Here is a 72,089-nt window from a genome sequence, read left to right as displayed (position 1 = left end):
GATTCAAAGTGATCACTTCAATGGCTTCTAGTATATTCATGGAGTTTTGCAGCCATACCACCATCAACTTCAGAACATTTTCAGTTCAGTTCAGTTCAGTTCGGTCGCTCATTCATGTCCGACTCTGCAACCCCATGGATTGCAGCACGCCAGGCTTTCCTGTCCCTCACCAACTCCCAGAGCTTGCTCAAACTCATGTCCATTGAGTTAGTAATGCCATCCAACCATCTCATCCTCTGTTGTCCCCTTCTCCTCCCACCTTCAATCATTCCCAGCATCAGGGTCTTTTCAAATGAGTCAGTTCTTCACATCAGGTGGCCAAAGTATTAGAGTTTCAGCTTCAGCATCAGTCCTTCCAATGAATATTCAGGACTGATTTCCTTTAGGATGGACTGGTTGGATCTCCTTGCAGTCCAAGGGACTCTCAAGAGTCTTCTCCAACACCACAGTTCAAAAGCATCAATTCTTTGGCACTCAGCTTTCTTCATAGTCCAACTCTCACATCCATATGTGACTACTGGAAAAACCAAATCTTTGACTAGATTGACCTTTGTTAGCAAAGTAATGTCTCTGCTTTTTAATATGCCATCTAGGTTGGTCATAAGTATTCTTCCAAGGAGCATGCATCTTTTAATTTCATGGCTGCAATCACCGTCTGCAGTGATTTTGGAGCCCCCCACCCAAAATAAAGTCTCTCACTGTTTCCATTGTTTCCCCATCTATTTGCCATGAAGTAATGAGACTGGATGCCATGGTATTGGTTTTCTGAATGTTGAGTTTTAAGCCAACTTTTTCACTTTCCTCTTTCACTTTCATCAAGAGGCTCTTTTGTTCCTCTTTACTTTCTGCCATAAGGGTGGTGTCATCTGCATATCTGAGGTTATTGATATTTCTCCCCCAGTCTTGATTCCAGCTTGTGCTTCATCCAGTCCAGCATTTCTCATGATATACTCTGCATATAAGTTGAATAAGCAGGGTGACAATATACAGCCTTGACGTACTCCTTTCCCGGTTTGGAACCAGTCTGTTGTTCCTTGTGCCATTCTAAGTGTTGCTTCTTGACCTGCATACAGATTTCTCAGGAGGCAGGTCAGGTGGTCTGGTATTCCCATCTCTTTCAGAATTTTCCACAGTTTATTGTGATCCACACAGTCAAAGGTTTTGGCATAGTCAATAAAGCAGAAGTAGATGTTTTTCTGGAACTCTCACATTTTTGATGATCCAATGGATGTTGGCAATTTGATCTCTGGTTCCTCTGCCTTTTCTAAATCCAGCTTGAACATCTGGGAGTTCATAGTTCACATACTGTTGAAACCTGGCTTGGAGAATTTTGAGCATTACTTTGCTGGCGTGTGAGATGAGTGCAATTGTGTGGTAGTTTGATCATTCTTTGGCATTGCCTTTCTTTGGGACTGGAATGAAAACTGACCTTTTCCAGTCCTATGGCCACTGCTGAGTTTTCCAAATTTGCTGGCATATTGAGTGCAGCACTTTCACAGCATCATCTGTTAGGATTTGAAATAGCTCAACTGGAATTCTATCACCTCCACTAGCTTTCCTCGTGGTGATGCTTCCTAAGGCGCACTTGACTTCATGTTCCAGGATGTCTGGCTCTAGGTGAGTGATCACAATATTGTGATTATCTGGGTCATGAAGATCTTTTTTGTATAGTTCTTTTGTGTATTCTTGCCAGCTCTTCTTAATATCTTCTCCTTCTGTCCTTTTCTGAGCCCATCTTTCCATGAAATGTTCCCTTGGTATCTCTAATTTTCTTGAAGAGATCTCTAGTCTTTCCCATTCTATTGTTTTCCTCTATGTCTTTGCATTGATCACCAAGGAAAGCTTTCTTATCTCTCCAAGCTATTCTTTGGAGTTCTGCATTCAAATGGGTGTATCTCTCCTTTTCTCCTTTGCCTTTAGCTTTTCTTCTTTTCTCAGCTACTTGTAAGTCCTCCTCAGACAAACATTTTGCCTTTGTGCATTTCTTTTTCTTGAGGATGGTCTTGATCACTGCCTCCTATACAATGTCATGAACCTCCATCCATAATTCTCCAGGCACTCTATCAGATCTAATCCCTTGAATCTATTTGTCACTTCCACTGTATAATCATAAGGGATTTAATTTAGGTCATACCTGAATGGTCTAGTGATTTCCCCTACTTTCTTCAATTTAAGACTGAACTTGGCAATAAGGAGTTTATGATCTGAGCCACAGTCGGCTCCCAGTCTTGTTTTTGCTGGCTGTATAGAGCTTCTCCATCTTTGGCTGCAAAGAATATAATCAGTCTGATTTCAGTATTGACCATCTGGTGATTTCCATGTGTTGAGTCTTCTCTTGTGGTGTTGTTTGCTATGACCAGTGTGTTCTCTTGGCAAAGCTCTGTTAGCCTTTGCCCTGCTTCATTCTGCACTCCAAGGCCAAATTTGCCTGTCACTCCAGGTATTTCTTGACTTCCTACTTTTGCATTCCAGTCCCCTATAATGGAAAGGACATCTTTTTGGGTGTTAGTTCTAGAAGGTCTTGTAGGTCTTCATAGGACCATTCAACTTCTACTTCTTCAGCATTACTGGTCTGGGCATAGCCTTGGATTACTGTGATATTGAATGGTTTGCCTTGGAAATGAACAGAGATCATTCTGTTATTTATGAGACTGCATCCAAGTACTGCATTTTGGACTCTTTTGTTGACTATGATGGCTACTCCATTTCTCCTAAGGGATTCTTGCCCACAGTTGTAGGTGTAACATTTTCATCACCCCTCAAAAAGAAACCCCACATCCTTTAACCTCCACCCCCAGCGTTGCCAGGAGGGGCGATGATAGTAGTGTCTCCTGGGGCTACTGCATTTGGGGCTTTGTGTTGTATTTCTGTCCCTGACACCCTTACCACGGCTACCTTCTGATGAGCACACAAGGGGAAGGTGGAAGAGAAATTGCCGCAAATGTAGCTGTGAAAGCACATGCCTCCTTAGACAACTCTGGATCTCCTGCTTCTCGTGGCCTTTGGCCCAGAGTCCTTGAGAACTGCCTCGTCTCCTCAATGAGGCTCCTTCTGTGTATATTCTGTGCTGTGGTTTTCTCCTTTGGTGGTGGTTGTTGTTTCTATATGTCAGATCTGATTCTATCTGCTCTGTGTCGTTTCAGAATTCCTAAATCTCTCTGGTCTTCTGATTCACTGGTGACTCCCTATCTTCCCCAACATTGTTAAAATGGTCTTTTTGTTCTTTTCTCCTCCTTTTTTGAAATTTCTCCTTGGGCTTCCCTGGTGGCTCAGTGGTAAAGAATTTGCCTGCCAATGGAGGAGATGTGGGTTCGATCCCTGGTCTGGGAGGGTCCCACATGCTGTAGAGCCTGTGCACCGCAACTATTGAGCCTGTGCTCTGGAGCCTGGGAGCTGCAGTTACTGAAGCTGGTCCACCCTGGAGCCTGTACTCCACAACAAGAGAAGCCCCTGCAGTGAGCAGCCCAAACACTGCAACTAGAGAAAAACCTAAACAGCAACAAAGATCCAGCACAGCCAAAAATAAAGTAAAGAAAGAAATAAGAAAGAAATTTCTTCTTCACCAGGAGTTGGGGAATCATGGATGGTCTTGATACCCTGCCATCAGTTCACAGCTAGTTGACTTTCTGCAAAACTGAGTTTTTTAATTGCAAACTTCTAGAAAATCCTCCCATTGGTTGATTTTTTCAGCAGTATTTGCAGAAAAGTGGATTTTCCACATTTCTTCACCAACTTTGACTGATTTTTCTCTCATGCTTCCGCTGTACTTGCCAAGAGTATAATCAAGGAATCTCTCTCCCAATTTTAATTTTGTAGTGTCGGCATCTTCTTGTAAGGATGCTCTAAAGTGGAGAGAACACTGATTATCAACAAGTGCACACTGAGGGCAGTTTTCAGGCTGCTGCATCCACTTGGGCTTGGAGAACCACAGCAGTGTGGGAGATATTCTCACAGGCACTGAGGTATTGACGGCAGAGGAGAATATCTTGCCTTATAGCCAAGTGGTATTTCCTGAGTCGAGACATCAATCCACAGATGTGGTGATGGGGCCAGATGCTGTGGGGTCTCTTGATCTTAGGTTTATTAAGTGCTTTTTTCACTTTGTAGGGTGATTAGAGGGCCAGCTCGAAAGCACTTGGCATATAAGTTCTACAGGGAGTTTAACGATTTCTTCCAAAGTGTTTCCTAGTGATTGCACATGCTCTTAAATTAGTCTCCACCTAATATATCCCCTTTCTGGTCTGGTACCATTTGTTAGGAAGCAAGCATGTCAGAATGGGCTTCTGCTCCGATGAAGGAAAGGTGGGTATTTCAGAACTGCAAATATTCTCAGGTAATAGGGCTTCCCTTGTGGCTCAGCTGGTAAAGAATCTGCCTGCAATTCGGGAGACCTGGGTTTGATCCCTGGATTGGGAAGATCCCCTGGAGAAGGCAACAGCTACCCACTCCAGTATAGTCCATGGGGTCGCAAAGAGTTGGACATGACTGAGCAAAGTTCACTTTACTTCACTTCAATAAGGGACTGGCTTAAGCCTCGATGTCTCTGTGTTCTCTCACTTCCTAGAATTGTTTTTCCTTTAGCATCTAAACACCAGTAGACAGTGCCAATCCCAACAGACAGTGTGAAGTTCTGTCTAACTAGCTGTGGGATCTCCTGACAAAAGTAGCCATTTCACAAATCCATCCTTACTGTCCTCTCCCGCCTGACCTCAGTCAGAGCCCCATGCTCTTTGTTCTTGTCCAATTGTGACTAGGCTTTTGGCTGCTTTCTTATCCCCATCTCCTGTCTCCTAATTCCTTACGTGAGTGCTAAGTTGCTTCAGCCCTGTCCAAGTCTGTGCAACCCTATGGACTGTCACCTACCAGTCTCATCTGGAATTCAATTCCATAGAATTGTCCGTGGAATTTTCCAGGTAAGAATATTGGAGTGGGTTGCCATTTTCTTCTCCCAGGGATCTTCCCAACCCAAGGATTGAACCCGCATCTCTTATGTCTCCTGCATTGACAGGTGGGTTCTTTACCACTAGCTCCACCTGGGAAGCAGGCATAACTAAAATCGTCAATCACATTAAATAAAACTTTGTCAAAGATGTGAGTCAGAGACTGCTTGTCTTCCAAGATATTTATTCTTTCTTTCTCACTGGAATTACAAAATCACAAGTGTTGACTGGACACACGATCGGAGGTTAAACTTTATTTCCCAACCTTGCTTTTGGTTTCATTCTGGCCAGGAGAATTTAAGCAGAAGTGATAGAGGAGTGTATGCAACTTCCAAGCTGTGATTGTGAAAGAAAAGTAAAGCTTTCTCTTCCTTCTTTACTTTCTCAGTTCGCTGGCATATGGATGTGTTGGCTGCTGTTGGAGCCGCCATCTTGGAGAACAATTTGAAGCCGTACATGAACTGAGTTCTGAAAACTGAATTCTCCAAAATTCTGGGGCCACTATATCAGCCTTGGATGCCTAAATGTGAAAGCAATGAGACAGAACTAAATATCAGCTGGGTTTTAGATGTGGGTCTTTTGGCCTTTGTTGCAAAAGATGAACCATAAGTATTGGGATAATGAAAAGGAATAACAGAAGAACATTTAAAGCTGGTTAGTAGTTTTTTTTTTTAAAGATGGAAAAGTAAGGAAAATGTGGGGCCTTTACTAATATTCTTGGTAAGTGAAGAGTATCAGAGCTAAGCATTAGGAATTCTGAGTTCTTTGTGATTAACCGCAAAGAAAAGGGTTTCTGATCTCCTTCTATATGCTAGCTCTCATCAGGGTCACATACAGACTGTAATAGTAGTAATAAAATGTTATTTTAAAGCAAACATTCCAGAATTTAAACATTCAAATTGCTACAACACAGGCATTATTAAAAAGAAAAGTTTTGAAATTGCCTTAAGACCATATGTATAAGCCATACAATAAAATTCGCCTTACTAATTAAAAGTCACACCTCATTTTGACATATATTGATATTGCCAAACTTGATCCCCCTCCTAAATCATCAGGTTTAGCCCTGGATAACCCTTGGCTCTTTCTAAAATTCAAATCTATCCTCCAAGGATACAGTTGTAAGTCTATTTGAAAGATCAAGCCACAGTTCTGAAAATAACGTCAAAGAGAATTTCAGAAGTTGTAGAGCCACAGCCTCCTTAAAGGAAGTATATATCTTTTTAAGACAAGACAAAGGGGTCTGGGAATGGTCTTAAGTGATCATAAAAGTTTGGTAAATTTTAATGTTTGCCAATAACCAGTTACATTGGCATCACAGCTAGATCGCATTGTAAATTCTACTTTGGTTATCAACCTGATATCATTGATAAAAGCTATGGTGCTACAAACAAGCTTAGGTCTGATTGCACTTGGAATTGAGGATTCGGCAGGTGGCCAACGGGCAGAGACATTTCACACCGAACCTGAATTAGCCTGTAACTCTGCCTTAGAAAGCAGCTTGCCTATAAATATTTCACTCCGCGTCAGACAAAAGCTGCAGGGATGTGAAGCCACTTCAGACAAAAAGCAGATAAATTCCTGCTTAACGTCTACCTGATGCTTTATGATTTCTGCCCAGGTTCAGATTTCCTGGATCAAATGTTCCCAAGGCCCGTGAGGTCATGTGGTTTCAGAGACATAAGCTAAGCTCGGTGTGTATTACAGAGAAGCCATCGCATCCGGGTGTGACCATTCTGAAGGTAAGTGTTAATCCCAATCTGATTTCATGTGTGTGCAACAGCTGCTGGGAACATTAGGGTCTGCCATCTGTGTCCAATGGAGCGATTTCCTACCACTCAGACTCATCTGGCTCCAAAGTTAATTTAGTGCATATTGGGAAATTCCTGAAACAACATGAGACTTAACACCATTTTCCCATCAAATCCTTGGAGTTTTTGTTGATGTTGAGAGAGCCCGTTGGAGGTGTGAAACTGTAGGACTGGGGAATGGAATGGTTCACTCATAAAATCTGGGACCCTTATCGGGACGGGGGGGTTCTTTCCCCAAGTTAAACACATGTGTTTTTCTAAGAATAAACTCAGTGCCATACACACTTGCAGTAAAACAGTCCTGGAGCATTATGACCCAAATCCTGTGTTCCTGATGATTATTTTCTGTACCAACTTGGTAACCCAAAGGATCTCTCAGATTCAACTTCCTTCTGCAGATGCCTTGGATTTATGGTCAACAGTTTTACTCATGAAAGATAAAACTAAACAATTCAAGGAAATCATGAGTTAGAGTTGGCATTTTCTTACCTCTGTTAGAGCAGGGCCCATTTCTCCAAAAGTGCTTTCTTTGTTTTCCTCAGTTCTTCATCCCATTCCTTTAGTGTAAAGGAAACATCCGATTGAGCCCATTTATATCCACGTGTGAGTAAAGGAGAGCTGATCTTAGCTGTAAACCACACTGAACATATGAATTTGCCTTTTTAAAAGTGATATTTGGTGCCCAATCTGAGTTTAGTTCACTGACTGGACCCTGTCTTCCAAGCAGCTGCTGAAATATCCATTCTCTGAGTATTCAGAAGGATTAGGACAGATTAGAGCTGGTGACCGCCTGCATTTAATTTTCTTCTTTTTTTGTGTGTGGGGGGGTATTTTTTATCTTGTAATTTTTTTACTGGAGCATAATTGCTTTATAGTGTTGTGTTCAGCTTTCCTCTTTGATTGATCCAAGTGTATTTTTCTGAACATAAATATTGTTGATGCCACCTATATCAATTGACATTTATTTAATAAAACTTGAGAGGTCTTCTAGCATAGCATTCAGGGTACAAACTGAGGGGTAGGAGCCAAGCTCCTGCACCTTATAAACATGTCATCATGGGCAAGTTACATGGATATACCTCAGTCTCCTACTTCTAAGCTCCTCTGCCCATGGGATTTTCCAGGCAATAGTACTGGAGTGGATTGCCATTTCCTTCTCCAGGGGATCTTCCCAACCCAGGGCTCGAACCCAGGTCTCCCAGATTGTAGACAGATGCTTTACAGTCTGAGCAACCAGGGAAGTCTCTAACTAGAATATCCGTGCTTAACTCCTAGGGTTATTGTGAGAATTAGTGCTGTGAATTCATGCTATGTGCATAGCATTGCTGAATACATGGCAAGTGTTCATAAATGTCGGTCATCATTGTAACAGAATTTAGTATCTAAACAGTCCTGGTGTCACAAATTTGAATAAATTGCTTAAACAGCCATTTGCACATCTATAGAATAAGAATATAGCACAAACCTACCAACATTATGGGACTTCCCAGGGGGCTCAGTGCTAAAGACTCTGTCTGTCAATGCAGGAGACACAAGAGACTGGTTTGATCTCTGGGTCGGGAAGATCCCCTGGAGTAGGAAATGGCAACCTACACCAGTATTCTTGCCTGGAACATTCCATGGACAGAGGAGCTTGGTGGGCTGCATTTCATGGTGTCACAGAGAGTCGAAATGACTGAGAATGCACACATCTACATTACAGAAATGCTGTGGTTCCCATAAGACTAGTTGTGTAGAAGTGTTTTATCAACAGTGATGTCCTATGTACTTCAAATTTATTTTCATTATGCTAAGCTCTTAAAAGATCTCTGTAATGAAACTTATTTGTTCAATTCCTTGGGTTATACCTTCTGAGTAGAAACATAGAAAAGAAAAGTAGACTCAACTCTTGGCAGAGTAGAGAGAAATTCTTGATGGTGATGGTATTAGGAAGAGATGTGGATGCTGGATGGCAAAACACAGTAAATCTTTATGAGGAGGGATGAGGGCAGGCATGTGATCCAGACTAGGTCACACTGGAGGCTCCTTCAATGGAATTTAATTCTCGGGTAGAGGAACAAGGAAACTGACACAGTCACATTCCATCCACTGCAGCCTCCTGAGCACTGAGCCCCTGCTACAGGTAGACGTCATGGTCTCTGAACCCTGATCCTTCTAGGACTCCTCTCTCTCCTTCATCTCCCAGCCTGCTCTCCTGCCCTTTTGTCTATTTGGAAAGCTCTTGATCCTTTCCAATAAATTACTTTGAGCCTAAGTCAGATTAATTTCTGTTGCTTGCAACACAGGAGCTCTAACCGATGCCTGCCCTACCCTGTCTTATAAGGGTGGCACCAAAATACCTTGTCTTTCTCCAGCCTCTTCCATGCACTGTGTGTTCTGCTGTGTGCGTGAGCCCCTGTGGCTCGTACAAGTGCTCCTTTACCAGATCAGTGTCTTAGAAACTGGTTATTCATTCTTCCATCAAATACTAACTGAATGTCTAGGCATTGTTTGGGGTGCTGGAGATACATCACTGAAAAAACTAGGCAAAATCCTGTGCCCTCATGAGTTTACATCCTTACAGGGGAAGACAGAAGAATAAGGAAGAACAAATCTGACTCCATATTATTAATAGTCCTATTGCCTGTGCTGAGTCATGTTTGTTCTGCACCTTTTGTAAAAGAACGTGGTCTGCATCCTGAAATGTACAGGATAGCCTATTCCCAGGGCTCTGAACTCTAAGAATCCGTTCATATAGAGATAAAAAGTTTCAGAACAGAGAATAGCATTTGTCCTGCTGGAAGTTTACAGGAACGCTGTGATCTGACCTGCGTGGACAGCTGCAAGAACAAAGGATTCCAACGCCGAGAAGTTTGCAACAACTCACCACGACCCTCCCTCACCTGGCCTTTAAAAGTACTTTGCTGAAACCCTTTGAGGAATTTGGAGTTTTTGTGGGGCACAAGGTACTCCAGTTCGTGGGGCAAAAACAAGGTACTACAGTTCTCCTTGCATGGCCCTGCAATAAACCTTTCTCTGCTCCAAACTTCAATGACTCAATTTATTTGGCCTCACTGTACCTTGGGCACACAAATGTGCATTTGGTAACAACAATAAACAAAGTGTGTGTGTGTGTGTGTGTGTGTATGTATAGTCAGATAATGAAATGCCTCAGGAAAATAATGAACTTGAGAAAGAGGACAGAAAGAAGCCAAGATGAGGAGCAGTTGCAATTTTAAGGTATTAGGGAAGGCTGACTGACAGAGGACATTTATGTGAAAGACATAATAGAGAGATAGAAAGCCAGTGGATATCAGCAGGAAGAGCATTTCTTTTCTAAAGTATTTTCTGATGTATCACACACTGTGTTTTAAAATCTTTTATTTATTTATTTTGTTTTTGGTTGTGCTGGGTCTTCGTTGCTGCACACAGGCTTGCTCTCATTGTGGCAACAGGTAGATCCACTCTCTCGCTGTGGTGTGTGGGCTTCTCTTGTGGAACACAGGCCCTAGGTATGCAGGCTTCAGTAGCTGCCACTCTCAGGCTTTAGAGTAGGGGTTTAGTAGCTGTGGCACCCGGGTTTAGTTGCTCCATCGCGTGTGGGATCTTCTTGGCCCAGGGATCAAACCTTGTCTTGCAAAGTGGATGGATTCTTAAGCACTGGACCACCAGGGAAGCCCAGGAAGAGCATTTTTGGTGGAAGGAACAGATAATGCAAAACTGTCCTGATGAAATGTTGCTTCCAGTATTGGAAAGACAAGACAGCTCGTCTAGATGGAGTGGAAAGAACAAAGGAGAAAGCGGCAGGTGTTGAGATGAGGTAAGTAATAGGGTATTTGCAGCAGACAAGCTAGGATCGTCGGCAGGATTTTGTTCGTTTGTTTGTCATTTACTGTGAGTGAGTTGGGAAAACATTGCAGGGCACTACAGACAAGCGACACATGCTTACCCGTGTTTCTCTTCTGCACCAGCACCTGTTGGTTTCCAAGGACTTTCACCATGTGAAGGTGACCTACCGCCATGACCCACGTGTTCCGTCCCCGGCTTTAATACTCTGCTCTAAGCAGACCTCTCTCTTCCCTCCAACCTGGACACTATATATTTCCACACCTTAATCTACTCTCTACCCAAAGCCCAGCATCTATGTGGTGCTGTTTCCAATCCCATCTCCTCCCTGACTTTTTCCTCCATTTAGCCAGGTCACAGCATTCAGACTCTTTCGTGAGCTAACCTTTACACCCCCCAGCTGAGTTTCAGCACATAACCCTTGTGTTTCACTGACTATTTCATGTATGCTTGCCTTGTCTATCCAAAAGCTATAGATTGTAAACTTTTGGAATAAAGGCACCATGTCTTGCCCGTCTTTGTCGCCCCTTGAGAGCACGATGAAAAGGAGTTTCGTGTTACTGGAAACAATCTTTGAGGCTCTCAGCATGTCTGGGTTCTGTTTCAAAGGTTTACAATGGCCCCTTCTTTCCTAGGGGGTCTCAAAAAGTTACAAACGAATGTGTAACTACATGGTTTGCTCAAGTAACAGAACAGAGTTACCGTGTAAGGCCAATCATCACAGTCCATTAAGTCTGAGTTGTTCAGGGAAAAGGGACGTCACGGGCCTTGGTTGAGTAATCAAGGGACTCAAGGCCATGCAAGCCAGGTCCAGGGGCTTTGTCCAACCCAGGAACAAGCTGTGATTGTCCACCTAACCCCAGTATACGTGCCGGCAGGGACTAGCATTCTTTAAATTTGCAGCTGAATAGTGCACACAGCCTTGTGATCCCAGATCCTGTGCAAGGTTAACTAGCCTTCTATAAACATTAACACCCATGGGAATGGCGTGCCGTGATTATCCTGGCCCCTAAGTACTTGGCAGTTTACAGAAGGCACTCTACAGGCTGGAGTGCAAATGTAATTTGCGTTGCAATGTTTATTGCAGTCACAGTTCTGTAAACAGGCTGCCTGGGCCGAGGACACTGGGTTTGTGTCTTAGTGGGCATGCACCTGCAGAACCAGGGTGAAGAAGCTTCCCCAGACGGACCCCGGGACTCGGACCCCTGCAGACCCTTTGCATTATCTTTCCCCTGTTGCTCACATGAATGCTGGGGATGCAAATGAAAAACATCCTACTTTGGGTGAAAAAAACCCAAGGCAAAATCACATTGCCCAACTCTTATTTCCTCTGAAGTCAGAGGCATGATATATGCCTATTTCTCAAATTTTTGCATTAGTACTTACTAGAGTCAGATGACTCCAGTTGAGTTACATCTATGCCATTAAATGGGCTTCCCTGGTGGCTCAGATGGTAAAGAATCTGCCCGCAATGCAGGAGACCCGCTTTCAATCCCTGGGTCTGGAAGATCTCCTGGAGAAGGCAATAGCTACCCACTCCGGTATTCTTGCCTGGGAAATCCCATGGACAGAGGAGCCTGGTGGGCTATAGTCCATAGGGTCGCATAGAGTCAGACATGACTAATCAACCAACACAGGTGCGATTAAGTAATTGTGCAACGTTGGCTAACTCCTGGTGTCTGAATTTGGACAGGAGCTGGGTGAGATGGCCAATTTCCCTGTTTGTTTTCACATTCTATGACTATATGTTTCTTTGGGCCCTATCAAAGTGTCTGTCTTATAATAAAGAAATGGGGATTCTAATCCTGATCTCCAGAGCAGAATAAGAACTTTAAACACAATCTATTCTATTCAGTTTTTTCTTATTGTAACAAAAAGACATGATTCCCAGCATCTGGGACCCTCTTCTTAAAGTCACAGCCACTTATAGACCTGAGACGCACACCCTCATCCTCTGGCCTTTAACACAGAATCTTCCCATTATATTCCAAGCTTTTTAAAAGTGCCTTGTCTAAAATATTTAAACTGACGCTTCACAAAATAAGCTATCTGAATGATCAGTAAAAGCATTTTTTAAGTGCTCAGCATCATTAGGCATCAAGAAAACACAGCTTTAAACTGGCTAAAGGGAAGAAAAGACAATACCAAGTGTTGATGACCACATGGAGCAACTGGAATGCTCCTCTGTTGCTGGTGGGGCTGTACCTGGTATAGCCGTCGTGGAGAAGAGTCATCAATTCTTACAAAGTTAAACATGCACTTAGTGTATGACCCAGCCATTCCGTTTAGGTGGTTATCCAAGAAATATGAGAATGTGTGCACTGAGACTTGCATGTGAATGATCAGAATGGCTGTATTCAGTAACAGCGGGGCTTCCCTGGTGGCTCAGCTGGTAAAGAACCCACCTGCAATGCGGGAAACCCTGGTTCGATTCCTGGATCGGGAAGATCCCCTGGAGGAGGGCATGGCAACCCACTCCAGTATTCTCAGGTTCCCCTGGTGGCTCAGACGGTAAAGAATCCGCCTGCAATGTGGGAAACCTGGGTTCGATCCCTGGGTTGGGAAGATCCCCTGGAGGAGGGCATAGCAACTCACTCCAGTATTCTTGCCTGGAGAATCCCCATGGAGAAGAGAAGCCTGCTGGGCTACAGTCCATGGGGTCACAAAGAGTCGGACATGACTGAGTGACTAAACATATTCAATAAGAGGTCCAGACTGGAAACATCCTAAATAGACATCAACAGGCAAAAATTCTGGTACACCCATCCCATGAAAAACTACTTAGGATTAAAACAGGAAGCAAACAGGTGCTTCCCTGGTGGTCCAGTGGTTAAGACTCCACTGCAGAGGGTTTGATCCCTGATCAGGAAAGTTCCACATGCTGTCTCGTACAGACTAAAAAATAAAAAATAAAATAGAAATGGAAAACATACTGTTACAAGCAAGAACACAGGTAAATATAATAGTAATTAATAATGTAATATAGTAATAATATAATCAGGAATATAATAAGTTTAAGAAGTTAGACATTAAGCAGTACATACTGGAGCATCCTCACTGCATGAATTTTTAGAAAAGGCAGATATCATGATTGCTCGGGGCTGGAGCTGAGCTGGGAGGACAGCAAAGGGCATGAGGAGGCAGGTGGGCCCTGTACATGTCCTCTACCTGGATTGTGGGGCTGGTAACACAAGCACACATTTGCCAAAACTCACCCCACTGCATTCTTAGCATTTGTTGTTGTTCAGTCACTAAGTCTTTTCCGACTCTCTGTGACCCCATGGACCACAACATGCCAGGCTCCCCTGTCCTTCACCATCTCCTGAAGTTTGCTCAGATTCATGTCCATTGAGTCAGTATACTGAACATAGGTATGTTTTTTTTTTTTTTTTATTTTAAACTATTGAGTTGTTTGGCTATACTGGGTCTTAGTTGCAGCCTATGGGATCTAGTTCTCTGACCAGGGATGGAACCTGGGCCCTCTGCTTTGGGAGCATGGAGTCTTAGCCACTGACCACCAAGGAAGTCCCAACATGGGATATTCTATTGTATGTAAATTATACCTCAATAAAGTTGTCAAAATAAAACAATGATTTCCTATTGTCACAGGGCAGGCGACAGGGAGACTGGATGACATGCCCTACTCTCCTTGTTGTCCTCACAGGCCCCCACGCCCTCCAGACCCAGCCTGGCCACCACTTTCACATGTCCCTTAGACTAGAGCTGGCCCCAAGCCAGGGAGGAGGTGGAAAAATCACTTTACCACATTTATCTCATGTGGAAAGCCTTGTTCAGCTCACCCGAGACGTGTTTATAAATCCACGTTCTATTCCGATTTAGGTTTCATTTTAAAGGAAGTGAGCTCTTCAGGGAGCAGACACTCCAAGAGGAGACTGGGTGGACCCAATAGCAGGCAAATTCGGGGTGTATATCTCAGGGAGGTGGAGAGATCCCCATAAGGACTGAAATTCCCTGAGGCTAGAGGTTGAGGCGATGGCGAGGGGAAGAGAGAAGGCAGTTACTGTGGTCCTTTTGATGCTGTGAATACTGCCTTGACCTTGAATCTCTGTTGGTTTCTGACTGTGGAAGAAAGAGGCTCTTTAATAAAATGTAAGTGATATGCATCAAGGATCCAGGTTTGTAAATTGATGCACCAGATGCTCAGGGATGCAAAGGTTTTCTTGGAGGAAGTTCAGGTTCTGGTCTAAAGAGAAGTCTGTACAGTAACCATGATTCAACCCTGCTCTAGGCCTCTTAGGTGGAGCTGGAGCCCTCAGGGGGTTCATAAAGCCCAGGCACTACCCCTCAACCTGCCTCAGCCCTCCTGGCTCCAACACCCTATTTCTCCCAGGCACGGATTTGCCCCTGCCCCAGCCAGACCAGCCACCTCACAGGCTCTCCCTCCCCTGGGCAGGGACAGGAATGGACAGATGCTGAGGGCAGACTAGATGCCTCTGTTTGCAAATTGAAACTCCAGAATACTGTGTATAGTGAATAGGACCCGTTTTCAAATGTCATCCCAGATATGTAATACTGAGTGCTCAAAAGTACGACCAAAGGATGGAAACGGGGTAAAGCAAACCCAAGTCATTCCTGACATTGACATTAGCATCATATGGGTCATATCTTTACGACAATGTGAATTATCAGGTGAGTCATATTTCTAAAGCATCATCTCTATCATTTACTCTCCTTCTCAAGAATCTTCAGTAACTCCCTATGGCCTCTTGGAGATAAGGGAAATCCTGGCTCTGTCCCTGCACAGAGCATCGGGGATCCAAGGTAATATGGCCCTAAGACGACCTGAGCCTTACATAGCTCACCCCACACCTCATGAGAGCCACATCTGTGACCTGGATGCCCCAGTGACCTGGACCTGCCAGAACCATCAGTCCCAACGGAAACTTTTCAATTCCCTCTCTCACTAAAGAGGACCTTTCAGAATCCTCTTTACACGTGAAAAAGAATAAGTAATGTACATGAATGACTGAAACTAACACTAATGATGCCAATCAACTATACTCCATTAAAAATAAAAATTAAAGAAAAGAATGCACTTTACCTACATCACCCCTCCCCACCCCCCTCTCTACACATACAGGGAAATTTACTGAATTTTCCCCCAAGTGATGTAGCTCTCCTTGCCTGGCAAGTGAGTGGATTCAGCCTCAGTGTAAGTTATCTTTTGGTCTTCTGTTATTCAACTACACTGATTTTCAAAAATTTCCTAACCTTACCCAACAAACCTGATAACCCAGTATTATCCTACACGTGCTTTTTTTCTCAGCTGACCACAGCCAAAACTCATCAATCCTTGTTGGTTGATCACTGACTTGCTTTTCATTTACAGAACATTATTTGAATACTACCACTTCCTTGAGATTCTCTGACATCTGCTCGCCAGTTTTAATCACTGCTCCATGAGTCAAAAACGCTCCGAGTGACGGGATTAAGTTACAGTTAATTCAGCTCTGCTTGTGTGTCAATGTCTCCTCTGACATGTGGCTGGAGCTGTCTCTGGCCGGCAGGTGTACGAGCGTGGGGACCACAATTTAGGGGGTGTTTTATGGTGAAGCCATTGTTGGTTGGCACTGCTTCTTGTTTCCAGCATCTGCTTTGTTTTTAGGCCATGCGATTGCTGTAAAAGTTCACTAGGGTGAAAAAAAAAGTTTGATCTTTTCTTCCCATCCTGCTTTGGTCTTAGCACTTCATGGAATTAGTTCATTAGTGAAATACCAAATCCTAGAGCCATGCTGCCCTTGACCCCTTATGTTCTGTGCAGAGGAATTAGACTCAGGAAGTCAGAGATTAGAGTCAGATTGACATCTGAGAAACCACGCTAATCCCAGAGACATTTAAATGGAAATAAAGCTAGCTCAGTCTGTAGAGCATGAGATTCTTAATCTCAGGATTGTGGGTTCGAATCCCACATTGGGCAAGGTTTTGGGCTTCCCAGATGGCTCAAGTGATAAAGAATCCACCTGCTGTTGCAGGAGATGTAGGTTTGTTCCCTGGGTCAGGAAGATTCCCTGGAGGAGGAAATTGAAACCCGCTCCAGTATTCTTGCCTGGAGAATCCCAAAGACAGACAAGCCTGGTGGGCTACAATCCATGGAGTTACAAAGAGTCAGACACAAGTGAGCATCTGAGAACATCAACAAAGCTTCTAGAGAATGCAAGTACATAGTAAGAATTCTAAATATACCTCTGATACTTAGAATTCTGTATTGTATTAATTGATTGATTTGTCATATTGGTTTGGCTCCTCCCTTACAGCAATTGTCCATACGTTTACATGTTGTCTTCTGAGAAGTTCATGGGCTCCAGGGGGACAGGGTTTCTATCTTTCTATCTCTGTCCTCAGAGATCTTGACTTCAGAGCTAAACCAAATCAAACACTCACCCAGGTGCCAGGAGAAGGAGCCAATATGATTTTTTTCTTGTTCCTTCTGGGTCTTGCCATCAATTTAGGGGAACATTTGTTAAATCAATTTATCCACATAATCTACACATGTCAAACTCTCTCATGCCAGCCATCACACTTGTTAACCTAAAGATGGCAAAGAATAAATAAGTTTCCACCCTCGTATATTTAGCTCCTTATACTCTGCTGAAAACAAGTATAGGGACTTCTCTGGTGGTGAAGTGGTTAAGAATTCGCCTTCCAATGCAGGGCACAAGGATTCAGTTACTGGTCTAGGAACAGAGATCCCACATGGCCCAGAGCAACTAAGATATGATGAAACCAAATAAATAAATATATAAATTTTTTTTTAAAAGACAGACATAAAACCATGCAGGAAACAACTTAGAAATGTAGGCAAATTCATTGCAGTGTTATTTATACCAGAAAAAATTTAGAAATGTCCTTAATGTCCAACAATAAAAAATAATGAATAAATTATAGACCATCCATGAGATGGAAAATAGACAGGATGATACTGAAGAATTTTCAGGAATGATGAAATGCTGCTGCTGCTGCTGCCGCTAAGTCGCTTCAGTCGTGTCTGACTCTGTGCGACCCCATAGACGGCAGCCCACCAGGATCCCCCGTCCCTGGGATTCTCCAGGCAAGAACACTGGAGTGGGTTGTCATTTCCTTCTCCAATGCATGAAAGTGAAAAGCAAAAGTGAAGTCGCTCAGTCGTATCTGACTCTTCGCAACCCCATGGACTGCAGCCTTCCAGGCTTCTCCGTCCATGGGATTTTCCAGGCAAGAGTACTGGAGTGGGGTGCCATCGCCTTCTCTGGATGAAATGCTAGTATACCAATAATTTTATTATTTGTCCCAGACAAATAATAAAAACATATTGAACAGAATTCCAATTTTGGAAAAATGTGTGTCAATAATATTAGTGCTTATTGCCAGTATTTGGCATTATACATGAGTTTTATTCTCCTTTCTGTAGTTCTTAGCGTTGTTTGCTTTCTAGTTTGTTGATGTTGCTACTGCTTAATAGTTTCCTTTTCTTTGGTATCTTTCTGTTGTCTTGTTGCTGTTGACGGTGGAGTTTTGTTGTCATTCGTTTGTTTTGTTTAGTTTCTCTGTGTGTGGTATATCCTTTCACTCTTTCATTTGAGAACTTCAGATACAGCTTTTAATAGGGGTGCAATGTCTCTCATAAATAGCATAATACCCATTTTTTCCCTCTATTGTATATGAGAATCTCTAGCTAATGAGTGAATTAAATCTGATTTTCTTTTGCCCATCTACATTTTTATTTTGCATTTTTGATATGCTTTTTCTTTGGTTTGTTTTTGATACTTTCTGCCCTCTATTGAATTAATAAAGTCTTTCGTAACTACTTTTTTGTTCTTTCTTCTCACTTGGAAATCAGATCTTATATTTGTATGCATTTTGCTGTCACCCTAAAATTTCTACTGATTTCTACTTATACTGAACTTTATTTATTCAAACTCTACACTTGAAATCATAGAGACCACCCCCCTTCCCCAGTACATTAAGCAATTAACATGCTTTAATGTGTTTCCAATTTTCATCCTCCCATCTTTCATATAATTGTTATCTAGTACTTTATTTCTACTGTGTTTTATAACAAATCATCAACAGTAATAATCCATATAGTAATAATATGTCTCTCTATATATTTTACTGTCTGTGGTTATTTAAATTTTCTAACTTGATTTGTAGTGTTTTTTGTTCACCATGAAATTCATATTTTACTCTTTCCCTCATTTTTTTTTAAACTAAAGGGCATAAGTCCACATATGTCTCTAGATTATAAATTCTCAATGTTTGCAGACCTGAAAAAATGTCTTCACTTTGCTCTCATTCTTTTCAAAGTAATTTTGGATTATGAAAAATACTAAAGACACAGAGAAGTACAAACAATAATATAACTGAATTTAAGAGTTAACATTCTGTCATTTTTGCTTCATAAATTTTAAAAGTCTGTAAAAATAGATTGAAAATCTCACTTCCCACTTTCTCTCTAAGGATAAGCACTATTTTGACATGAACGTATGTCATATTTTTATACATTTACTACATATCTGTGTTTCCTTAAACAATGTATAGTGTTGTTTTGTGTCATAACATGTCTAACCTTGTTGCATTTTTTTCATTCACATGTCTTTGAAATTTTCCCTGTTGACACATACAGGTCTAGTTTATTTATTTTACTTGCTGTATAATAAAATCATGATATATATAAACCACCATTTAATCATAGATTTTTTTCAATGAAAGGCAGCTAGCCTGTTTGCACTTTTCATTATTACAATAACACGGCAGCCCATTTTACTGTGTTTCCTTGGACATATAACTGACAATTTCTTTAGGGTAGATCAGTATCAGTTCAGTCACTCAGTCACGTCCAACTCTTTGCGACCCCATGAACCACAGCATGCCAGGCCTCCCTGTCTATCACCAACTCCAGGAGTCCACCCAAACCCATGTCCATTGAGTCAGTGATGCCATCCAACCATCTCATTCTCTGTCATCCCCTTCTCCTCCTGCCCTCAATCTTTCCCAGCATCAAGGTCTTTTCCAATGAGTCAGCTCTTTGCATCAGGTGGCCAAAGTACTGGAGTTTCAACTTCAGCATCAGTCCTTCCAATGAACACCCAGGACTGATCTCTTTTAGGATGAACTGATTGGATCTCCTTGAAGTCCAAGGGACTCTCAGGAGTCTTCTCCAGCACCACAGTTCAAAAGCATCAATTCTTCGGTGCTCAGCTTTCTTTATAGTCCAACTCTCACATGCATACATGACCACTGGAAAAACCATAGCTTTGACTAGATAGACCTTTGTTGGCAAAGTAATGTCTCTGCTTTTGAATATGCTATCTAGGTTGGTCATAACTTTCCTTCCAAGGAGTAAGCATCTTTTAATTTCATGGCTGCAGTCACCATCTGCAGTGATTTTGGAGCCCCAAAAAATAAAGTCTGACACTGTTTCCACTGTTTCCCCATCTTTTTTCATGAAGTGATGGGACCGGATGCCATGATCTTCATTTTCTAAATGTTGAGCTTTAAGCCAACTTTTTCACTCTCCACTTTCACTTTCATCAAGAGGCTCTTTAGTTCTTCTTCACTTTCTGCCATAAGGGTGGTGTCATCTGCATATCTGAGGTATTGATATTTCTCCTGGCAATCTTGATTCCAGCTTGTGCTTCCTCCAGCCCAGTGTTTCTCATGATATACTCTGCATATAAGTTAAATAAGCAGGGTGACAATATACAGCCTTGACGTACTCCTTTTCCTATTTGGAACCAGTCTGTTATTCCATGTCCAGTTCTAACTGTTGCTTCCTGACCTACATACAGATTTCTCAAGAGGCAGGTCAGGTGGTCTGGTATTCCCATCTCTTTCAGAGTTTTCCACAGTTGATTGTGATCCACACAGTCAAAGGCTTTGGCATACTCAATAAAGCAGAAATAGATGTTTTTTCTGGAACTATCTTGCTTTTTCCATGATCCAGCAGATGTTGGCAATTTGATCTCTGGTTCCTCTGCCTTTTCTAAAACCAGCTTGAACATCAGGAAGTTCACGGTTCATGTATTGCTGAAGCCTGGCTTGGAGAATTTTGAGCATTACTTTATTAACGTGTGAGATGAGTGCAATTGTGTGGTAGTTTGAGCATTCTTTGGCATTGCCTTTCTTTGGGATTGGAATGAAAACTGACCACTAGTTACCATGACCACTGCTGAGTTTTCCAAATTTGCTGGCATATTGAGTACAGCACTTTCACAGCATCATCTTTCAGGATTTGAAATAGCTCAACTGGAATTCCATCACCTCCACTAGCTTTGTTCGTAAGTGATGCTTCCTAAGGCCCACTTGACTTCCCATTCCAGGATGTCTGGCTCTAGGTGAGTGATCACCCCCTTGTGATTATCTGGGTCGTGAAGATCCTTTTTGTACAGTTCTTCTGTGTATTCTTGCCACCTCTTCTTAATATCTTCTGCTTCTGTTAGGTCCATACCATTTCTTTATTTAGGGTAGAAACTACAAGCAATTTTTGTGTACTGCAGGGTGCATATCAGTAGTTAGACCAGTTAATGTCAGAATTAATTGTTCCAAATTATACTCTTATCTGCAATGTATAAAAGTTGCCATTTTCTGACACTTGATGTTATCAGTTGATTTAATTATTCCCCATCTAATGAGTAAGATATAATATCTAATTACTGTTTTCAATTGATTTTTCTTGATTAATAATGGGCTTCAGTATCTTCCCATATGTTAATTAATCCTTTGGATCTTTTTTTTTTTTTTTTTCAGTGAGCTGCCTCTCAGTAGCCTTAGCCCACTTTTTTCCTTTTGCTTCTTTATATTTTATTCATTTTAAGGAGTTATTTATACATTTTAAGTACTGGAAACTTCCTGGAGAGCATCTCTCTGAATATTGCCTCTGTCTCATTATTTCTCATATGTTTTTTAGAGTAAATGTATACTGTATTATTGCTTTCTCTTGTCCAGTTCCCCCAACTTTCTTTTATTCTTAGTGTCTTCTCTCTTCGTATGTCTTCTGTATGATTTTTTTTTAGTTCTATCTTTTAACTCACTAATTTCCCTCTGCCATTTCTATTTTGCCCCCTTATTTGTTTATTCACTCATTCATGTACAAATATTTATTGTTTGCCTATGCATACAAGATACTATTCGAAGTACTAGAGCTTAAACAATAAACAAACAAAACCTCAGAAACTCTGTCTTCACGTATGTTATATTCTATTAGGTAAAATTCTACCAAGATTTAAATTATATTGGTTATCTTTTTTATTTGCAGGATTACTACTCTGTTTATTTAAAACTATTTCTCAAATAGTCATTTCTTATTATTGCATGGAAGATTCACTTCTTTATTGCTTTCAACAATTTTAATATGTTGCTTCAATATTCTGTTTAGATTGTTTCTAGTTCCTAGAGTGTATGATTTGTTTGCTTCTCCATTGCCTATCCTTTAGGATTGAGTGTTTCCTTGTGTGTTTTTGATCATGTGCTCATCTTCAGCAGAAGTCCTAGCTGTGAACTAGATTACCAAGATATGGTGGGTCAGGGGGTTTCAGGAAGTGTTGCAAAGTTGTCTGCTTCAGCCTTGGGGAGGTGACTAGGTCCACACCCATGTTTAAGCTGTTTCACGTGCAAAAAGTTCAGACTCCAGTCTCTGTGTGGCATAGCTCGGAGTCAGCTCACTGTGGGTAACTGTGTCAACCCATGCTGTGGGGTGTGGCTCATTTCCAGGTCCAGATCCTGAGACAGTGGATAGGGATTTATGGATCTCCTTTTAGGACTGAGCAAGTTTTATCCTTAGTCTCAGAAGGGGTGGGGGTGGGGGGAGAAGCTGATTCAATATTCTGCCTTCTCTTCTCACCACTTCCAAAATTGTTCTTCCTCCTAAACTCCCTAATTTGGTGCCTCTGCCAGCCCGTTGATCATATCCCAAGCTTGAAAGTCAACCCACCCTTTTCTGTGCTCCTCATTCTATGACTCTGAGTTTGGGTGCCAAATCCCTGTGATCTACCTACCTTTCTTGACTCCCTCCCTCTCTTTCATCCTGACCACCACAGATCTGTGGTTGTAGTAGGTGAACCTGGGTGGGAGCCACAGCCTCATCACTGGTCTCTCTCTCTAGCTGCCCACAGGGCAAGCACCTCCATTGCATTTAGGTTGAGCCTTATAATTAATAGTGGCCAGTGAAGAATCAGGGTAGTGGTGTATGTGTGTCTTTCTGGGTTGAAGTGGTTAAGTGCTGGGAAATTTTCCCAGACAGCATCCTTCTCATCCTAGGAGCTTTTTGTGAACAGGAAGAGTTCACAAGGTTTCCAGAGTCTGGATTCCAGGATCATCTGGGAGGAAACTATCCAACGAAAAACACCCTCAATGGATTGGACCAGAAATTAGAAAGAGAGTTGAGAGACCTGGGTTCGATCCCTGGGTTGGGAAGATCCCCTGGAGAAGGGAACAGCACCCACTCCAGTATTCTGGCCTGAAAGAGACGGACATGACTGAGCAACTTTCACTTTCACTTTTGTTGTGTTAATCCACTGAAAATTCAGGGATTATTTGGTTCATCAGGTAGTGTAACCTTGACTGTGATTTTGATCAAATCATAACATTTCCTTAAAAAGAACTTCAAAATTATTTGGAATCATGACCTAGCCTCTTACTACTTGGATCACAGAATCTCTGCTCACTACGCCTCGCATCACTCCCACTCACTGCAGTCCGTCTGCCTGGCACGCCCTTTCTTTCTTCTGCTTCTTCACTCTGCTTTTTCCTAAGACTTATCTCAGAGGCTTTCTCTCCCTAGAAACCTTTCCTTACTATTTGTTTCCTGCAGCTTCTTTCATCTTTTACTTACCTAGTATCAAGTTCGATCGTGGAGAAGGAAATGGCAACCCACTCCAGTATTCTTGCCTGGAGAATCCCATGAATAGAGGAGCCTGGTGGGCTACAGTCCATGGGGTTGCAAAGATTAGGACATGACTTAGCAACTGAACAACAACAACAAATCAAACTTGATAAGATGCCTCGCAACTCATTCACATACATTTGTTATACTTAAACCTTTGTGTATGTCCTTGTAACTGACATATAACCTCTGCAAGGGAAGGGACATGTGTTTCTCTCAAATATCCCAACATGGAGCTCAGAGTGAGGCTGGCAGGTGCTCAAGATGTATTTACTGAGTCAAATTGAGTGTGAGGTCATGTGGATGAAGACTTGGGGATGAAGAGGGAACACGTGAAAGCTGGCTGAAGGAAGATGCCAAAGAAGACGGTCTGCTCCTCGGTCTGGGGTTTGGCAGACTCAGAGCCATAAACTGTAAGTGGCCTCCGAGAAAAGCATTTTTGAGTGGTAGTGCCTTGTGTTCCTCGTTTAGCTGAAGGCTGGGGATCCAGGCAGGCTAGCTGGCATTAAGCAGGATGGGGGTGCAAAGCCAGAGGGAGGGTAGGTTAAGCCCTGTGACTTAGCTGTTTACCTGTAAATCTCTCATAGTAAAATACTCTTAACTCTAAATCACTGCTGACTTAGCAGGACGCAAATGACTAAAAGAGGGCACGAACCCACGCTGTGCTTTCACACTCACCCTCTAACAAGGAAAAGCTTAACCTGGGGAGGAGGTGCTTGTGGTAGAACTGATGAGCAGTGAGTGAGCTGTCTCATTCCCCATAAAGGCATCCTTGCTCATCTTACTGAGGGGCTTGCATAGTGTCTAATTTCTATTTTTTATTTTTGGTAAAAATAAGGAAATTCCAGACAGACCATCAAAACACCATGGTCAATGAGTGATGGACTCCAGCCTACAGCTGAATGGCTGGTCACTCCCCCTGGTGGTCCCAGCAGACCACAGAACCTAGAATTGGTCAGTGGCCAGAGAAACAAACACACTAATTTAACCCATGTAGAAAGTGACATTTTCTAGGTTCAGTTCCTCAATAGACAAAATACATCTCCCAGTTTCTGTCTATATGTTGCCAAACATATTTATGCAACCAACACTAAACTGTTTCATTCCAATGGACATCTTTTCCCCCACTGAATAATCAGAAGTAAACATTTATGTTGGTTTTGTATAATTATGGGACCTTTAGTAGTAATGCAAGATGCCACCCGAATTGGCCTAAGTGACAAGAAATGTAGAGCTCGCATGACTGTAAACCTCACAGCAGGGAATGGCATTTAGGATTGGGTAAATCCAGAAGTTCTGCAATGTCATCAGGAGCACAGGTTCTGATGGTCCCTTTCCTTGATGGTTTAGTCACTAAGTCACATCCGATTCTGCAACCCCAATGGACTGTAGCCATTGAGGCTCCTCTGTCCATGGGATTTTCTGGCAAGAATATTGGAATGCGTTGCCATTTCCTACTCCAAGGAATCTTTCAGACCCTTTCCTTTGTTGTCCATAGTTCTGGCTTCTGCCTCAGGCTGAAGCCAGAGCCCCCACCCCACCTCCCAATAATTGTAGAATCAAGTGGTAGAAGAAAAAAAGAGCCTACTCCCAAGTAATGAAATAAAATCCCTCTCTTCCTTCTGATGGTCATGTGTGGGCTCTGCACCAATAACTGTTACTAGGAGATTGCCATACACTGGTTTCAGGGCAGGCTCTTCAAAGAATCTGATGGGGTTAACATGTTTGGCTTTGAGGAATCAATACTCATCTCATTCCCGGAGCTGGGGTTACTTCCTAAAGCACCATGGATGCTACAAAAAGGAGGGAGAGTGGAAAGCATGTTGGGGAATTAAACACAATGTCCACCATATTGTTTAAAAGCATCAGTTAAAAGGAATGGAGCGGAGAAGGGAGAGAGAAAACGGGAAGCCAAGCTGGACTGAGTATTTTTTTGGCACCATGAATCGTAGACTCAGTGATGCAATAGAAAATATCCAGGCTGATATTTAATTGATAAGGAGACGACACCTTTTATCTACTTCTTGGCTGAACACCATCCAGAATGAGCAAAATGAATAGAATAATTTCAACTCTGTTTTCTTTTCTTCTTCTTCCCTTCCTTCCCCCATCTGTCTCTCTCTTCCTTTCTTCCACTTCCTTTCATTCTCTCCCTCCTCCTTCCTTTTGGCTCTTTTCTTTGTTTCTTAAAGAGATCATGACTCCTCCCCTCCTCCCTCAACTCCAAAGACCACATTTTGGTCCCTCAAAGAGCAAAGCATTATAACCAGAAAAAAAAGCAAAACTGTTTCTCAGGCAAATCACATGTTTGGAACAGCCTCAAACTGCTGCTTACTCACTACCACGAGCCTCTCATCCTGCTTTGAAAAATACATTCCTGCTAGAACCTAAGAGCTTAGGAAAGTGAGCGAGTTAAGCCCAAACACATACCAGAATAAATTAAATAACAGAGTCGAGGAATTCAACTGTGGCACAGTTTTGCAGAAGAGGTAAATTGCGTTTTAAGGTAGTAGTGCTGGCTCAAAGCTATTTGTTTGGAAGTAACCTTGGAAAGTGAGCAGGACTCCGAGGAAGACTTTTAAAAGCGAGGAAAGGGTGAATTTGGTACTTTGGGATTAAGTAGCACACAGGAGGGCTTTTAGCAGATGGAGCTTTTTTTAACCTGGAATGTTATAGAGGGTGTGCTGCATAATGTACTTTACAACGATGTTCAGATAAGGGTTATTTAAATTACTGTATGGGAAACTCCGATGAAATATTTTGATAAGAGACAGTGAGATGAATAGATAGCTACAAGTGAAATGTCCAAAAAGGTAAATTACCATGTCATCTAGCTTGAGGGAAGGAAAAAGGTTTGTGGCTTTTTTTTTTTTTTTAATTTTTTTTTTAATTTTTTATTTCAGGTATACACGTGCTCCCCATCCTGAACCCTCCTCCCTCCCCCCTCCCCATACCATCCCCCTGGGCCGTCCCAGCGCACCAGCCCCAAGCATCCAGCATCGTGCACTGAACCTGGACTGGCACCTCGTTTCATACATGACATTTCACATGTTTCAATGCCATTCTCCCAAATCTTCCCACCCTCTCCCTCTCCCACAGAGTCCATAAGACTGTTCTATACATCAGTGTCTCTTTTGCTGTCTCGTATACAGGGTTATCGTTACCATCTTTCTAAATTCCATATATATGCATTAGTATACTGTATTTATGTTTTTCCTTCTGGCTTACTTCACTCTGTATAATAGGCTCCAGTTTCATCCACCTCATTAGAACTGATTCAAATGTATTCTTTTTAATGGCTGAGTAATACTCCATTGTGTATATGTACCACAGCTTTCTTATCCATTCGTCTGCTGATGGACATCTAGGTTGCTTCCATGTCCTGGCTATTATAAACAGTGCTGCGATGAACATTGGGGTACACGTGTCTCTTTCCCTTCTGGTTTCCTCAGTGTGTATGCCCAGCAGTGGGATTGCTGGATCATAAGGCAGTTCTATTTCCAGTTTTTTAAGGAATCTCCACACTGTTCTCCATAGTGGCTGTACTAGTTTGCATTCCCACCAACAGTGTAAGAGGGTTCCCTTTTCTCCACACCCTCTCCAGCATTTATTATTTGTAGACTTTTGGATCGCAGCCATTCTGACTGGTGTGAAATGGTACCTCATAGTGGTTTTGATTTGCATTTCTCTGATAATGAGTGATGTTGAGCATCTTTTCATGTGTTTGTTAGCCATCTGTATGTCTTCTTTGGAGAAATGTCTATTTAGATCTTTGGCCCATTTTTTGATTGGGTCATTTATTTTTCTGGAGTTGAGCTGTAGGAGTTGCTTGTATATTTTTGAGATTAGTTGTTTGTCGGTTGCTTCATTTGCTATTATTTTCTCCCATTCTGAAGGCTGTCTTTTCACCTTGCTAATAGTTTCCTTTGATGTGCAGAAGCTTTTAAGTTTAATTAGGTCCCATTTGTTTATTTTTGCTTTTATTTCCAATATTCTGGGAGGTGGGTCATAGAGGATCCTGCTGTGATGTATGTCAGAGAGTGTTTTGCCTATGTTCTCCTCTAGGAGTTTTATAGTTTCTGGTCTTACATTGAGATCTTTAATCCATTTTGAGTTTATTTTTGTATATGGTGTTAGAAAGTGTTCTAGTTTCATTCTTTTACAAGTGGTTGACCAGATTTCCCAGCACCACTTGTTAAAGAGATTGTCTTTAATCCACTGTATATTCTTGCCTCCTTTGTCAAAGATAAGGTGTCCATATGTGCGTGGATTTATCTCTGGGTTTTCTATTTTGTTCCATTGATCTATATTTCTGTCTTTGTGCCAGTACCATACTGTCTTGATAACTGTGGCTTTGTAGTAGAGCCTGAAGTCAGGTAGGTTGATTCCTCCAGTTCCATTTTTCTTTCTCAAGATCGCTTTGGCTATTCGAGGTTTTTTGTATTTCCATACAAATTGTGAAATTATTTGTTCTAGCTCTGTGAAGAATACTGTTGGTAGCTTGATAGGGATTGCATTGAATCTATAAATTGCTTTGGGTAGTATACTCATTTTCACTATATTGATTCTTCCAATCCATGAACATGGTATATTTCTCCATCTATTAGTGTCCTCTTTGATTTCTTTCACCAGTGTTTTATAGTTTTCTATATATAGGTCTTTAGTTTCTTTAGGTAGATATATTCCTAAGTATTTTATTCTTTTCGTTGCAATGGTGAATGGAATTGTTTCCTTAATTTCTCTTTCTGTTTTCTCATTATTAGTGTATAGGAATGCAAGGGATTTCTGTGTGTTGATTTTATATCCTGCAACTTTACTATAATCATTGATTAGTTCTAGTAATTTTCTGGTGCAGTCTTTAGGGTTTTCTATGTAGAGGATCATGTCATCTGCAAATAGTGAGAGTTTTACTTCTTCTTTTCCAATTTGGATTCCTTTTATTTCTTTTTCTGCTCTGATTGCTGTAGCCAAAACTTCCAAAACTATGTTGAATAGTAATGGTGAAAGTGGGCACCCTTGTCTTGTTCCTGACTTTAGAGGAAATGCTTTCAATTTTTCACCATTGAGGATAATGTTTGCTGTAGGTTTGTCATATATAGTTTTTATTATGTTGAGGTATGTTCCTTCTATTCCTGCTTTCTGGAGAGTTTTTATCATAAATGGCTGTTGAATTTTGTCAAAGGCTTTCTCTGCATCTATTGAGATAATCATATGGTTTTTGTTTTTCAATTTGTTAATGTGGTGTATTACATTGATTGATTTGCGGATATTGAAGAATCCTTGCATCCCTGGGATAAAGCCCACTTGGTCATGGTGTATGATCTTTTTAATGTGTTGTTGGATTCTGATTGCTAGAATTTTGTTTAGGATTTTTGCATCTATGTTCATCAGTGATATTGGCCTGTAGTTTTCTTTTTTTGTGGGATCTTTGTCAGGTTTTGGTATTAGGGTGATGGTGGCCTCATAGAATGAGTTTGGAAGTTTACCTTCCTCTGCAATTTTCTGGAAGAGTTTGAGCAGGATAGGTGTTAGCTCTTCTCTAAATTTTTGGTAGAATTCAGCTGTGAAGCCGTCTGGACCTGGGCTTTTGTTTGCTGGAAGATTTTTGATTACAGTTTCAATTTCCGTGCTTGTGATGGGTCTGTTAAGGTTTTCTATTTCTTCCTGGTCGAGTTTTGGAAAGTTGTACTTTTCTAAGAATTTGTCCATTTCTTCCTCGTTGTCCATTTTATTGGCATATAATTGTTGATAATAGTCTCTTATGATCCTTTGTATTTCTATGTTGTCTGTTGTGATCTCCCCACTGTCATTTCTAATTTTATTGATTTGATTTTTCTCCCTTTGTTTCTTGATGAGTCTGGCTAATGGTTTGTCAATTTTATTTATCCTTTCAAAGAACCAGCTTTTGGCTTTGTTGATTTTTGCTATGGTCTCTTTTGTTTCTTTTGCATTTATTTCTGCTCTAATTTTTAAGATTTCTTTCCTTCTACTAACCCTGGGGTTCTTCATTTCTTCCTTTTCTAGTTGCTTTAGGTGTAGAGTTAGGTTATTTATTTGACTTTTTTCTTGTTTCTTGAGATGTGCCTGTATTGCTACGAACTTTCCCCTTAGGACTGCTTTTACTGTGTCCCACAGGTTTTGGGTTGTTGTGTTTTCATTTTCATTCGTTTCTATGCAAATTTTGATTTCTTTTTTGATTTCTTCTGTGATTTGTTGGTTATTCAGCAGCGTGTTGTTCAGCCTCCATATGTTGGAATTTTTAATAGTTTTTCTCCTGTAATTGAGATCTAATCTTACTGCATTGTGGTCAGAAAAGATGCTTGGAATGATTTCTATTTTTTTGAATTTACCAAGGCTAGATTTATGGCCCAGGATGTGATCTATCCTGGAGAAGGTTCCATGTGCGCTTGAGAAAAAGGTGAAATTCATTGTTTTGGGATGAAATGTCCTATAGATATCAATTAGGTCTAACTGGTCTATTGTATCGTTTAAAGTTTGTGTTTCCTTGTTAATTTTCTGTTTAGTTGATCTATCCATAGGTGTGAGTGGGGTATTAAAGTCTCCCACTATTATTGTGTTATTGTTAATTTCTCCTTTCATACTTGTTAGCATTTGTCTTACATACTGTGGTGCTCCCGTGTTGGGTGTATATATATTTATAATTGTTATATCTTCTTCTTGGATTGATCCTTTGATCATTATGTAGTGACCTTCTTTGTCTCTTTTCACAGCCTTTGTTTCAAAGTCTATTTTATCTGATATGAGTATTGCTACTCCTGCTTTCTTTTGGTCCCTATTTGCATGGAAAATCTTTTTCCAGCCCTTCACTTTCAATCTGTATGTGTCCCCTGTTTTGAGGTGGGTCTCCTGTAGACAACATATGTAGGGGTCTTGTTTTTGTATCCATTCAGCCAGTCTTTGTCTTTTGGTTGGGGCATTCAACCCATTTACGTTTAAGGTAATTACTGATAAGTGTGATCCCGTTGCCATTTACTTTATTGTTTGGGGTTCGAATTTATACACCATTTTTGTGTTTCCTGTCTAGAGAATATCCTTTAGTATTTGTTGTAGAGCTGGTTTGGTGGTGCAGAATTCTCTCAGCTTTTGCTTGTCTGAGAAGCTTTTGATTTCTCCTTCATACTTGAATGAAATCCTTGCTGGGTACAATAATCTGGGCTGTAGGTTATTTTCTTTCATCATTTTAAGTATGTCTTGCCATTCCCTCCTGGCTTGAAGAGTTTCTATTGAAAGATCAGCTGTTATCCTTATGGGAATTCCCTTGTGTGTTATTTGTTGTTTTTCCCTTGCTGCTTTTAATATTTGTTCTTTGTGTTTGATCTTTGTTAATTTGATTAATATGTGTCTTGGGGTGTTTCGCCTTGGGTTTATCCTGTTTGGGATTCTCTGGGTTTCTTGGACTTGGGTGATTATTTCCTTCCCCAGTTTAGGGAAGTTTTCAACTATTATCTCCTCAAGTATTTTCTCATGGTCTTTCTTTTTGTCTTCTTCTTCTGGAACCCCTATGATTCGAATGTTGTAGCGTTTAATATTGTCCTGGAGGTCTCTGAGATTGTCCTCATTTCTTTTAATTCGTTTTTCTTTTATTCTCTCTGATTCATTTATTTCTACCATTCTATCTTCTAATTCACTAATCCTATCTTCTGCCTCTGTTATTCTACTATTTGTTGCCTCCAGAGTGTTTTTAATTTCATTTATTGCATTATTCATTATATGTTGACTCTTTTTTATTTCTTCTAGGTCCTTGTTAAACCTTTCTTGCATCTTCTCAATCCTTGTCTCCAAGCTATTTATCTGTGATTCCATTTTAATTTCAAGATTTTGGATCAATTTCACTATCATTATTCGGAATTCTTTATCAGGTAGATTCCCTATCTCTTCCTCTTTTGTTTGGTTTGGTGGGCATTTATCCTGTTCCTTTATCTGCTGGCTATTCCTCTGTCTCTTCATCTTGTTTAAATTGCTGAGTTTGGGGTGTCCTTTCTGTATTCTGGCAGTTTGTGGAGTTCTCTTTATTGTGGCTTTTCCTCGCTGTGTGTAGGTTTGTACAGGTGGCTTGTCAAGGTTTCCTGGTTAGGGAAGCTTGTGTCAGTGTTCTGATGGGTGGAACTGTATTTCTTCTCTTTGTTCAGTCGCGCTGTGGGGAGGGAGGGAGGGAGGGATGCTGCAAACAAATAACACTGGCGTGCGCTCGCAGTGCCTCAGCCACACTGGGTCTGCCCCCGCTCACGGTGCATGTAGCCTCCCTGCCCACACTGCTTGGGCTCTAGGTTGTTCCGCCGGGAACAATCCGAGGCTGGCCCTGGGTTGCATGTACCTCCCAGGTCCAAGCCGCTCAGGTTCAGGCACTCGGGTAGTCCTCAGAGGCGCAGACTCAGTTGGGCCTGAGTATTGTGCTCTTCCCAGGTCCGAGCAGCTCAAGTGATGAGGTGTTTGGCGAGCGCCAATGCTGCGACTTATCGCCTCCCCGCCACTCGGTTATCTGGGCGTAAAACCGGCGCACCTTCTTAGGCAGATGTTAACCGTCCAGACCCCCAAGAAGTTTTAATTAGCAAAGAAGCCTGCTTACAGTTTTATAGATAATGTCTCTCTGGGGCTGCGATTGCCCCCTTCCGGCTCTGGCTGCCTGTCACCGGAGGGGGAAGGTCTGCAGCCGGCTATCTCTGTTCAATTCTTTGTTCCGTGCGCGGGCCTGGCGGTGTCTTAGGTTGGGGCTGGCTTTTCGCGTGGTAGATATCCCACAGTCTGGTTTGCTAGACCAAATTATTTCGCTCAGATAGTGCTCAGGGTATTCAGGCCAGATTCTTAACTCTAAGCGATGCAGCCGGCGCTGCGCCTCCCTGCCCAGCCCCCGCTTGTTAATGGCGCGTGCAGGCTTCTGCGCTGCTTCTCCGCTGGGGGAGTTACCGTAGGACTCGCAATCTTCGAGTTTTAATTGTTTATTTATTTTTTCTTCCTGTTATGTTGCCCTCTGTGCTTCCAAAGCTCGGCACAGATTCGGCAGTGAGAAGGTTTCCTGGTGTTTGGAAACTTCTCTCTTTTTAAGACTCCCTTCCCGGGACGGAACTCCGTCCCTCCCTCTTTTGTCTCTTTTTTTGTCTTTTATATTTTTTCCTACCTCCTTTCGAAGAGTTGGATTGCTTTTCTGGGTGCCTGATGTCCTCTGCCGGCATTCAGAAGTTGTTTTGTGGAATTTACTCGACGTTTAAATGCTCTTTTGATGAATTTGTGGGGGAGAAAGTGTTCTCCCTGTCCTACTCCTCCTGTGGCTTTTGATATTAGATTTTAGCTTTGATTTATCTGCAAGTCTTCTGCAGACTCTGGCAAGTTTGGTGTTCTAGGTAGACTGCAGTTTTCTCCTGGGGGTGATATTTGTGATGTATCCGGGCAAGATTCCATAAGCCTTCCTGAGAGTGATCTTGGTTGGCGTCTCTGGCACCTGCAGGGCGTGGTGTGGCATTCTCCTCACCCAGCCCAGAGTTTCTTGCTGGGCCTTTTAAAAATGGTAGAGATCGTCTGAAGGTATATCTAGGGCACACAGTCTGTAGCTACCTTGATCTTGTGCCCAACCCTTAGAAGCCTCTCTGTTTCTCTACTCCCAATAGATATATATGGCAGGAATATAAACTATAAGGACAGTCCCGCCAATTTATTGAGGAACTAAGGGTGTTAGTTAAACAGTTAAACAGTTTCTAACTGTTAAACACTTAGAACTGGACATGGAACAACAGACTGGTTCCAAATACAAAAAGGAGTACGTCAAGGCTGTATATTGTAACCCTGCTTATTTAACTTATATGCAGAGTACATCATGAGAAATGCTAGGCTACAGGAAGCACAAGCTGGAATCAAGACTGTCAGGAGAAATATCAATAACCTCAGATATGCAAATGATACCACACTTATGGCAGAAAATGAAGAGGAACTAAAAAGCCTCTTGATGAAAGTGAAAGAAGAGAGTGAAAAAGTTGGGTTAAAGCTCAACGTTCAGAAAACTAAGATCATGGCATCTGGTCCCATTACTTCATGGGAAATAAATGAGGAAACAGTGGAAACAGTGTCAGACTTTATTTTTGGGGGCTCCAAAATCACTGCAGATGGTGACTGCAGCCATGAAATTAATAGACACTTACTCCTTGGAAGAAAAGTTATGACCAACCTAGATAGCATATTAAAAAGCAGAGATATTACTTTGCCAACAAAGGTCCGTCTAGTCAAGGCTATGGTTTTTCCAGTGGTCATGTATGGTTGTGAGAGTTGGACTGTGAAGAAAGCTGAGCGCTGAAGAATTGATGCTTTTGAACTGTGGTGTTGGAGAAGACTCCTGAGAGTCCCTTGGACTGCAAGGAGATCCAACCAGTCCATCCATCCTAAAGCGGACCTGTCCTGGGTGTTCATTGGAAGGACTGATGCTGAGGCTGAAACTCCAATACTTTGGTCACCTCATGTGAAGAGTTGACTCATTGGGAAAGACCTTGATGCTGGGAGGGGTTGGGGCGGAGGAGAAGGGGACAACAGAGGATGAGATGGCTGGATAGCATCACCGACTTAATGCACATGAGTTTGGGTGGACTCCTGGAGTTGGTAATGGACAGGGAGGCCTGGCATGCTGTGATTCATGGGGTCGCAAAGAGTCAGACACGACTGAGCGACTGAACTGAACTGATTGAAGGGTGCAGGGTGCCCAGTGAGTGATGCTGTTTTCCTCTCCCACCAGGTCACCCTCTTTTGCCTTTGTCCTCATCCAGGCTTCGACACAAGAGGTCACATGACCTCAAAAATATATTTATCAGAAGGTGAATATTTCATGCCCTACTAAATAGTTAAACCATTGAGACTTTATCGAGATCTTCTATTACTTAGTAAGAACTGGATGTTGTTAAAACTGAGACTTATTTTTAGGTCCACATTATGTTTCTATATTCTCATTTTAAAATGTATTTTAATAATGCCATGACATTTAAAAAATTATTTTTAGGAAGTTATAGCTTTTAATTCTCACTTGATATTTTAAGCTATATTCAACTAAACTTTCTACTTCGCCATTGTTGATATGTGGTAAAATTATAACATTTTGTATATTTCTTTACCTTTGTTCATCTTACTGAATTCTTTTCTAGTTTTCATGACTTTTAGTGTATTCTCTTAGATTTTCTGGGTGCTTACTGTCTACAAATTAGATTAGATTTCTTATAACATTTTTTCGTTTACTGCATTGACTGGTGCTTTAGAATTCTGTCAAGAGATGTTCCTATAACCATATTTCAGCACAAAAGAATACTCTGACTGGTGATTTATGATAGGTATTCCTTTAGTGAGAAATGGGTGTTAAATTTGATCATATTTCTTGGGGGCACTTTCAATGATGAATATTTTGGCTTCTTGGACCTATAAACATTATGAACTTTTATAGAGTTTTTAACAAAGGATATCAATTGCATTCCCGAAGTAAATTTTACTTGGACAAGGAGCATCGTTTAAAATCTTCAGCAATGGGTTAAACTTTGCTAAAAAGTATGAACATACTGCAACAAATCATCATCTATTTTCTTTGCAAGTATTTCTTGAGTTCCAAGAGTATACGATCTATTTCCTGCCACCTCAGTATTTAAAAATTGGGTGATCAGAATTTAATATTATTACCAGATGGTTAAGCCTGGGAAGAGGAGGGCAGAGTGCTGGAAAGTGGTCTGTGGCAGGGGGTGTCTGTGGTCTGGGTCACATTTCTTCAGTTGGGTGCTGAGTACGTGGGCAGCTTTGCCATGGGTCAGCACTGGCTCACTTGCCCACAACTTTCTTAACATCAGGCTTGGACCTTCACCTGCAGCTGTAAGAATCTTGCATGCAGGTGTGTGAGTTCCCCAGGCTGCAGGAAGTGGGGAGGGATGCACTCAGAGAGATCGGTGCCCAGCTGTGACGGACGCTTCCTTTCTGGGTGTAGTGTGGTCCCCTCTGGTTACTGAATCACTGCCTCGTCCTCTGATGGGCACAGCCTCCCTTCTTAGAAGTTGCTCTGGTCATATCTCTGCACATCGTCCTCACCACTCACCAAGGACAGACAGGGAGAGTCACCTTGTCTAGAGTTCTGTGTGTGTGTGTGTGTATGGCATAAAATTTACTATTTAAAATATATTTTTGGTAGCATTAATTTCATTCACATTTCTGCACCATCTTTACCACCATTCATCTCCAGAACATTTTCATCCACTCAAACTTTGGCTTCCCCGGTGGCTCAGATGGTAAAGAATCTGCCCATAATGTAAGAGACCCAGGTTCGATCCCTAGGTCAGGAATGGCTACCCACTCTAGTATTCATGCCTGAAGAATTCCATGGACAGAGGAGCCTGATGGGCCACAGTGCAAGGGATCTCAAAGAGTCAGTTGGACACAACTTAGCGATTGAGCTGCTGCTGCTGCTGCTGCTAAGTTGCTTCAGTCGTGTCCGACTCTGTGCGACCCCAGAGACAGCAGCCTACCAGGCTCCCCCGTCCATGGGGTTCTCCAGGCAAGAACACTAGAGTGGGTTGCAATTTCCTTCTCCAATGCATGAAAGTGAAAAGTGAAAGCGAAGTCATTCAGTCATGTCCGACTCCTAGTGACCCCATGGACTGCAGCCTTCCAGGCTCCTCTCTATCCATGGAATTTTCCAGGCAAGAGTACTGGAGTGGGGTGCCATTGCCTTCTCCAGCGATTGAGCATGCATAGGCAAATAAGTTCATTTACATCATTTTTTAAAAATTTAGATTCCACATATAAGCGATAGTATATATTTGTCTTTTTCTTATTTACTTCACTTAGTATGATAACCTCTAGGTCCATTCATGTTGCTGTAGATGGCATCATTTCATTCTTACTTGATCCACAGTCTTTTTAAGGGCCTAAAACTTGCATTTTCCTTCAGTCCTTACAGCATGGAGCTTGAAGACACTCTGAGATTATTCTAGACCAGAGGTTCTCAAACATCACTGTGTATCCCCAGAAGGGCTGATTAAAACACAGATTACTGGGCCCCATCCACTCAAACTAATTGAGCTTCTGATTCAGTTAGGTGTGGGGGCAGTGGGGGGGGGGCAGTGGAGGCACCTGGGAATTTGCATTTCTAACAAGTTCCCAGTTGGTGCAGATACTGCTGGTTCAGGGACCACACTTTGGATAACAACTCTTCTGGAGATTCAGTTCATTTCTTTTGCAACTGCTACTCACCATGTATCTTAGGGCCGTTACCCACCCACATATTCTCAGGGGGAATCCAACCATGCACAGTCCTTGTGGTCTTAAAGGACCAGGTGTTGACCTAAGAGGTCATCCATCAGTAATCTGGCCACTGACCTTTGACATGGGTGACCACCAACCCCTTTGGGAATTTGAATGAGGTGACGTGGAGGGCGGTTGACCAGCAGAGATGGTGCTGGTGTGACTGGGCTGAAATCCAGAAAGCTCCCGGTTGAGGAAATAGTAGACACTCACCCAGAAGCAGCGACCCAACTGCCCACCTTTTGTGAAGTTTTCTGCCTCCTCGCTGCTTTCTCCTTGCCCCCTAAGCCTATCCCCTCTCCCAGAAAGAACTGGCCCCCGGGGCTTGAATTTCAGTGAATCCATGAACAGAAAATGCACCATGAAATTACATGGCTCCTGCGAAAGAGGCTGCCATCTGCTTTTTCTTTAGGCCTTTCCCCAACACTCAGCCTTGGAAACCATTACTGTCTGGTGTTGTTTCCCCTTTCTGGGGTTAGCACACTTATTTAAGAAAAAGAAAGCCTTTATTTAAAGAAAACAGAATGCAGGACTGTCAGCACTGGTCAATTCCCCAAGGCATTTGTGGATGCTCTACTGTTTTCTGAATATTTGTGTTAATAATTTGTTAACTTCACTGTTTCTAATTTCCCGGGTCCCAATTTGGGAATGGGAATAGTTCCTTTCGCTACATTTCTATAAATTGTCCTATGTTATATGGTGACTTGGGTGGGAGGGGAGTTTGGGGGACAATGGATACTTGTACAAATATGGCTGTGTCCCTTCCCTGTCCTCTTGAAACTATCACAACATTATTGATTGGCTATGCCCCAATACAAAATTACAAGTTAAAATAAAGATTTATACACAATGATTTGCTTCAGAATTTACACAATTGCAAAATGCTTTTTGTCACATTTCTGAGCCTTGTGGAAAATCTTATTTCTTCTTTTCTTGGTGAAGAATGCAAAGTAGTGTGTGTGCTGAGTCGTGTCCAAGTCTTTGCAACCCCATGGACTGTTGCCCACCAGGCTCCTCTGTCCATGGGATTCTCCAGGCAAGAATTCTGGATTGGGTTGCCATTTCCTCCTTCAGGGGATCTTCCTGACCCAGTGATTGAACCCCTGTCTCTTGAAGTCCTGCATTGCAGGTGGATTCTTTACCAAAGTTTGAGCCACCAGGGAATCCCAAACATTCCCCCCACGTCCCTGAGAGGCCCTCATCAAGCCCCAGGGTTACACAAAGTCCCTTTGGGAGGGCTATGATCCCTGGACTGGGTGACCCTCAGCTGCTCACTTGGCTTCTTTGAGATTTTTGAGAGTCGGTTTTACAGTATCGGCTCTGCATCAATGCCCAATGCCCAATGTGTGGTGTGAGTGGCAAGCAGTGCTATCCCTGCTTTTCTTCCTGAGGGCAGCAGGGAGTCACACAGCACGTTCACCCCATCAAACGACCGCCGCCCAAATAACAAGCAGCCTAAGTGCGCATCTGGCAAGGGCTGGGCCATCACAGCGAACAATTCCTCAATAGCTGTGCCAGCGTCTTGCTGAGGGGGAGGACAGCCTGTTTTAGCTGCCAGCCCCAGAGAGGCAAGGCCTTCTTTCTGCTGAGATATTTATGGTGGGTCTTTAGTGCAAGCTGGGGGCCAGAGTAGGAACTGGGGCTGCCAGCTACATCACCCACGTGACTGCCTACAATTTACTAAATATCTCTGAGCGAGACTGATCACTTCCATCCATCCCAGAAGTAGGAGAGAGAACTGAGCAATTAAGTCCTGGGGCAAGTTCTTTCTCAGTGCATGCAACAGGTATGCATTAAGCACCTACTGTATATCGGCCTCGAAGCCAGGTGCTAAGAACACGAAGGCAAAAAGGATTTCTTCCCCTCATGGTGCACCCCGCCCAAGTTCCGGTGGCATATGAAGATCTCAGTCCGAGCATCCTGGATGGTGGTATTGCCATCTAATTAAGGAAAATTTTAAATTTGGCTTGCACAGGATATTTAGTGTTAAGAGAGGCTTTATTCTAAAAAGACTGCCAGAATGATTAACTGAAAAAAGTCCCCTAAAAAATATGAACAGATAATAATTGCTGTTGAGATAAATGTTTACCAGATCCTTGAGAACTGAGTTTTTGTTGACTTGTTTCTCCTAGCAGAAACCTGCCAACAATAAATCAGGATACTCCTAATGGTCGTACTGTCTCTGATTTAAAACTTCCTTCGTCTTTAGGAAGGTGGAGGTCATGAGCCTCCCTTCCTGCCAAACCAGGAAATTGAGAGGCTGGAGCAGGACCTTCAGGAATCAGACTTGGGTTGACCGCCGCCCCCCGCCCAGTAATTTACTTAAAGTCTCCAAGATTCCATTTCTTCATTTTTAAGGAGGGTGTAAGGATTGCTTTGGCTTCACATGTCAGCTGCTCTGTAAAATCAGCAAACCGATGCCTGTGAACATCTTGGCCCAAACTTGGCTCACAGTAGGTGCTCAAAAAGTGGCGCTCCACCACTTAGCCGCAGCTTCTAACTCTCTTCAAATGGAAGTACTGCTACCTGCCCTGTAGGTGTTGTGAGCAAACAGATGATTTGAAATAAGGTCTCTGCTGGGCCGACTACTGGGCTCTGCCCGAGGGGGGACATTTGTGGATGACAGCAGGTCTCAGAAGGAGGCTGGACATGTCACCAAGTATCCATCCAGGGACCAGCTGAAGGAGGTGCATTTACCTGCACCAGGAAGCCTGTAGGTTCTCTGGGGGAGGTTACCCAATGAACCGACGAAACACAGTAGACGACAAAGAGGCTGTGTCACTCCCTGCGGTTGCCAGAAGAGAGGAGCAGAGGGTTAACTGGTGCCCAGCAATAAAGACTTTTAGTGGCCATCATCTTTTCTTCCTTCCTTGTTCCACGCTCAGAAGATAGCCTTGCAGAGGAAGGAACTGTGGGAATAGAGAAAAGGCCAGCATGCTCTTCTGCCATTAAAGCCTGTAACTAGGCTATAAAGAGCCCCCAGTCACCTATAGATGGCTTCCCTGATGGCTCACTGGTAGAGAATCCACCTGCCAATGCAGGAGATGCAGGAGATGAGGGTTTGAACCCTGGGTGGTGAAGATCCCCTGGAGGAGGAAATGGCAACCCCCTCCAGTGTTCTTACTTAGAGAATCCCATGGACAGAAGAGCCTGGAGGGCTAGAGTCCAGAGGGTCACGAAGAGTCGAACATGACTGAGCACTCATGCACACACCTACAGACAGACAAACCTGGGGAATAGCAGACTCTAGTAATAACACACATAAAGTGCCCAGTTCAGAGCCCGGCTCTTAGTAAGGACTGAGCAACGTGGTCTTCTTTTCCCCTTGATTTTTCTCATCATTCTTCTAAGAACTATAACGGTTTTCAAGGGAAACAGTAAAAAAGGGAAAGAGATGCTATTGGTTTCTTTGATCCCATTGACTAGGCGGACACCATAAGTTTCTCAGCAGCTCTTCAAGGGTCATCTCATGCATCTTTCCTTCCTTTCGGTGTTGTCTGGTCCACAGTAAGGAAGTACTTGTTAAATGTCATTGATGCAGGTTCTAGGGAGAAGGCAATGGCACCCCACTCCAGTACTCTTGCCTGGAAAATCCCATGGGTGGAGGAGCACTTGCCTGGAGAATCCCAGGGACAGGGGAGCCTGGTGGGCTGCCGTCTATGGGGTCGCACAGAGTTGGACTTGACTTAGCAGCAGCAGCAGCAGCAGCAGCAGGTTCTGGAGGAGGTTCACAAGCTGAAATCTACATAAAGGTTTTATTGTGTTCAGCAGTGTCATGTTACAGGAATTAAACTCCTGCTAAGTTTTGCCAAATTGTCTCCCAAAGACAGTTTCAATTTATATCCTTTCTGGCATTGAATGATGCTATTTTAAAAAAGGAGCCTCTTTAGCAGGTGAAACAAGGTCTGTTACTGTGTAATTTTGCATTTCTTTGTTATTAGGAAGAAAGAATACTTTCCTTATTAGAGTTTCCATCAAGAATAAGTAAACAGGGCTTCTCTGGTGGTTCAGTGGTAAAGAATCCACCTGCCAATGCAGGAGACACGGGTTCAATCCCTGGTCTGGGAGGATCCCACATGCCTTGGAGCAACTAAGCTCTAGAGCCGGGGAACCACAACTACTGAGCCCACTTGCCGCAGCTACTAAAGCTCACATGCCCTAGAGCCCGTGCTCCACAAGAGAAGCCACCGCAATGAGAAGGCTGAGCATGACAACTAGAGAATAGTCCCTGTACTCCGGCACTACAGAAAACCCTGCGAAACATCAAAGACCCAGCACAACTAAAAAGAATTGTTTTGAAAAGAATAAATAAACAAATTTGGGTCAGGCTATAGCTCAGATCTTAGCAGGATGTAAGCTTAAGGTGGTCCATTACAAGAATTAATAGCGGATTCTTTGGGGTGAAAAACCACCTCCTCTATAGTGACAGAAGTACTTGGAAGACATTGCAAATAAGAATGCTGATTTTTCTCAGTGCGGGGTACTCTTCCATCCTCCTGGATCTTCAAATGCCCAGTGATGGAGCTGGAACCCTACAGAACTCAGCTTTCTCCCATCATTGCCCGCCTCCCACTTCCTGGCCACCCTACCCCCGTTTTAGATGTTAATCTATTCAATCTTACAGATGCTAAGGTCGCTCACCTTCCACCCACACATCTGGTGAGAGGAGTGTTTCCCTGACTGGCTTGCATATTACCAGCATCTGTCAACCCTATTTAGGCTTTAATTGCTCTTGGGGCATTTGCAGGAAAAGCCCACCTTGGGATCCACACACTCATATGAAAACAGTGCGAAGCACTCCCAGGCTGGAGTGCGCATTTGGAAAAAGTGGTTAAAGTTGACTTTTTATTATTTATTGCTGAACTGTGGAGTCATCATAAAATCAGCGTCCAGCTGAGGCTCCCTTTAGTCCTGTTCAGCCAGCTGTCCCCCTGGTGGAGCATGTGGTGCCTGGTGGGGCGGACACATCTGAAGAAATCAGAAAAAAAAATATAAGTGAGGCTACCAAGCCCCTCCTGGAGGCCACTGATTCATTTTATGATGCAAACACCTGTCTTGTTTTGTATTCGCTTCCTTGTGACTGTTGCACTTAAAAACAAAAGCATCATTTGCAACACCTCCAGGTGCAAAGGCACTGAAAGGATCTGAATGCAGCGCCAGAAACAGAACAACTGTAAGTTACCGAAGACTGACTTCGATGCCCAGCGGGTGGAAAAACAGATTCTTCCCAGAGACGGGTGGGTTGTGGGCACCAGTCTTTAACTCCCCCCACCCACCAAATAAATAATCCAGACAAACAGGCACCATGAAATCTCTGCACTGGCAGATGGCACAAAGCTCCCCAGAAAGTGCCTGGCCAGGCTGATGGGGGGATACACTGCAGGCAAAGCTTCAGCGTCTGCATTAATGGGTGGGAAGGTGGTGGATGAGTTTCAATGAGGTGAAGTATCTGGTAATGAAATAAGGCAGAAGGAATCCTCTCGTGGCAGGCAGATGGACTCCGGGTATTGGTTACAGCCTGAGAAAGTGGTCTGGCAGTACTGGGCTGGGGTTTTAGAAATGATCTACTATGTGCTGTAGGGACTATCATGAAAATATTGGCCGACACCAAGATGAGTGTTGGCGACAAGGTGGAGAATCTTATTCTGCCCTTAAGAGCTACAATGCTGTGTGCAGCTGTATTTGCCCCATTTCCTCGAAGACCTCACTCTCCAGTGATGTGAATAACTCTTGTCTTGAGTCAGCAAGCAGTGACTTTACATCTGCGCCTCTTTCTGAATCACATTGTGACCAAAGCCTTCTCAATCAGCAGAGGGTAGAAGTCAGCTCCCTCCACCCCCAGCCTTTGGACACAGAGCTGACCTTTTCCCCTCTTTGTTTCCAAGGATTGTCTGGGTCTTGGCTAGAAGGTCTCTGGGTACCAGTTCCTCCCTACCCTGTGCCTACGGAAGCAACACTGTAGCAGGAGAAGTTAAACACAACAGTGAAGTGATATCTTAGTGGACATCACTTCATCCATTGCCTCTCGCCCCCTTCCTATTGGGACCTCAAATTTCAAAGCCATATGACTTCAGGTGGGCTTGATCCACCCTCAGCACTCAGGTGGCTCCTAATTGGCTTAATACAATTCCCTCATCCAGTTCTGGCTGCTATATTTGGTTCAGTGATGAACAATTCATTTGAGGCCAAGGAACTGAAAGGAATAATTGCTAGGACCATCTGGGAAAGAATGTTCTTTTGTTTTCCTCAAATGAGTTGCAATCCACTGTTTTCCCCATAAGAGGGGATCCAACCTCTGAGGGAAGTTGACTTGGTAAAAAGCAAAGAGAAGTGAGATAAATAGAAGCTGGAATCTAGATGACATTGCTGAGCTGCTGGATCAATCCGTACCTGATGTCCACATACCACCGGACTTCTGGTTTTTTATGTTGAATCGTATGAAATTGCCAGCACCTATCATCCCAAGACACAAGGCAGCAAGCACATCCCAAGAAATTCTCTGAGATGAGACTCCTAACCTTTCGTATCTACATCAGCTCTTCACTTTGTACTTTGACCTTTCAAACAGCTACACAGCTAGGTTCCCTGACCTTTACTTAGTCCGGTGACTTAGCACAGCACGGCAGCACACTGTATTAATTTTGCTTCAACACTGCATTTTCCACACTTGTGTTTCAAAACCAACAGTGGTGCTTTAGGGCTTTCTGTGTCAAGGATAAACACATTTGCCTGGCCTTCCTCCAATAAGCTTTTCTAATCTTATTTTCCACAACTTCCAAATAGAAGAACCCTCCATTCCACCCAAACTAGACTTCATTCTGACCATAGGCCATGCCACATCCTGCCGTGAGCCTGTAATTAATGTTCTTTCTGTTTATACCTCTTTGTCTGTCTGTATGTATGTCTCTCGCATCCCCGTCCCAGTATATTTAAGGCTATCTTGAAGGCAGCTTACATTTAATGAGTCCTTTAATCAGATCTTTATTTCCAGTGGATTCCTATTACTCTTGAAATTTGTGCCACACAATCAATAATTGATTACATATTTATGGCTTCACACCTACAAACCCTGCCTTCTAAAGTTACTTGGACCATAGACTATATCTGTTTCATAAACTTTCTAACCAGCACAATTCCGTGCACACAGAAGGAACAAAGGCATAGATGTTGAATGACTGACATTTTCCAGACTTAAACCTTTAGGCCATTCAATTTAGCACTAGATACAAATGAGCCCAGAAGCCTATCGATGAGGGCTTATCCAAGCTTATGTTCTGAACTTGAGACTTCTGCATATTTTTTAGCAAAGATCATTTATCTGACATCAGCTCTAACATACTTTCCTATGTTCAAACAAACCTATGGGTTTCAGCCCAGACAATGAGAAGGAAGCACTGATACTTTAATACAAATGCTGCTTAAGAACCCTTGCAGGGTTCAGTCTCTGGTCGCATTTCCTGGGTCGAGGACAGGACTGAATCAAGGCTTTTTGCAGCCTGGCTTCTGTTTCATGCCGACTGAAGGCAAACCCTCAGTGGAAAGACAACTTCCTTTGAATCTCACAAGGCATCTTGGACACTGAACAGACTTACAAACTCATCAAATGAGTGAAGCATCCACGGACCCAGAAACACCAAACCTATGTTTTTCTTAAAATAAACAAACATAAAGCATTTAGACGAGAAAGTTCTCAGGGGCAAACCACAGTTGGATTTTAGCAGATCTGAAAACACTTGAAAAATAGTCAAAAGACTTCTTGCTAATCCCCAAGACATTTGCAAAATGGTTCAACCTTTTTGTGACCTCTTGGCTATTCCAGAGCTCCATGGATGCACCTGTCCACCCTCAGACAATCCCCGCAGCCACACAACCCAAGTAAACAAATCAAGGAAACCTAAGGGTAGACAATGGACAGCCCAGGTGGGTACTGGGAACAGCTATTAATTGTAAATATCCTTATTTATCTTTTTCCACCATCAGGGATGACGGTGAACAGATACTTTTCTGTCTTACACTTTGTATTCTCAGAAGAATGAAGAGTAATTCATCCATCGGTAGTCTGCTTTAGAGTTCCATAAACCTCAAGTTGCCAGGAGGTTTGCTTCTTTCTTGGAATCTCTTCAGATACCACTGGCTCTTATTCTGCAACATAATTCTGTGACTATCTGAAATCTGAAATGTTGAAGTCTTCTCTTTTAAAGGGCTTGCTGCTGCTACTGCTGCTAAGTCGCGTCAGTCGTGTCCGACTCTGTGCGACCCCATAGACGGCAGCCCACCAGGCTCCCCCGTCCCTGGGATTCTCCAGGCAAGAACACTGGAGTGGGTTGCCATTTCCTTCTCCAATGCAGGAAAGTGAAAAGTGAAAGTGAAGTCGCTCAGTCGTGTCCGACTCTTTGCGACCCCACGGACTGCAGCCACCAGGCTCCTCCATCCATGGGATTTTCCAGGCAAGAGTACTGGAGTGGGGTGCCATTGCCTTCTCCACTTAAAGGGCTTAAGACAGCATAATTGTCTTTCTCCCAGTTATAACTTTCTAACATTATCATCTTTTTCTTTTTTCAGTTTCCTCTATTGCTTCTTGGAAGGAAAGCTATGACAAACCTAGAGAGCATATTAAAAAAGAGACATCAATTTGCTCACAAAGGTCCATATAGTCAAAGCTTTGGTTTTTCCAGTAGTCATGCATGGATGTGAGAGTTGGACGTAAAGAAGGCCGAGCACCCAAGAACTGATGCTTTTGAACTGTAGTGCTGGATAAGACTCTTGAAAATCCTTTGGACTGCAAGGAGATCAAACCAGTCAATCCTAAAGAAATCAACTCTGAATAAAGGACTGATGCTGAAGCTGAAACTCCAATATTTTGGCCACCTGATGCAAACAGCCAACTCATTAGAAAAGATCCTGATGCTGGGAAAAATTGAGGGCAGGAGGAGAAAGGGGCGACAGAGGATGAGATGGTTGGATAGCATCACTGACTCAATGGAAATGAGTTTGAGCTAACTCCAGGAGATAGTGCAGGACTAAGAAGCGTGGGGTGCTGCAGTCCATGGGGTCGCAAAGAGCAGTGCAGGATTGAGTAACAGAACAATGAACAACAGCAGCCTGTATTTTTGTTTCCTGAGGGGCTTCCTTTGGGATAGAAAGCAAGTTTAATCCGCTAACACCGATTTCCCTCTGAGTTTCAACTTTAGGGGGTTTCTGAGCAATACTTCCCAAGGTAACTCTTGGAGCCCACCCTTTCTCTGCAGCTTGGGAGAATTCCTGAATCTCTTTCCTTCATTCAGCCATCCTCAGTAAGACTCTGCTAAGACAATCTTATTAATTGAAACATCTGAAAGTAGGTTGAATTTTAGTTTAACTGGAATATTCTGCGTAATCCACAGAAATAAGACAACTGGAAAACTTGCCTTTTATTTGGCATCTTTTTAATAGTTCCTGCTGCTGCTGCTGCTGCTGCTGCTGCTGCTGCTAAGTCACTTCAGTCGTGTCCGACTCTGTGCAACCCCAGAGACGGCAGCCCACCAGGCTCCCCCATCCCTGGGATTCTCCAGGCAAGAACACTGGAGTGGATTGCCATTTCTTTCTCCAATGCATGAAAGTGAAAAGTGAAAGTGAAGTCGTTCAGTCCTGTCCGACTCTTAGTCACCCCATGGACTGCAGCCTACCAGTCTTCAGTCCATGGGATTTTCCAGGCAAGAGTACTGGAGTGGGGTGCCATTGCCTTGATCTCATTAAAAAAATGGTGGAAGGATAAAGCAATGGAGCTTTTAAATAAAATAAAACCCGAATGTGGACACGGCCAAGGTTTCTTGCCTATCGCTAACTTCCATGAATAAGAGAAAAGAAAATTTCCTTCACTCTGTTAAACAGAATATTATGCTGGAAAACTATTAATTTTAGGTGCTGAAAACCAGGTATTTCCTGTAACATACACTAGTCTATACTTTTTTTTCCCCCCACACAACTGTTATTCTTTCGATTACAAAAGTCACACAAGTTCATTCTGGAAACATTTTTTAAAAAAAGAAGCAAAAGGAAGAAAATTGAAAATCACTCAAACCTCATTATATGGAGAAATGGAATGAATAAATATCTAGTAATTTAATGATTAATCGTGTGTATAATTGTCTAGTATTTTACCTCTGCTTTTTTCTCATATTCTTTCTCTCTTGCAAAAACTAAAAATTGAAATCATATGAGACATTATACTTTAGAACTTACTTTTTCCATGTTAGAAGTTATCCCTAAATAGGATCTTTTTTCTGGTTAAAATATAGGGTTATATTCTAGTCTGCATAATTTTTTTTTTTTACCATAAAAAATATCTTTGGATCAAAATCTTTATGCCTAGAACATGTCTTTCCTTATGAGGCATTGCTGGAGGAGATATTGCTGGGTCAAAGAAGAAGCAAAATTGTAAGGCCTTTGGGTATGTATTGCCAAGCTGCCTTCCAGAAAGATTAAATCATTTTGCACAGCCACCGGCAAGGTATAGCTGTTTCCTCGTATAAATTTTGGATATTTTAATTAAAAATCCTGATAGCTGCACAATAATAGCTCATTATTTTTATTTGATTATTAATGAGCTTAAATATTTGTATATAAAATACTGCCATTATATCCATATTATATTACATCCCAGTAAGATGTAATTTAAAATTTGTTAATTTAATTTTTTCATAATAATTATAGCAACTCCTTGTTTTCTCTCATACGTTGAATATTTTCAACATATAACAACAAGGTCCTGCTGTATAGCACAGAGAACTATATTCAGTTTTCTATGGTAAACCATAATGGAAAAGAATATTAAAAAAAGATTATATATGTATAACTGAATCACTTGGCTGTACAGCAGAAATTAACACAACAGTATAAATCAACTATCTTTAAATTTTTTATTAAAAATTTTTTTAATTAAAAAAAGAAAAAATGTTTCTTTCAATCTAATAGCAGCTGGGTTAGTAAACAAAGCCAGGTTGCTGGGTGAGAACAAAGCATCTCGTTCTGTTGAATCAGAGGCTGTTTGCCCTGTAACAGTCTCCTGCACAGAGGTTCACGCCCCAGACGGGTTTGGACTAGGCTGCTCCTGAGTTCTCGCTCATACCTGACATTCCTCTTCCTTTTTCACTCTCAGAAGAGAAGAACCCGTGGTCCAGCAGGATGAGGCTCAGAGTGGAGGAGGAGCGTGGGGTCAGGTGGCCCTACAAGCTGGGCTGTGACAAAATGACTCCTCATCTGTTCGGTTCTACTCTGTATGTCCACGTGCACACCAAGTCCCTGCCACATGGGGCACAACCACCATCTTCCTTCCTATAATGCTTGTGCCTTTAAGGTACGTGGAACCTACAGCCAGAAACTGGGTTCTTGCACCAGGGCTTGCGGCTTTCCTCTGGCTGTAACAAAGAGCCACTGTGCCTGTGTGCCAAGTCTCTTCATTCATGTCTGACTCTCTGCGAGCCCACGAACTATAGCCCACCAAGCTCTTCGGTTCATGGGATTCTCCAGGCAAGAGTACTGGAGTGGGGTGCCATTTCCTTCTCCAGGGGACCTTCCCAACCCAGGGATTGAACCCATATCTCTTACATGTGTCTCCTGCATTGGCAGGAGGGTTCTTTACCACTAACGCCACTTGGGAAGCCCAACAAAGAGCCGCCAATTGGCTTCAAACAATGGACATTTAATCTCTCTCAGTTCTGAAGGCTAGAAGTTCTCCATCAAGGTGTCACTGGGGCCATGCTCCCCTTGGGACCCCGAGTAGGCTCCTTGCTCACCTCTTCCCAGCATCCAGTGTGGTTGCAGCTCCTTGTGTCACCGACCAGGGTTCTTGACTTTCCCCCAATCAGTAGAAATAAAATGAAGACCACACAGGGTTTCCCTGGTAGCTCAGATGGTAAAGAATCCGCCTGCCATGTGGGAGACCCTGGTTCAATCCCTGGGTTGGGAAGATACCCTAGAGAAGAGAATGGTTACCCACTCCAGTATTCTTGCCTAGAGAATTCCACGGACAGAGGAACCTGTCAGGCTACAGTTCATGGGATCACAAAGAATTGGATATGACTGAACAACTTTCAATTCACAAAGGCCAGACAAAGCTTTACTGGGCCTCTGCTGCAGCAGGAGGGTGTGAGAAGAAACAACAGGTTCCTTTCTTGCTCCTGGATGGGGGTTGAGGTGGGGCAGGAGGGGTGAGCTTGTTTCTTATATGGGGTGAGGGTAGGTAGGGGTGAGTCCAGGGGTTGGGCCAGGGAGGTGGCTTAGGTGGCTGACCCACCCTTCTGGTATGCTGGGTGCAGGGAACCTGCTCAGCGCCCTGCTTTTGTTCCCCACACCCTGATTTTGCTCCAGGCTCTTCAAAATTTGCAATTGGGTTTTTTGGTCTCTTTGTATCTTTGGTCCAGAATTTGCCCCAAATGTGCATGCACACAGTTCCTTGCAGTCCCTTACGGTTTCTCCGTATTTTGTTGCTGGAGGAGAGGTGTGTCCAGGCGCAGGCATAGCAGCACTGCAGTACAGGGTTCTGGGTCCCAGCCTGTGTCACTTGGCACTCTGCCTGCAGCTTCATCACTCCTGCCTCCAACTGCATCATCACAGGGCATTCTCTCCCTGCATCTTCTTCTCCTTTGTCAGAGCTTCCATCTCCTGTCCTGGATCATGAGCACCTGATGTCAGGGTCCCTCTCATATTCATTTCTCTAGCCCCAGACGCAGCCAGTAGTCCATACACAGAGGGAGTACTTGGAATGCATCATGAAAGGAAATGTATCAACTCTATGGCTTCTCTTTAGAGCCCAAGTCTTGAATTCTGGATACTTTATTGTCAGCTCTTCCTCTGAATACCCTTCATGTACCCAATATACTCCCCCAAGTGGAATTTCTCCAGGATTTTCTTCTCCACTTTCCTTTATTCTTGCCATGTTCCCTCCTCAAGTTAGTCCTGTTACTTGTTTTCACTCCAGGCTCCTCAAAAACTGCAGTTGGATTGTTTTGGTCTTTTTGTGTGGGTCGTCTCATAACTCTACCTCCCTTGGCTCAACCCCTCCGTTGATCTCAGAGCTATATATATAACTTCCCATCACAGCAAATAGAAACTTTGCTTAAACTCTAAAGCCAATATGTCTAAAACGATGCCTCTGCCTCCCCTGGTCCTGTGGTTCTTGCTTTCTGAAGTCCCCAGCACAGATTAGAAGCAGCACCTGTTGGCCAGGAATTTGAGAGACCTGGGCCACGTCATGTGTGTGGGTTCTGTGCTGGAGTGGCGTCTGTCACCCCTTGCTTCTGTGCATTTCTGCCACCGCTCCACTCAAGATCCTGGGGTTCTTTCACCCATCCTTGTTGCGGCGTCCTGACAGGTCTTCCTTACTTCCGGTCTCCTGCTCAGCTAACCATCTTTCTGCAGAATGATCTTGAGAGAAGGATTGATTGGCACGATTCTCTTGGCTAAAAGGCCCTCCTCTTGCATTCAAGGTCTCCTCCTTTCGGGATGGGAATGGATATTGGCCGGGAGCCTGGGAAGTGGAGTGACGCTGCAGTTTGTTCAGCTTGATTTGCTGTGTTCGACAGACCCCGCTCAGCTTCTCAGGGGTTGCCCTGTGTCATCACAGTCCTCAGGCCCCAGGTCCCCAAGTTTGTCCGGAGGTGCCAGAGCTTGGCCGGCCACACCTACGAGAGAGAGGTCATCGTCTTGACCTCAAGATTATTGTGCAAACTCATGAAGGGCAAAGATCAACTCCTTTGTCGAGCTGCATTTACTTCTCAGCTGAGTTTAGTGCAACATGGGGCCTCAGGGGCCTCTGAGGAAATCCTTCTCGAAGAACTGGTGTGAGGAGGATAAATAAGCAGCAGAGGCCCCTGGGCTGATGCGGCAGGGCTGGGCGGGTCTCTGGGGCTACAGACACCACCGGGAGCTTGGCTGAAGAAATGCTTGGTCTGTGATTGATGGATGCAGTGTGCATCTGGGCTTCTAACCAGACGAGCCGCTCCTCACCTTGAGGAATGTAGAATCAAATGTTCCCACCGCTCCGTGAGGCCAGGGCTTTCCCAGGACAGAGCAGCCTCGTGTGCTACTTACTGAATGGGAGATTTTCTCTTGCCCTGGGGATATGCTTTGGACCTGGTGGCGTGTGTCCAGGGAAGACCATGGATATCCTGGTTGTGAGTTCCTGGTCACCAAGGCATCCGACCACCAGTACAGACCAGGCCCCTCCCCCCTCTCCATCGCTCAGTTTTCAGGTGTTTGGGGGCTGTTCTCAAGGCCCTCACCCCCAGCCTCTGCTCAGCAGAGCTATAAAAGCAGAGACCCTTTCATCTCTTCGCCAGCAACAACCCTCCCTACTCCCTTGATCGTCAGGCAAACTCGTCTCTGAACTCGGTCCAAACTGTCTGTCTCCTCAGGGTTCCACGTCTCCTCGACCGAGATCAGACTCCAGGTGTGGTGGGTGATCAGCACAGAGGAAGGAGCTCTGTACACTGCGATTAGAGCAGCAATAACAGCAATGCTAATAAGAACGAGAGCCTGGCGCTGACAGAGCACCTGGGCTGCAGCAAACACAGGGAAGATGCTCTCTCAGGCCCAGAAGCCCAGCTTCATTCTCTTTATTGTTACACTTCCGGTTCTTCCTCTCATTCCAACAGTGATCTGTGTTCACTGTGCAAAGTGTGCAAAATCCAGGAAGACAGAAATAATTCAAGATATGCTACCCGTACTCCTGCCTCGAAGAGGTAACCACTGTTAATATGTGGGTGTTTTTTGGTCCAGATTTATTTGATACACACACTCTGAGGTTCACACATGTAAATATGTTGCTAGAGGCAGGTTTCATGCTGTGCATAAAATTGTGTGACACCAAAGGTCAAATGTAGGAGGGGGGAGGGGTAAATCAGGAGATTGAGAGAAACATACACACTCTACTATATATAAAATAGATAACCAGAAAGGAGATAACCAAAAGGACCTATTGTATAGCACAGGGAACTCTATTTAATATTCTGTAATAACCTATACGGGAAAAGAATCGGAAAACGAATGAATATATGTATCAGCTCAGTTCAGTTCAGTCGCTCGGTCGTGTCCGACTCTTTGTGACCCCATGAATTGCAGCACGCTAGGCCTCCCTGTCCATCACCAACTCCCGGAGTTCACTCAGACTCACGTCCATCGAGTCAGTGATGCCATCCAGCCATCTCATCCTCTGTAATCCCCTTCTCCTCCTGCCCCCAATCTCTCCCAGCATCAGAGTCTTTTCCAATGAGTCAACTCTTCGCATGAGGTGGCCAAAGTGCTGGAGTATGTATAGGCATGACTGAATCCCTTTGCTATACACCTGAAACTAATACAACATGTTACATCAACTTTATGCTTCAATAAAAAAATTAATTGAACAGTTAAATTAAAAAAAAATAGTAAATAAAATTGTGTGTCCTCTTTTTCCCTTAATGTGCTAGCACACAGACTTTCCTAGGTCTGAGATCATCTTCTGCAGTGTATTTTTTAATGGTTTTATAAAAATAAATATTTGATGATGTGTCTAGCTATTTCCTTACAAATTGAGTCTATGGGTGGTTTCAGAGCTGTGTGGTTATGAAAATACAACAGAGTAGGGGACAGGATACATAAGGTGACCTGCAGAAACCATCTAGAGAAGATCTGACGGAAATTTACTTCCCACATTCTGTGTTCTTACTCACCAGAAAGATGGGGATTGTTCAGTATGAAGCCAGTCAGAGGGGGCAAGAGGAATAGCTCTTTGAGTGGGGAAGGAGGTTTGGAACAACCTTTCATGTTGTATCTTAATTTTCCTTAGTAGGATAGATAGAGTTGTCCTGGAGATGGACTGAGAGAAGGGACACGGCCAGAAGCATTAGCGATCTTGCCCACCTGGCCCTGCGAAGGCAGGAAGAAGACTCACTCGCATCTCAAAGGTTAAGTGGAGTCACTACCCCAGGGCGAACGACCCACGCCCCACTCCCTGGGAGATAAACCAGCATGGGGAGCAAATCACCTTCATGGGCGCAAGATGTTCTTTGGAGGAAGAGAATGTAGCAGGTCAAAACTCTTGCAATATAAAAAGAAAAGTAGCTGCTTCTGTTTTACTTTTCTTTTTTAAAGCTGGATTAGAAAAATCCAAGCCCTCCTAAGGATTTGGGATGGGGATTAACTCAGAAGGTATGTGAGGGATCTTTGGGATGAAAAGGCCCTAAAACTGACTGTGGTGATGGTTATACCTATCAGAAATGTTGCTAAGAAATCATTAAATTGTACACCTGAAATGAGTGGATTTTATGATAGGTAATATACACTTCCAACAAAATGATTAAAAAACAAATTGGGACTTCCCTGGTGGTCCAGTGATTAAGACTTCACACTTCCACTGCAGGGGACACAAACTCAATCCCTGGTCAGAGGACTAAGATTTTGCATGCCTGGAGGTGCAGTCAAAAAAAAAACTAAAAGCCCTACCTAAAAAAATAAAGTCTAGTGTGAAACCAAGACAAGAGATTTTTTAAAGGGCTGACTAAGAATAGATTCAGAGAAGGCAATGGCAACCCACTCCAGTACTGTTGCCTGGAAAATCCCATGGGCAGAGGAGCCTGGTTGGCTGCAGTCCATGGGTTGCGAAGAGTCTGACACGACTGAATGACTTCACTTTCACTTTTCACCTTCACGCATTGGAGAAGGCACTGGCAACCCACTCCAGTGTTCTTGCCTGGAGAATCCCAGGGATGGCAGAGCCTGGTGGGCTGCCGTCTATGGGGTCGCATAGAGTCGGACACGACTGAAGCGACTTAGCAGCAGCAGGAATAGATTGAGAAACCTCATGGGAAGCAAGATGGCAGGATGCACAGCGGACATGGTCCCATGTGGCTCCAAGAAGCAGAGGTTATACCACAGCCAACCAAATTCAGCAGCAGAGAGGCCCTTGGGCTTGCTTTTATCTGCTCTGTCATTCCTAGCAGCCGTCTTCCAACTTTGTCCAGAGATTCATTGAATCTCCAGGTAGAAAGACTGCCTGTCTGGAATTAGAAAAGGCTTTGACCTTCGCTGGCTGTGTGACTTTGGGTAAATCATTTCACCTTCCGGGGACTCGGGTGCCACGTGTGGAGAATGAAGGATGATGTCTGGCTCTTGAAGGCCTGTTGAGTTGTAACGTTCCTCTAATGCCATGATTCATGCTTTATAAATGGTTATAAACAAATCCTAGAGCCAATTTTCTAGTTTCTCCTGTGCCCAAGGACAAACATAAATCATATTTAACTGGTGAGAACTCTAGCTAACTCACAGGCATAGCACAAGATTAAATGAAATAATAGACCTGAAAGGAATTTGATAAAGAAAAAAAAACACCTAAAACTTGATGGGGATGCACACTATTATCACAGGACATCATTCTGCTTCCTTCTCGAATCAGCCTTTGGTATGAGTTGGATGACAACGGAGAAGCGATTATCATTTGCCGCCCTTGGGCTGAATTTCTAATCTGTTGGTTTGACTTAACCTTTAAGAGGGAAGTTCTGTCCAAAAACAGTGGCATTTATAATATCCTCATTGCAAAATAGGAGGAAATGCCAACAAAGAGAAGTATCTTAGTAGAGCATTTTAAAAGTGCAAGGAATTCTGGAGTGCAAATGGATGGTGAAGACAAGTGGTCTTGTCACGGTCGGTTTCTGCTCTTTCATGAGCCTGCAAAACAGGTGACAACAGAACAGACCCCAGACACCTCGTGTGTCAAGGAACCCTCCAAGAATGGACATGAGTTGGCCAGACATGTGGTTCTCAGAGTTGATTTTCACACTGACAATGGGAAGGAGCACTGAGTGTTGTTGTTCAGTTGCTGAATCGTGTCTGACTCTTGGTGACTCCGTAAGAACAGCAGCGTGCCAGGCTCCCCTGTCCTTCACTGTCTCCTGGAGTTTGCTCAGATTCATGTCCATTGAGTCATGATGTTATCTATCCATCTTATCCTCTACCACCCCCTTCTCCTTTTGCCTTCAATCTTTCCCAGCACTGATGGACATCAGTAAAGATGGGATCCAGGTCTCACCATCCAACATGAGACATCTATTGGAGCTCTGTAAATATAGGTAAGTTGATTAGATTTTAAAAATATTTTAAATTATTTATCTTTAAGATTTTTTTTTTTTTTGGTGTGCACCATTTTTAAAGTCTTTATTGAATCAGATACAATATTGCTTCTGTTTGATGTTTTGTTTTTTTTTGGCCACTATGCACGCGGAATCTTAGCTCCCTGATCGAACTTCTGGAAGGTGACCTCTTAACCACTGGACCACCAGGGAAGTCCCAATGCATTAGATTTTAATGCCACTCTGAAATAACAGTTGGACCCTCCAACGTACATTGTTGACAATCGGCCAGTTGCCAAGTCTTTGCTTTGTGCTACCCAGACAGAACCTGAGAATACCCCTTCCCCCTCCACCCCCACCCTGATGAGCACTGGCTCTTGTTTGCACAATAAAGCTCAACATCTCACTATAACAGCCTTTCTGGCAGCTTCCCCACAGCCCTTCGTTGGAGGAGAGCTGGCAGGGTAGCCCAGAATATTCCTGAAAAGTTAACCTCAAAACATGGAATTTAGTTCCAGGTGGGGTTCCTTTGGGGGACAGGTGAGTCCGAAAGGCAAAAACGAAATCAGTACATCCCCTTTCTCCACTCCTCTGCCTCTTCCCCTAGGGGTCTATGAGTGGAGATGTTTTCCAGATTCAGAATGATTCCATGCCACAGTCAGCTGCTGCAAGCATTGGTTCACGGTGACTCATTCCTTTATCCACACTCTTACCCACACATTCCTCTCTTCATTTCTTCCTCCAATCATCCATGTCCCTTCATATTTTCTGACACTTACTGTCACAAACACTTGTTGATTGCCTCTCCATATCCAAATCTATTAATAAATTTGTTTCCAATGATGCAAACATGAATGAGATGTGATCTTTTCTTCCAAGACACGCACTAAAGGCAAACAGAAATAGAAACCCAGACTTGCAGCCTAGTGGGTTAAGGGCTCTCATGGAGGCTTGTGGTGAGTGATTTGAAGCCTGGATTTATTAGTCCTGCTCTGAGACCCTCATAGGTGTCCATATCAGGTGAAAACTTTAATTTTCTTGACCATTGACTGAAGTGATTATTTTAGCACCATTACACACATAGCTTTTCTCTCTCATAGCACTTGGCTTTAGAAGCATTTGACTTTAGAAGGAAAATGCAGTTTTGATGAGTTCTAAGCATATACATGGGTTTTCCAGGTAGCCCACTGGTAAAGAATCTGCCTGCCAAGCAGGAGACACAGGTTCTATCCCTGGGTCGGGAAGACTCCCTGAAGAAGGGAACGACAACCCACTCCAGTATTCTTGCCTGGGGAATCCTATGGACAAAGGAGCCTGGAGGACCACCATGGTCCATGGTATTGCAACACGACTGAGCACACACGCACACACACAGAGTTTATAAAGAAACCTGATTTTCCAAAGTGCCTGTCAATGTGTTCCTCCTCTCTTTCTCAGAAGTTCTGTCTGTCTGGGTAATTTTGATCACTTGTGAAGGACTGTGGGTAGGGGCATTTTTCTGCAGTTAGCATCTGTGTTCTTAAGAGACTGGGACCCAAAGTGCATGTTTCCAGTGACACTGGAGCTTTATCTCACACTCAGCCTGGCCTGCGGACTCACAACTGTGGTGGAAAAGAGCCAAGTTCTATTTCTTTGTGACTTTCACATTTGTCAATTATTTAGGAGATATTGTCTGAAAAGCTCAGCAAAGGGATCCAGCTATGAGAGGGGTTTTTGTTTCATTTTGCTTTTTTCCATCAAGAAACCATTAGGGACTTCCCTGGCGGTCCAGTGGTTATGACTGCACTCCAGTGCAGGGGTTGCAGGCACAATCCCCAGTTGGGGAGCTGAGATCCCACACGTCACATGTGGTACAGCCGAAAATAAACAAAGAAAAAGAAACCCCTGGTGTTGTCCTTAACAAGGAACCATGGGTTCATTCCTTGGCTCAATCCCACTTTTCCTATTCAGCCCTTTAATGAATGTTCTTCAGGTACCTGACATGTGCCTGCATTGAGCTAAGCTGTGAACACATTCAACAAAATCCTGGGTGGTGCAGCAAGAGGAGTGCTGGTCTCTGCGTTCATCTGGGGTTCTGTTTGCTCGATCCCATCCCCTTTCTCCCTGCCTTTCCTACTCCCATCATTTTCATCAGCACTCCAGGCATACAAGGGGCTCCCCAAAGGCATCTTCATCGATTGAGTCTCTGCTCTAATCGGATCAATCACTAATCACTCTGCCTTTAGGAGTTTCCCTGCAGGGGCCCTAAATAATGTAGGGATTCAGGTTGCTCTAAAAGCAGCTTAGTAGCACCCAACTGTGCAGCTGCAACACCTCCTGAAAATTTACAAAGTATTCACGCTTTCCAGCCTGATTCATCCCTGTCCCCAGGGGAGTGAAGAGTGCAGTTCAGGACCAGAGAGGAGCAGGGGGAAATGGAAGCTTACCTTCTCCTCTGACAGTCAGATTTGATAGACTTGATGCACTCCATTGCTTTTTCCCTGAGTGACTGAACGCAGGACATGGAAGCTGCCTCAGAGTACCCCCAGAAGAGGCCCCTGAAGAAAGCTGGAGGGAGGGGGCAACGGAGGGGGCAACTAGGTCCCAGGATGTGTCAGGTGTGTGGTCAGTAGATTGAGGGTCCTGAACACCAAGGGCAGACACTGAGTTTCTGCCTTTGGTTTTGTGTGACCGTGAGTAGCTGAGCCTCACTCTCCTCTGCTCCAGAAAGGCTGCTGGGCTCACAGGCACCACGCTGAAATGATGCTCCTGAGGCTGGACAGAATCTTTGGAAGGTTTAAACACGAAAATTATCATGGAGCCACGCTTTTCCCCGCCCTTCTGCACCTTGAACCCACTCAAAATGCAAAGTGTTCTAAACTGTAAAACAGTTGAAGGAAATTTCGACAGTAGTATAATTTTTTGATGAGGAATGTTTGGAGCATATTTAAAATATGTAATTACTTCCACTATTACTGTTACTGTTGTTGTTTGTGATCCCTCACATTGCTGAGTCCCTTTGCTGGGAACCTAATGGCTCAAACGGTAAAGAATTTGCCTGCAATGCAGGAGACCCATGTTTGATCCCTGGGTTGGGAAGATTCCCTGGAGAAAGGAATGGCTAACACTCCAATACTCTTGCTTCCTCCTCCTCCAAGGACAGGAAAGCTTGGTGGGCTACAGTCTGTGGGGTCAGACAAGACAACACTTTCAAATACATGCTAAGGTTGCTCAATAGATACACTAGAATTTTTTTTATTTTTAAAAGTCCTTTATTATTGAAATTCCTATATAAAATGTTAATGTCAGTCTGAAACCCCCTGCTAATTCTTTTTTGCCCCATGTAAACGGTTTTCATAAAGCATTAATTGACAATTGATTTTTTAATACATAGCTGATTTGTTATAGTAGAGCTGCATGCATGCATGTTCACTAAGACACTTCAGCCGTGCCTGACTATTTGTGACCCTGTAGACTGTAGCCCGCCAGGCTCCTCTGTCCATGGGATTTTCCAGGCAAGAATACTGGAATGGGTAGACATTCCCTTCTCCAGGGGATCTTCCCAGTCCAGGGATCAAACCCACATCTCTGAGAGCTGATAGAGTCTTTTTTCTTTATTAATGCATTTTTAATAACAATAAATATCCCCCATCATACAACTAAATATTCTTTACCTCATATTCTACACTACCCCCTTTCCTGGGCAGGTGGATGGGAGGGAATCAAGCCATCCATAAACCAAGTAACCAAAGCCCAGGGAAGTCCTCCTTCTCTGGGTGATTGGAGGTGATGAGCTCTGAGGGACTGACTTGTTGGAACTAAAAAGCACACAAGACTCAGAAACACACCCCAGAATGCAAATCTAGTAATTTACAGACACAGACTGTTGTCACAAAGGCTGAAAAACTCATAGTTTGTTTAATCAGCACCTTTTCTCCTTATAAGAAAACCCAAATGCAATCAGATCAAGTTGTCTGATCAATCAGAAGAAACCAGTTGACCCTAGAGGAAATCAACCCTGAATATTTATTGGAAGGACTGGTGCTGAAGCTGAAGCTCCAATACTTTGGCCACTTGATTCAAAATACCAACTCATGGGAAAAGACCTGATGCTGGGAAAGATTGGAGGCAGGAAAAGAAGGGGGTGACAGAGGATGAGACGGTTGGATGGCATCACTGACTCAGTGGACATGAGTTTGAGCAAAATCTGGAAGATGATGAAGAACAGGGAAGCCTGCGTGCTGCAGTCCATTGGGTCTCAAAGAGTCAGACACGACTGAAGGACTGAACAATAGCAACAAATAATCAGAAGGCTGCTTGCCCAGTGTGGAGCCCAAACCAGGGAGGTTGATGAATCAGATTTTAAAGGCATCTGATTATCCAGTGCTGCCATGGGCAAGGCCAGTATACACCTACAAGTCTCTTCTTTTGCTGTATTTTTAAGGCTGACCAACAACACTATACCCTGGACACCATTTACACATGGAAATATATTCAAACAAATTATGAATTGTTAGAAGCTATTCTCTCTGCCCCAGAAGATTTTACATCAGGGAATCAATCCATTGTGTGTTAATCTTAAGATGTAATCCTCACAGGCAACTTATTTCCTTCACTTCCTGATTGATTTTTTTCGGGGAAGGGGGAAGGCAAGGTGGCGTTTTGGAGGGGAGGGTAGTGAAGAAGAAGGAATGAAAATTTATTGTAATTCCCAAGACAGGGTATATTTGTTCTTATTTCCAGAGAAGAAAACAGATACGCTTACAGTCAGATAGTTTGAGACCTAGCTGGGAATGAGATCTAAATATTATTGTGTTCATTCAGTCATTCCATGTTAATTGAGCACCCATTGTATGATGGTATTGTTCTAGGCTTGGGAGAACGGGACAGTAAAATTCTTGCCTTGATGGAGCTTGGGACAATGTAGAAAGAGATACATTGGAATTCCAGACAGACACAGAGTCAAACCAACAGGATACGATGGTGACACTGCCAAGGTGTATTTCACGGACTTTCTCTTTGAGAAGGTGACATTTGAGTGATGAGAAAGAAAAAGTCCTTCTGATAGTCCAGGTAGAGCATCCCAAGGAAATGGAACCAGACAAGGCAAGGACGGGAAAGAGAGATTAAGAAAAAGACTGGATTATAAAAGCAGCTGGAAGTCCCTCAGGCAGACGGGTGGTGTCCTCTCTGATTTGTGATTGAAAAGGATCAAGCTCCTTGCTCTGTAGAATATGGATTGAATGCAATTGAAAGTGGAAGCTGATCTAGGTCTTGATTTCCAACCTTGGGGCTTTTTCTCTATATCATCTCATGCACCTGCCTTATCAGATCAGCTTTAGCCTACCAGGCATTACAACCTGCTCTAAATTACTCCTATTTATTGGGGGAAAGGGGCTTCCCAGGTGGTGCTAGTGGTAAAGAACCCACCTGCCAGTGAAAGATACGCAAGAGACGCTGGTTCGATCCCTGGTTCAGGAAGATCCCATGGAGGAGGGCATGGCAACCCACTCTAGTATTCTTGCCTAGAGAATCCCATGGACAGAGGAGCTTGGTGGGCTACAGGCCTTGGGACTGCAAAGAGTTGGACACAACTGAGCAGCTAACAATGGAAGATGGCTTAGCTGAATCTGTTTGAGATTGAGTTTAAAATCTGAGGAGCAAAGGACCAATGGACAAAAATTCTATTCACTCCCTGAAGGTTTCTATATATCTTGTAAGTTGTCTTCCTACTTCTAGTTGTCTTAAAAAAATTGTGACAGATATCATTCTTTTATATCCACTCTAGGATTTTAGGCCAAGCTGGAAGCCGAATGGATGCCCTAAACAGCCACCAGCCAAGGGTTTTCTGCCAGTTTTAGGAAGCATCAGAATAGGAAATCAAAGACTGAGTTAGATTATCTAGGTAGATTCCTATTGGTGTCCACAGATCTCAGATAGAGATTAAACTATCCATTGACATCAGCTTTTGCTCAGAAGAGTCTGTTTCCTCATGTTCCTTCTATATGATCCTCAAATTGTATGTAGGGGTTCATGATTTATTCCCTCCTTGGGACTATCAAAGATTCAGAGTGTTTTACCAATCATTTCCCCCAGAGGCTTTACAAGGATTTGGGCTCTTTAGTTTCCTATCCAGTTGAACCGAGATTGTTAAGAAGGTTCTCCTAAATTCAGAGGTAGATGTGTAATCCTCAGGGAGGTCTCCTTGGCTTTGGTTCCCCCACCACTTTTTCTACCCTGGAAGACCATTTAAAATGGATCATAGTTCATGGGAACATTGTTTCAAATGCACTCCTTTGAGGGTTAGCACAAAGATCCAAGGGACCAGAGCTGCAGTAATCTAATCTGGCCATTGGGGAAAAATAAATCACTGGTCTCTGTCATGCACATGACCTTCACCCCAGTTATATTTTTGAAATAATTATAAGACAGTCTGTCGGTGGTGTCTATGTGAGAGTTAAAAGAGAATTTACAACTGAGTGGTCTGTTCATCCTTGGATGTAGTTCACTGTCTAGAGATAAATTTACAGTTCAAACAAGAACAAGTCTGAGATTCTTCCAAAGCTATCAGTTCATTCAGAAAAGTGATTAAATGGTGTCTAACCATCTAGCTGAGCTGCTGACTGAGTTTTCATATGATGGCTAAATATTTTGATTTGATACATCTAGCCTGCCTTGAATACTTGGCTAATTTTATTTATGAAATGATGTATCATTTCAGCTGAACAGTAGAGTCTATAGTTTATTTTCAGTTCATGCTGGACACTGATGACTACGATAGATTATTATTTTGGTCTGATGTGGATCCAGTCTTACATCATTTTTTTGTGCTGATAAAGCTTTTTGGCAGCTCTCCACTGAGAGATCCTAAGTAGGAAAAGAAGGCCAACTTTGTAGCATGTTTAAACTGAAAATTTATCTTTGTCAATGTTCTTAGGACCAATGAGATACAATTGCCTCTAAATTGGATAGCTACAGACCCAACTGTATACTGCTTATAAGAGATGCACATTAAATATAACCTTTGGGGAACTTCCTTGGTGGCCCAGTGGTTAAGAATCCATCTTGCAATGCGGGGGACATGGGTTGGATCCCTGGTCAGGGAACTAGGATCCCACAGGCCTCGGGGCAATGAAGTCCTTGGGACACAACCAAGGATCCTGCACACTGTAACTAAGACCCAACACAGCCAAAAGTAAAATAAATAAAATATACAATATTGGGTTCAGTTCAGTTCAGTTCAGTTGATCAGTCATGTCCGACTCTTTGCAACCCCATGAATCACAGCATGCCAGGCCTCCTTGTCCATCACCAACTCCTGGAGTTCACTCCAACTCACGTCCATTGAGTCAGTGATGCCATCCAGCCATCTCATCCTGTTGTCCCCTTCTCCTCTTGCCCCCAATCCCTCCCAGCACCACAGTCTTTTCCAATGAGTCAACTCTTCGCACGAGGTGGCCAAAGTACTGGAGTTTCAGCTTTAGCATCATTCCTTCCAAAGAAATTCCAGGGCTGATCTCCTTCAGAATGGACTGGTTGGATCTCCTTGCAGTCCAAGGGACTCTCAAGAGTCTTCTTCAACACCACAGTTCAAAACCATCAGTTCTTTGGCACTCAGCTTTCTTCATAGCCCAACTCTCACATCCATACATGACCACTGGAAAAACCATAGCCTTGACTAGATGGACGTTTGTTGGCAAAGTAATGTCTCTGCTTTTCAATACGCTATCTAGGTTGGTCATAACTTTCCTTCCAAGGAGTAAGCGTCTTTTAATTTCATGGCTTCAGTCACCATCTGCAGTGATTTTGGAGCCCAAAAAAATAAAGTCTGACAATGTTTCCACTGTTTCCCCATCTATTTCCCATGAAGTGATGGGACCAGATGCCATGATCTTCATTTTCTGAATGTTGAGCTTTAAGCCAACCTTTTTACTCTCCACTTTCACTTTCATCAAGAGGCTTTTGAGTTCCTCTTCACTTTCTGCCATAAGGGTGGTGTCATCTGCATATCTGAAGTTATGATATTTCTCCCGGCAATCTTGATTCCAGCTTTTGCTTCTTCCAGCCCAGCGTTTCTCATGATGCATATAAGTTAAATAAGCAGGGTGACAATATACAGCCTTGACGTACTCCTTGTCCTATTTGGAACCAGTCTGTTGTTCCATGTCCAGTTCTGTTGCTTCTTGACCTGCATATAGGTTTCTCAAGAGGCAGGTCAGGTGGTCTGGTATTCCCATCTCTTTCACAATTTTCCACAGTTTATTGTGATCCACACAGTCAAAGGCTTTGGCGTAGTCAATAAAGCAGAAATAGATGTTTTTCCTGGAACTCTCTCGCTTTTTCGATGATCCAGCAGATGTTGGCAATTTGATCTCTGGTTTCTCTGCCTTTTCTAAAACCAGCTTGAACATCTGGAAGTTCATGGTTCACATATTGCTGAAGCCTGGCTTGGAGAATTTTGAGCATTACTTTACTAGCATGTGAGATGAGTGCAATTGTGCAGTAGTTTGAGCATTCTTTGGCATTGCCTTTCTTTGGGATTGGAATGAAAACTGACCTTTTCCAGTCCTGTGGCCACTGCTGAGTTTTCCAAATTTGCTGGTATATTGAGTGCAGCACTTTCACAGCATCATCTTTCAGGATTTGAAATAGCTCAACTGGAATTCCATCACCTCCACTAGCTTTGTTTGTAGTGATGCTTTCTAAGGCCCACTTGACTTCACATTCCAGGATGTCTGGCTCTAGGTGAGTGATCATACCATCGTGATTATCTGAGTCGTGAAGATCTTTTTTGTACAGTTCTTCTGTGTATTCTTGCCACCTCTTCTTAATATCTTCTGCTTCTGTTAGGTCCATACCATTTCTGTCCTTTATCGAGCCCATCTATGCATGAAATGTTCCCTTGGTATCTCTAATTTTCTTGAAGACATTAAAGTAAATAAATAAAGGGGAACCTTTTGGAAGTATCTTAAAAAATATAACCCATGCAACCAATAATCGTAAGAAAGCATGAGACACTTTATCAGCCTCAGAAAAAAATAAGCTTAAAATGGATACATTTGTATGTATGGATGGGTCCCTTCACTGTTTACCTGAAATTATCAAAACATTGTTAACCGCCAGCTAGACCCCAAAATAAGAAGTTTTTAAAAAATAAAAATCTTGAAATCAAAAAGAAAAAAGAAGCTTCAAGACAAGGAAAATTATCAGAGATAATTTTGTAGTGATAAAACCAAAACCTGATAGAATTAAAGAGAGAAATAGACACATGCACAATTTTAGCTGGCAATTTTAATATTTAATATATTATTCTTTCAGCAGTTGATAGAATAAGTAGATGGTACAAGAAAAGAATACAGAAGATTTGAACAACACTATCATTTAGCTTGGGCTTCCTTGGTGGCTCAATGGTAAAGAATCCACCTGCCAATGTAGGAGACAAGGGTTCCATCCCTGGGTCAGGAAGATCCCCTGGAGAAGGAAATGGCAACCCACTCCAGTATTCTTGCCTGGAGAATCCCATGGACAGAGTAGGCTAGAGGGTTATAGTCCATGGGGTCTCAAAGAGTTAGATACAACTTATAGACTAAATAACAGCAATCATTCAACTTCATCCAATTGACATTTATAGAACTACAAACACACACAACCAAGTAGAATACACATTCTTTTCTGGTAGATGTGGAACATTCACCAAGATAGGCCAGATGCTGGGCCATAAAGCAAGTCTTAGTAAATATCAAAGTATTTGATCATGCCGAATATCTTCTCTGACTACAGTGGAATTAAATTAGAAATAAAAAGATATCTGGAAAATCATCAGTTATTTAGAAAATAGACATAAACTCCTGAATAATCCTTAGAAAGAGAGGGCATAAGGGAAACATTTCCAACTGAATGATAAAGGCTAACACAATATATTAAAAGTCGAGGGATGTAGCAATTTTAATACTGCTACATATAATCATACAAGCTCTGAATGCTTATATGATGAAAGAAGAATGGTTTAAAACCAATCACCTAAGCTTCCATGTTAAAGTATTAGGGGAAAAAAAGAAAGCAAATTAGAACCAGATTAACAGGAATGAAGAAAATAATAAAGATAAGATCAGAAACCAGTGAAATACAAAATGAACAAACAATAGAGCAAGATCAGTAATACCAAAGGCTGATTCTTTAAAAAATCAATAAAATTGAAAAAATTCTGGTTGAACAACTGATAAATTAATACTGATAAAGGTGAAAGCAAATACAAATGACTATCTCAGGAATTAAGAGGAACATTAGTCTTGATCCTACAGTGATGAAAAAGATAAAAAGGGAATACTGTAAGTAAGTTTATATCCTTAAGTGTAGCAATTTAACTGATGTGGAAAAATTCCTAGAAAGGTACAACTTGCCAAAACAGACACACAAAGAAACAGAAAAGCGAATAGCTCAAAATATGTCGAATTAGTTTAATTCATAAGAAAATCTTCACTCAAAGAAAATTCCATGAAAGACGGCTTTCCTAGGAAATCCTATGAAATAGTTAAGAAAGAAATAAAAGCAATTTTCTACAAACTCTGTCCAAAAATGAGAGGCCAGTTTAACCCTGATTCCCAAACCAGATAAGAACATTATCCTGACCACAGACCAATATCACTCCTGAACAGACATTCATATCCTTAACAAAATATCAGCAAATTGAATTCAGAAAAACATGGGGGTCTCTGCTGGTAACTCAAGGTCAGGTGCAAACTCTCCAGGTCATTGGATCCGATACTTGGGGGCCTTCATGTGGCCCCGCTGGCATCCCAGAGTGACCAAAACCTTTTGGGGACATCCCCACATCCCATGCAGGAAGCAGGTGCCAGAAATGGCCCGTCCTACACAGAATGTACAGTAGAATTATCCAGTGTCAGACATGTATGGACTTTTACACATACGGCAAGTTCTTTCTAACCAATGAAGAAACCAGGTCTTGAGAGAAAATAGCAACATCATGAATGTTATTATAGGCATAGCAAAGACCCTAGCGTCTTTCGGGTGAGGGACGGTCTCAGGACACCCAATTAGCAAGCAAATGAGTAACATTAGAGAGAGAACTCGTGAACCTGCCAGGATCATTAATGCATTAATGGAATTACCTTTATTAGATTGACTCCCTGTTACCTAGCAGAGAGGGGGCCCGAGGGAAGGGGTGACCAGAAGGGTCAGTTTTGTCTACTTCTCTAGCAGGTTCTATTGTCTGGGGATGGCAGTGGGGAGTTCCTAGATTGTGCCTTAAGGGTGGGTCCCCAGGAGGTAAATAGAATTTCTGGCTCCTTTGGAGACTGAGGCTGAAGATGGAGCAGAGGGCAGGGGTCAGCACCCAGAAAGCAGAGATAAGGATGTTGAGAGGGTGTGAGTCTGTTTCTGTGTGAAGAGAGAGAAAGGGCTAGCTCGCGCTTCTGTTCAGGACCGGCTATGATTATCACAAGCTGGATCCCTAAAGACCCTTTGAGTTCTCTATTTCCTTAGTCTCTGTATCCCTTCTTACAGTGATGTCATCTGTCCTCACGTTTGTCTGTTCCTCCTCATTCCCAACACCTCTGTCCCCTTCAAAGCCTCCACCTGGTCCATGCTGGATTTTGAGAAATTTTGTAACTAGTCCACTCCCCTTGTCCTTCTCAAAGCTGGAACCTGCCCATTGTGGCACATTCTCGGGACCTGTCGTTCCAAATCCTTCCCTAGGCCTTCCTCATCATAGAACCATTCAAAGTGCCTCTGCTTCTCAGGCAAAATATATGTCCATCTATTTACAGTGAGCACTCAGCTCACCCACGCATAGGTTTAAGGCTTTGTAAAGTGAGTTCCCATTAGACTCCCTCTGACCTATGAGCCCTCTCCTCCCCTGATCAGCTCCAAACCACGGCTGAGGCCAGCTGGTCTCTTGAGGTCTTATCTCCCAACCCCGCCAGCCCCATCAGCCATATCACCTCTGGGAGATGCTTTCAGATTATGTTCCTAGCAAAGCAGAGAGCCACGCGGATTCTCCCGGCCCCAGCTGGCCCAGCTCAAGGCCTGTTTTGTCAGCTGGATCTCTGTTGACTTTTCTGATGATGATGTACTTTCAGTTTTGCCTTCTAAAGGGCAATGATAATTAATTAAACAAAACAATACTGCTATTTATTGAGTCCCACGGAATGCAGGCACCACGCTAAGAGCTTTCCCTGTCGTCTTCTCTCATGTAAGCTCCCTAACAATCTGCTGAGCCAGGTCCTGTTATCAGCATCCCTTTTTGCAGAGAAGAAAACCATAAATGCAGAGGGGGCATCCGAGTGGACTTTAGCCACTGCTGTGTGGCCTCTCTTTTCGTGACCTATGTTCATTTCAGCCCACCCCACTCATTTTCCTCGTGATGTTTCATTCTCTCAGTGGGATCTGAAAACCAAGCTTAGCAGCTGTATTCTTCCCTGTAGTCCCCAAAGTGCCCACCCAGCACAATAAAGGCTGCTTCTTTGTGCTTGTTCAGGAAGTGAAAAGTGTTAGCCCCTCAGTTGTGTCTGACTCTTTGGGACCCCATGCATTGTAGCCCACCAGGTTCTTCTGTCCATGGGATTGCCCAGGCAAGAATACTGGAGTGGGTTGCTGTTTCCTTCTCCAGGAGATCTTCCTGACTTAAGGATGGAACCTGGGCCTTCCGAATCGCAGGAGGATTCTTTAATACACTTCAGTTCCATAGTATTTATCAGAGATGCTGCCTCAATTCTTTTAAGAAATGAGATGGAGTTAGATAAATAAGTACAATGCATTCACACTAAGAAACCAGTCATTTATCCTGCAGCCTATGGATGATTTTAACAGGACTTTTAAAAAGTCCAATTTGTTTTTGTTTCTTTTTTAGAAATTGCCCACTGATAACGCTGTTGAGGGTGGATTAATTAGACTGGGGAAGAATTGAGACCAGAGTGATAGCTATTGCAACTCAGTTGGCTCTCAACACATTAATTATAGATATAAAAATCATATATGCTACTGTATATATAATATATAAGTATTTATATTTCACATATACATAACCTTAGACTTTATCATTTTTCTTACAAACATCATTTTTGCTCCATAAATCTGTTTTTGCTAGCCAGTTTTTTGGACTTTCTGGTACATTTGTTGCTGTTTGTCATTGTTTAGTCTCTTGGTCATGTCCGACTCTTTGTGACCCCATGGACTGGCCCTCCAGTCTCCTCTGTTCATGGGATTTCCCAGGCCAGAATACTGGGGTGGATTGCCACTTCCTCCTCCAGGGGATCTTCTCGACCCTGGTTGAAGTTGTGTCTTCTGAATCAGCAGGAGGATTCTCTATCAGAGCTACCTTGTACATAGTAGGCAGTTTTATGAACAGGAATTAAAGAATGCAGCAGTAACAAACCCTGAAAGTTCAGAGATTCATAGATAGCAGTTTCTTTTTTGCAAATTGAAGTCTAGTTAATTTGCAGTGTTAATTTCTGCTATACCGCAAAGCGTTTCAGTTACATACACACACGCATGTATGCACATATATAATATATAACGTATAAAGAAAACTAACTTCGTACAACATTAGTCTATAGGTTCTTTATTATTCCTGAAATAAAAAAGAATGAATCAACAAAAGACGCTTTATGAGAGCTGAAGATGCTGCTAGAATCTCATCCTGGACACTCAGTGGAGGTTTTCCGGGCTCCATTTGTAGCGGAAAACTTGTTCACAGCGGGATGAGCGGGCAGCCCTGAGGTCACATGGCACCAGAGTTCCCACTGCTCACCCCTCATACCCAGGTCAGTGAAGGAAGAGACGCATTTGCCTGTGTGGACCCTGCAAGTGTAGAGCCGATCCCCTAAGCCAGGGACTTGAAAGGACTGGAAAATAAGAACGCGTATCAAATTAAGAGGTGATAATTTATGGTATCTTCATTTTGCATCCAATTTCCCTTCCAAAAGGCACTAGCATTTCACATTTCATAATTGATTGGCTTTAAACATACAAAACAAAGTCTTAGTATTCTTTTGTTTTCCTGCCGTTGTTCATTGTGACACCAATCAGAAATTGCCTTCAAGAAAAACAAGAGTAGGAACTTCAGAAGTTGAGGATGACATGCCATGGAAAACATTCAAAGGGAGTCTGTTTAGAGCAATTTAGGAACCCAGAAAGGTATGAGATAAGCAGAAATCATTTTTTCCCCCTATTCCTGGGGTCATTTGCTTGGAAACACCTTACTAATTGGTTTAACTTGGCACTTCCAATATGTATATTTTGTCTTGTCTTCATCTTCAAAGTGTTCCATGAACAATGGGACTGATTCTTCCACAAAGTTCCCACTAAGTTTTTCCAGACAGTAAGCAGAGGTGTCCCAAAGCCATGTTCCCCTGCAGGATGGAGCTGGGGCTTGGGGCTAGGCTCCTCTGCTCTTAGCCTAATGCCCAGGAGGCAGGGTTCCAGGCTCCAAGAGGGGCAGGGCTCTAGCCTGGAGAAGAAGCTCACTCAAGGAATTACAGCCCCTCTGAAGAACAAGGATGCAGAAAAAACCCTGAAAGTGAAGGCTACCACAGCCGAGACTGGGAGAACATTTAGGGTGAGCTTGAAACCAAGGAGGGCTTCCCTGGTGGCTAAGATGGCAAAGAATTGCCTGCAGTGTGGGAGACCCAGGATAGGGGAGCCTGGTGAGCTACAGTCCATGGGGTTGCAAAGAGTTCACTTTCTGAAACCAAGGAAATGGAGTCAGCCTGGAAACTGCTTGGGGTTCCTAGTGAGGCCCATGCATTTCATCCCATCCTGTTTCTCCAGCAGGACTTTGGAAAAATGTGCCAACTCCTGAGTTTCCCCTGTGTGGTACCTAAAATCCTGCCAAGGTTATGAGTCAGGTCCTTGTTTTAAAATCCAGATGAAAGACGGCTATCTTAGTATATACATTGCTGTTACTGTTTGGTAGCTAAGTCATATCTGACTCTTTGCAACCCCATGCACTGTAGCCCATCAAGCTTCTCTGTCCATGGAATTGTCCAAGCAAGAATACTAGAGTGGATAGTCATTTCCTTCTCTAGCAGGTCTTCCCGACCCAGGGATCAAACCCAGGTCTCCTGCATTGCAGGTAGATTTTTTACCACTAAGCCAACCAGGAAGCCCAATATATACTCACAACAGAATATTATTCAGCCTTCAAAAGGATGGAAATCTGATCCATGCTGCAGCACAGATGGAACTTGAGGACATTCTACTCAAAGACTAATAATTCAGGCAAAATATATAACTAATAAGGACCTACTGTATAGCACAGGGAATTCTACTCTGTAATGACCGAGATGGGAAAATAATCTAAAAAAAAGTGGCTACATGTATATGAATAACTGATTCACTTTGCTGTATACCTGAAACTAACATAATATCGGAAATCAACTAGACTCCAAAGCATTTTTTTTAAAGGATGACATATATAAGGAAAAAAATAAGCCAAACGTAAAAGGACCAATACTATATGGTTTCGCATGAGGTTCCTAGAATTGTCAGATTCACAGAGACAGAGAAGAGTGGTGGTTTCTGGGGTGGGGAGAACGGACGAGGGTCAGTGTTCAGTGGGGACAGAATTTCAGCTGTGCATGAGAGAATGGGGATGCCACTGAATCTCAGAATAAACATTATGGATTTTATTACTGTCTCTGGCATTTACTAAGCTGTGGGGCCTTGAGAAAGTTCCTCAAAGTCTTGCAAAATGCTAATAAGAAGATGACTTGCCTCCTTACCTTAGGGGTTTCTATGAGGTTTAGGCTGGCTAAAAACTGTGAAAATGCCCTACCAAGCTAAGTGGCAAGGCATATGCTCAGTTCTAGAACAGGTGAATAATGTAGTTTGCCCAAACAACAGTCTCTGATATCAAATAAAGCAGATCTCTCTGGTCTATAGGGACTTCTCTGGTGACTCAGAGGTAAAGAGTCTATCTGCAATGCAGGAGACACGGTTTTAATCCCTGGGTCGCAAAGATTCCCTGTAGAAGGAAATGGCAATCCACTCCAGTATTCTTGCATGGGAAATCCCATAGACAGAGGTGTCTGTTGGGCTGCCATCCATGGGGTCACAAAGAGCTGGACATGACTTAGCGACTAAACAACAACTCTGGTCTATAACTGAAGTTCCAGCCACGGAGCTGTTCAAGGGCCAGGACCATCAGGACTACATTGAAAGTTGCAATCAGAAGCAGACCCATTCTCCAAGGGAGAGGGTGCATAAGACAGGATAGAACACAAAAAGGAGACTCTGCTGATTTATCAGCCTTAAGTGCATGAGAACAATCCCCACTGAGGAAGGATGGCATCTTCTGGGAGTTCTTTCTCAGGAGGGCACCATTTTGAAACACTGCATTCCCCCAAAGCCTCAAACAGAGACAGCATGAATTTCCTGTGTCTGATTTTGGAGTGATGGACCCCAGTTGAGGGCTCCAGATCTGAGCTAATGAAAGACGCAGCACACCCTCATTATTTATTCATCAGTTTTTTAGTGGCGTCAGACTGGCTGAAATTGGTTATAGTTTCTTCTATTTATATTTTGCAAACCACCAACCATTTTTAACCAATGAGCCCAGCAAACGTTTGTGGCTATTTGGGTCTTGAGTCCCTTCTAGAAAATAAGTACATTGATGTAGCAGAAAATGGAAAAGAAGAAAAAAAAAAAAGCTAATCCTGTTGGATGGAAGAGGTTATTCACATAAAATAATAAACAGATGCCTGACTTCATTGCAACTTCCAAGCAACCCTTCAAAGTCCTAACTCAGAAACTCTTTGTTCCTGTCTTCCTTGTGTCTTCTGCAGTGTCTTGGACATGCTAGATGTTTAACAGTATTTCAGTGAGTGAATCAAAATACGTGTCCTACATTCCTGCATTCTTCATTTTCCTTCGCCGTCTATGGATTCATTGGTTGTGGCAACGATTGTTCAGATGTGGCTTCCCAAGTAAACTGATTACTTTCTACTCAGTGTATATTTCCCCTAACATGTAACTTTCAATGAGGGTAGAGCATATTTGTGAATATTCTTAGATCCTTCTTAAAATTTTATAAAAATTGTATGTAATTTATGGAAATTTTCAATTTTTATAGCTTCATAAACACTGTTTTCATACACTTTGGAAAAATCTGGAAGAGATGTTTTGGAACTGACTTGTATGGTTTCTTATTCACCTGCTCTCTCTCTAGCTTTTCGCCTTCAGATCTACTCTGTATGCAGTTAGCTCTGGGTCACGTGGAGTACTTCTGTTTTCATTTAACCAGTACATATCTATTTATTGCCCCACTCATGTCTGATTTTATTCT

The sequence above is a fragment of the Bos grunniens genome, chromosome 19, assembly GCF_055505025.1.
Source record: "Bos grunniens cultivar Pamir isolate PY7600 chromosome 19, Bosgru_T2T1.0, whole genome shotgun sequence".
NCBI lineage: Eukaryota > Metazoa > Chordata > Mammalia > Artiodactyla > Bovidae > Bos > Bos grunniens.
This window is presented reverse-complemented; position numbering follows the sequence as displayed.